Genomic DNA, 60,679 nt, shown 5'->3' on the forward strand with positions numbered 1-60,679 from the left:
GTTTAATGGCGTTGATTCATTCATTTATAATGCACCATTGTGAAAACAAAACCTAGTTTTAAATCTGGGATTACAAACTCACTTAAATTTTGGCAAGACCTGTTTGTCGCGCGCTTGATGCAGTAAAACAAGGCCGTACAAGGGGCGTAAGAATTAAACGGGCACGTGTGTGTTGTCTGTGTGTACGCCTTATTTGATTCCCCGGACGGGGGCAGGCACGACATCCAAACTTGGTTGCTACGTGACGTTGTCGTAGAGGGGTCTATGGTTTGACGACACAGTGTTTCTACTCCTGAAAAGAACGCCATGACCTGACACGCTGGCACTTGCAGGTGATTGGGTGGTAAGCATATTCGGCTGCACATTGCCCGTTGGACTCGGAGCCTGCTGGTTTGCTTGAATGTTACTTTGCCAAACATGGCCGAAGGACCGTAGGAAGAAATACATTTTGTAGAGAAGTTCTGGGTGAGTTATATAACATGTAATAGTTTTCAGAACTTTGATATGAACCATTTCCGGACTCCCTTTGTTGCCTTCGTGTGGGCATTTTGCTGTTTGGAAACCTCTAAATGTAAAAATGTGAAAAATACCACTCGCTTTATTTCGAGTGGTTCCTTAAATAGCTTAAATAGGTGGTGGTTACTTTACTCTTTTCGAGTGGTTTCCACCGTGGGCCATATTGAAATGACTCAAAAAGATTCATCCTTCACTCTGACAGAGCGGAAGAACTTAATTCTGAAAGAGTGGACGACAACTTGAAAAGAGAAATGTCCCTTATATGGCTATTTGAAAGAGTGGTTTTCCAACTCTTTAGATTAAGAGAAAACTCTTCCGGGAAACTAGCAAATAAAACGCAGAAGCCAAAAACCTTGTCGCCATACAGATGTCCAGTTTACATCATTCAGAAAAATCAGCGGGTTCGGGGATTTATATTTTTGTATTAAGTCCACCTCTGCACAATCGAAGAATTAAGGGGTCCAGAGTTTGATGAGGTCCAAAATCTCGAATAGGGCAAACGTAACACCAGTCAGCTTTTTTTCGTGTTTTACTACTTTAATGCACATGCCATACGGCCAGACTTGTGGACCCATGTGAGAGGTCCTCTGGATTGCAGCGGGAAGACTGCAGAAGAATTACTCGAGTATTCCAGTGCATTATCAATCCGCGTCAGTATATCGTAAGGATTTAATCTTTAATCAGCACCCAAATGCAAATGATGTTGGTGACTCTAGAGAATGTCATAGCAATGGATGATAAATGATGATGAAGTCTGATAATGATGATGATCATAATGATAATTTTATGTTAAAAAAGAAATCAGCTAACTGAACTAGATTAACCCCTAATAATGAGATCTACACTGTATAGGGCCTATACTACAAACAACATGATGCATGATTTCTTGCGAATCACATTTAAGCAAACCTCCAATTTCCACCAATCGGAGCCTTTCATTCGGTTTGTTGAATGTTCCATTTCTGTAAACGATAATTTCTCAATTTAGACATGAACGAATCTGGAAAATATAGCGGTCTCTGGATAAAGGAATCAAAACAGTTGTGACATTGGGCTTATCCTAAGGAACTAAAAATGGCGATTCCCAGCTGTCTCGCCTTGCTGTAGCTGACGTGGCGAAAGAATGAATGTCTTTCGGTGCATAATTATAAGTGCTAAAGGCACTGCACTGAAATTACATGCATCCAGCCTGAGTTTGAGTCCGTATGGGGCCATAAACCTTCGAAAGATTCCAAAATCATATAAACCACAACGGTATATTGGGTGTGTACCAGGGTAAACGCACATAATTTATACTTGTAGGTATAAATGGACTATTTGGGATAGAATTTCAAAACAAAATAAGCAATCTAACTTTGCATGCCAGTCCCGAGATGCGAAGTCATTCGACGTTGCTTGTATACTTGCGCATCCGTCACTGGGGCATGATCCCCCATTTGCCCTTGCCGGTTAGTTGTTAGGTACAACTATCGCATGCGCATTTTGTATTGAACGCTGTGAACACAGTCGTGCGTAGATGATATACATGTACATTTACACATGCAGTCCTGAAACCTGTCTCTGATAGGTTTTATCATCAATGCAGAGCACAATTCCAAAGTCCAATCTAAACAAGTGCGCGATGCTATTTTGGCATAGCAACCTCACGACTATCAATATATCAGAGTCACCCCCAACGCTCTCAGGTTAAAGGTAATTTGTGCGATGAAATACGTGCCCAAACCAACGACACCAGTGTTGTTATTCTCACAAGGATGAACGCCATCATGAACTGACTGGTGTTCTTGAGATTGGACAATTTTGTCGGACACGTAGTACTGGCATGCTTGAATTTCACCCTCTAAGTCACGAAGAGGAACTGCATTTTACGGAGGAATTTTGGGGTGAGTCATAATCATATTATTTTCCAAAGTTCCTGTTTTACTCTCGTTTAGGCATTAATAATATTCATGGAATTGTATGAGGAAACTAAAATACATGTATAACACCAACAAATGAAAGCTTTATCGCTGTACATAAATCACTTTTATTATTCAGTTTTACATCATTTAGACTGAGAAAAAAAATCAGCCGAGTGTGGAATTATATTATTGCGAATTTCATTTCTCCCAAAGACGTGCAGGGGAAGATTTCGATTTGTTATGACATCTGGGAGGAAACAAACCATGTTCTTACACAGTATCACACGACAGTTAGCGCTGTTTTTCTTGTTATAATTTAATAACAACATGCCGTACGAATTGACTTGTAATACAGTGCGAGTCGTAATCCTTGTGATCGGGTACTACGACACATTGGTGCAAGACATTGTTGCGACAATGCAACAGTTGAATGTGTTAGTAGTTCAACATACTGGGGTTACAAAAATAAAATCGGTTTTCCTTTTGCATGCAAGGGAAACGGCACTGCTAATTGGGTGCGAAATTTGTCTGAAATACATGATTTTAGAAAAAAATTAAGCTCCCAAAGGGTGAGAAAATTTATCCAGGCGGCAAATGAAAATCTGAAATTTTATTTTTTCTGGCCTCATCCGGTTTTTCCCGGAAATATATAAAGAGTGGCTTTGACGGCAATAATGTTGCATGACTTGCAATGTTATTATAGTGCAAGAGAAATGGGCAGTATTGTTACCAACTAGTTGATAGTGAACTAATTTAAATAATGCGAGAGGGCAATAGGCCTTAATATTCTGATGTTCAATGTACATGTACCAAAAAAATCTACATGTACTGTATGGGAATATATAGCTTCGCTGCTTTCTGCATTTGCACTGTTTTGGGAATCTAAAGAACCAGATCCTGGGGATTGTGAATTTAGGGACTCCGTTTCTATAACAGAGGGGAAATTTACCTTTTAACGTTTGGATTCCCCGAGGTAGCTGACGGTGACATCATGCTCCATAACTGTTACGTTGGGGTCAATGGTGTGAAAAGAAGGCACTGGGTTTTGAATTTTGAGCGAAATTTTTGGGGGAAACTGTGAGTGTTTCAACAATAAACATGGTGGAGTCAAATTTGCATGGCTGGTTTATCAGTAAGAAAGTCGCATTTTCTCACAATTTACAATTTGAAATTTCCACAAATAGGGTCAGTTCAAACAGCATTGTCTTTGTTTTTGGGGGGGGGCATGACCAACTTTGCACAGATTAAAATGACAAACACTTCCCCTCGATCCCTTTCTCATTGGATTCTGCACTTGTACAACCCCAAACACAACAATTAACTGGATACCAGTTCTTTCATTTTCGACTATGACCATATTTCATTTCCAATGGTGAGCTATATGCGTACATGTACAGTACATGTATACTATACTGAACACCAGTACGCTACGAGTTTACGAATACACAGGTTGGCTCCAAGAACACTAACGATGTAATATGCTGCTTATGATGGGAGGGGGCCATACTAAGAAGCGGCGATCTCGTGCCCACTGGAAAAATCACGATTATAAAGCCTTTTTACAGAGCACTAAAAATCCTGCTTAGATTAGAAACTAATAGCAAAAACGATTTAATGGGATTTTCTGAAGAAATAATTGAGCAAAGTCAGAAAACAATCTGATTATGTTTAGCAAGGAATGTATCACTGAAATTGATTTCAAATACTTTTATTTGTTTGGCAGGTAATTACCTGTCTTTATTCTGTCTTGGAAATGAAACAATGAGTTCTAAACATTAAAAATCGAATGCCAGACAAAATAGGGACGGGGAAAAATATTGGACCCCAAATTTATAGAATGACCCAAATAGAGGATTTGCATTCTCCCTTCGCGATATGCAGATCAAGACCGAAACCGTGTTGTTGTCATTTTCACATTTTGCTCCTCCGTTGAGCGTTGCAAACAGATCTATAAAAATAGATTTCATTCATTACCAACATTATTTACAGTTCCCAAAAGCATACACGACCAACTGACCCCTCCTGACCTCCAGTTTGCGGTCTACACGCTCGTGACAAAGTGGTCGATCTTTCTAAACAATACATCTCGCTCACTCTGCATCATTCCTTGTTGCCGTTGCCATGGGCACCGTTCACGGTTACCATGATGAGAGCCTCTTTACCAGATATCATCCTCTATGCAGCCGGCGTGTAACTCCATTACACCCGGCCTTGTCTTTATAGCTCTCTCATCTTTAACGCTTCAACGGACGAGAGAGTGGGCAACGGATCACGATGTAATGCACCCAGAAAGGACGGGCAGGCCAGTTTCTGCGATCACCGACTGAACCTGACGTATAACGGAACACGTTTTTGTTTGACCAGATCGAAAAGGTCACTCTTCAATGTTCGTGCCTACCTGCTCCCGGCGGAAAGCATAAAGGCCGGGCCTTTGAATATAAAGGGCAGAACAAAAGTTCAATATACACGAACGGTCTTTCCCAGCTATTAAAGGGATACCTTTTATTGTGCATAATAAACATTGCATCTGTGACTTGAAAAGGAACTCGACAGCAAAATACCCACCGCTCTCGTGTTGTCGTGCAACCGTTGGAGTAGTTCTTATCACCACAAACGTCGCGCAGGAAGGGCACACGCGCGAGGCAGCCCACCTCGGTTGTAGACCGACTTGTGCATGCCGACAAGATGGCGGTCAACAGGTTCAAACTGCCCCGGTCGGTGAAGGTGGTGTTGATGGTCGCCCTACTCTGTTACCTTTCCATCGTGCTGGTCGGCATGGCGGCGAGAATGCAGAAGCCTGCCTACCCCTGGACCGTCAACGACGGTTATTTCCCCGCTGCCCTCGTGGGTCTGAAACACACGGACAGCCGCTTGACGAGCTCGGGGAACCAGACAGCGGAGCAGAAGACGGCAAAGCCTAAAACAGCGGTAGGTTGAATTTTTCTTGTGAAAATTTTCATCCGACAGACATTTTGTAGAGATTACACTCCATTGGATAGAGGGACGGACCCAGGACCAAATTTTCGGGGGGGGGGGGCAAAATTTCATTTTGGTTTTTAACGCATTTCTCAGGGGAAGGAAAATGAATTAAACCAATAAACTCGCCTTTGTCATTTCCAATAAACGTTTCTTACTTTTCTTCTCGTTTTTGGAAGGGGACATAACCCCCGTTTGCCCCCTCCCCACCGAATTCACCGTTGTTTGGATGGTGATAATGCACTGGATTTGTACGTTACTCGAAAGTTATACCAAGATAGGCCTACTGCCCAAACGACCCATGCATGCCTTACTTATATCTGTGATGACTTCATGTTGTTAGTGACTTGCCGGGGCTCTGCAAAGGTACTTATCTACAAATACTGCATAAACTGTAGAAAAGGCATAGTCCGTTAACATGACAGGATTTAAATCTAAAAGCTGGCATTCTGTGGATGGGAATCAGGCAGCGTGGCTCTGTGATGATAAGCACCGACTGTGGAAACATTTCTGCGAACTGTTGACCGTCCCTTTCAGTACAATTCGACCAAAAAAGCCACAAAATATTTCCAGGAAATGTACTTGTTTCAAGGGGTCCACTCAATGTAAATTTTAACAATTTCAAATGCTCCTTTGTGTTGTATATAAATCAGATGTTATATTTTCGTTGTGCCTTTTGAGGCTAAAGGACAATTTTTGTTCCTTTTTATAAATACATCAATGCGAATTTGCGCATTTTTACATTATAACGATTATCAAAAGTGTGACGTCAACCAAGGCAGACAACTTACTGCTACAGCTATTTTTGCACAAAAAGTTTGCATTCATTTTGGAAAATTTACCGTCCTCAATTTTGTTAGGTGGGACTGATTTGTTGTTTCAATGCATTACATCAGGCCAGTAGGCAAGATTTTCTGACAAAATATCTTCCCTAAATACGTTTAAAGTTTACAAGATGAACAGAATCCCACGAACCGAACAGTGTCTTCCTGTCATAAAAATCACTGTCACAATAGCTCCCTCCATGGTCAAGAAAAGCTAAGAAAATGGTTTAAAAGGACGCACGTTGATGAGAGTAACGAAAACAGATGTCAGATAATTTTTTCCGAAGTTACTTGTAAGAGGAGTGGGAAACTGTACCAAACACGTTCCCCATCAAAACTTTACGCCACGGCCTCTTTCCCAGGGTCCCAATCCCCACAATCTTTCTTTGGATTACAGGCGCGTCTGGCCAAGTTTTGTGTGTCCATTGCAATATAAGAGATTGCAATATGTGACCCGCTCTGTGAAAATGAGTCACATGTCTTCAGAGCCACTTTGGAGTAAAAGGCCTTTGAAAGAATAAGGCACAGTGATTAAGCAATAGGAATCCTCAACATTTTAACATCTACGCAACATCCATTTTCGTTGTACAAAACTGAGTGACACATCAAAGAGCTTAAATTCGTCAATCCAATACAAAGTAAAATTCGAAAGTAGCTCTGGAAATTTGTGACCCTTCAAAGTTTTGCTGAGCAGGTCACACATATCATGACCAGGCTTAATGACAAAATCCAGCTCTGAAGACACTTTGTGACGTAATAGCCGAGTGGACAATACTGTTAAAGTGAAAGCAATTCAATACTTTTACCGTCTATTTTCAGCGTGCGCGTTTTCATGTATTTCAGGTTCTTATTCTGCCGTCCTGGTCGTGCAGGGATAATTGCCGCCCCGGTTTTGCTGTTGAAGGCGCACTGAGGTCTTGGGTCGGGAGCCAGGGCAACATGGAAATGTTCCTCAAAAATGACAGTCAAAATTGATTTCATTTGCTGAGAAATTACAACAAGAAACGCGTCTGGGAGATAACATTCTCCCCTTCTTCACCCACCCTTCTCTGACGGCATAAGTGGGGGGGGGGCTTGGGAGACCACGCCCCTCCCCTTTGTTTTTGTTTTTTGCAGTTAAGAAAACTCAGAGAAAATACTCTTTTGCCTTGAACTGGGAATACGATTTTCAGCGGGATTTTTGTAAATTGTTTCCTTGACTGCTCCTCTTTTTACGACTGGTGACCCTAACCCTCAAATGCCTCTAAACGTCTTATTGAGAGAAGGGGGGCCTCCTGTGGACATGGGTAAGTCCACAGAGAGGTCTTCCCTTCCTGCATTCTGTTCACACTAGGCATGTGAGGTCAGCGAACACTTGTTTGACTTGGGGACAATGGCCCCCATTTATGGCAGGTCTGATAATAGCTGATACATGACGATCTCACAAATGCCCCCCCCCCTGAAAATTGTTCCACCGCATTGTTGCAACCCACGGTAAAAGTAATTATGCCATCCATCTGAAATTCTCCAGTTCGTCACGTTCTGCCACGAGTCTGCCGATTCGTCAGGTCGGCGTAACAAAGAGACATTTTTATTTATTTCATTTTTTATTTATGTGGGGGCTAATTATGCAAGCGGCCACGAGGCTGAATGCCGACGGATGTAGCTGCAAAGCGATCGAGCCAAAGGCATGTGAAGGCGCCTTTAAACAGGCAGCCGCCAGACGACCGACTGTCTTCCACTGAGCGAATGATTAGAGATCACAATACATTTATATATAAATGTATTGTGGTCGAGTGGTTAAGACATCTGCACTAGTAAGCAGGAGGTCGTGGGTTTGAGTCCCACCCGAGTAAGCTTGTGAGGTTTTTTTCACGAGCTCTCGGCCAAGCACTGAGCATACGGTGCTTATTAATATACGTTGGGAAAGAGCAAAAACCTAAAATCTCCCCAACGCAAAATACATCTTGAAAAAAAGAAAAAAACAATACATTTATGTTGATAATATTAGCGTTTGGTTTGAAGTACATTAACTGTTCATTCATACATGCTCTTTTGTTTTTAGATTGACACAGTTTGAAGGAAAATGCCGTTCATTTTTGTGTTTTTTGTAACGGTAGGACCAAAAGGAGGAAGTATGGTTTATTATAGTAACTACAAATGATTACAATAGAAAAATAAGTTAAAATATCCACAAAGGTTGAACTGTATTTGTGAAGAAAAACAAAAGCTTTTGGTTGTTATCATAAGGGATAAAATTATCATAACTAAAAATTCTATCTCTTGAAATGAAGTGACGGAAATGGAAAGTTTTTTATTATTCCCATATTAAATATAATAATATTGATCTTACAAGGATAATTTCATGGAAAGAATTTTGGGTCACAATTTACACCATAAATGTGACGACAGGCAGAACTTCAAATTTGCAAATTTGGAAACTTGCTCTAAGTATAGACTTGATAAAAACAGTGGAGGTCAGACAGAATTGAAACAACGCATTCATACTAAAAAGCAGGCACTCTTTTTTTCATCTCTAATCGAGCCAGCCGTGTCCCAAGACGATAGCCTCCCTAACCAAATACTCCAAGTGGTTCCGAGAGAGGTACCAGCCCGGCATCAAGCTCTTCTTGGACAGGGACGACACCAAACACTACGACAACCTCTCGGCCAGCGGACCCCCCTTCGGCTTCAAAAGACAGAACCTGACAGGTGCATCATCCATAGGGTTGAAGGCCAGCAAATAGTTTCAAAATTGCCTGCGCGGACCAAATCATGATTTGCATGCTGTCAAATTCTCTGCTGTTAGAGCATTTCGTGGCACGTGGACGGGATGGTTTGTTTACAGAAGGATGAAAGCTACCAGCAACATTGCAAGCTTGCATTTCTGAAATATTAGACCAGACAGTTTCAAGTGTAAGCATCAGTTTTCAAACTGGCAGAGGGCTTCACGACCGCTTTTAGGGTTGAGCAGCTGTGACAAGAAAAATCGTCAAAAATTATCTGTTAGGGCACCAAAAGTTGAAAGGAATATGAAAGATGAGGACCTGAAGTCTGATTTGATGTGTGTCTTGAACACCTAAAAAAGCGGGATTTTTTTCGTTTTCTCTGTTGTTTTTGTGCTGTCACTTTTGCGTATGGCATCTTAGTTACTGGTCTTCAACCAAATTGGAAACACGCAGTCAGTTTATCCTGTGTGCGCTCTGCAGACATTACGGGTCTGAAATTAACACGAGTTAGATCCGTGTTGTCGAGTGGTTCGGGGATAATTATATTCAGCAGCGGAGACAGTTTCTCCAGTTACAACTCTTTTTCCGGTTTGTTTTCCTTTGTCTCGTTGGTTGTTCTTGTCTGGACTTTTGTTCATTATTCTCTTCATTTAAGCCATAAGATTAATTCAAGACCTTATAGCTTTGGAGTATCGTCGTTTGATATACAGTTAAGCTTATTGTCGGTTATGCTTATGAGAGAGTAATTTTTATGTCATGCGTCTATCGTAGTTAACATTTTGATGAAATTCTGTTTTCTCTCCCTTATTTCTCAATTTTAGTTATGAGCCAAATCTTGCAGCACAAAGACTTTGCCAATCCCCCGGTTCACGGACTGGCCGGTAGGCAGAGCTGCATTCGATGCGCTGTGGTGGGCTGTGGGGGCATCCTGAACGGCTCGGGGGCCGGCAAAGAAATTGACGGCCACGATTACGTCTTCAGGTACGGTACACCCATCCTGCTCTCTCAGGATTAGAGGTTTAATTAATCCCTTTACTCAGCGTGTCTCAAATTGTGAGCAGTACACATGGCGGAACTGGGGTGAAATGTCTGAAGGATCACCCTCGTGGCACAAACTTTCTTCCCAAGGTGGCACTGAAAACAAAGTAACTTCTACGCAGGCTATTTAGGGCGTACATTTAGACATTTCAAATGGACGAGGGGGCACACTATGGGTACAGCCCCCCCCCACACACACAGTTTCTTTTGAAAAAGGAGATTGCTTGGCCCCAGAAGTGGTTAGATTGTGTAACTATTTGCCAGGATCAACTCCCTGGCTCTTTGGACTTCCATCAGAGGGCAGGATAGATTTTTAAAGAATACAATTGAAATGATCCCAAGTGCCTGAGTAAGTGGAGGATGTCATTTGAAAAATGGCTGCACGCAGACTTCAGAACTACCAATATTCGGGGGTGATTTGGTTTTGTGTGAATAATCATAAATGCAGTTGGTTAACCCACGGAAAAATTGGAAAGAAATGGAAAGATTAAGGACAAAACAATAATTTTCGTTTGAGAACCCCCAGAGGTGTTAACCTCCGTGTTAGTGAACCCTGGGCCAGGTTGATTTTACGCAGTTTTCGATGGGGCTTGAATTAGTGGACTGCACCCGTGTGTTCTGAGCGCACGTGTGGGCACGAAAGCATTCATCCGCGTTCAACACTGTCCAATGAGTGCTTGAAGGAATTACGTCATCTTACAAAGAATGCTCTTCCCGGCGCAGTGTATCAGCGGATAGAAACAAGCCAATGTTATATTACTGACGATGTTGACGCGGGACGCCTCGTTTTCTTCCGTGCTTTTGCAGACTGAACAGGGCATTGTCATCAGGGCGGTTCGCAAACGACGTTGGAAAACGGACCACGTTCTACACGTTTTTCCCAGAGTCGCAGCACCTTAATGATGTGGAAGACGAGGTGAGGTGACATTAAGATTGGGGGCGGGGTAAGGGGTTGAGAAGAACGACTGGTAAAAGAGAAGATTTTTGTCCGATTCTGGATGATGGATGCTTCTTTAAAATTACGCTTTTAGGTTTGTTTGGCATGGTGGTGTTCACACTCTGAAAATTTCCCGGGACAGATTGACCTAGATCCGGGTCCCGTGGTGACTTACCCTTTTCCAGGTCAAAGAACTTGGACTCCTTCTCATGGGTCATCGACATTTTTGACCCGGAAAAAGGTCAGAATGACCCAGAAGCATGTCATTCTTTGGCCCAGACAAGGGCAATCCGGAGGGGACCCAGATCTGGGTTAATCAGCCTCGGGAGTTTGTAGGCCGACTTCTTGTAACTTTTCTAAAAGGAAACGGTCCATGCACTTTGGCGTCTGCCGAGGACGTTCGGTTCTCTGTCACGTGGTATCTTCTCTTGCTCTTACTCATTTTCCAAAATGAGAACAGCTTGACCACTGAGGATCCACTGTCGTCGAAGGTCACTCCTTTGCGGTGCACAGTTATCCTTTAATACGATAAGCACGCGCGTACCCATCCACTTGAGCACACATTGCATTACTAGAAAGGACATTCCTTTCAGAAAAAAAGAGGGAAAAAAGGGGGGAAAGAAAAAATCTCACTGAATATACACTTTTTTGGACTGTAAACACTATTTTAAGTTACACTTTTGTTAATAACTTCCTTGACCGTTCCCTGACTCTGTTTTGCTACAAACCCAACAATGTCTCAAAACTGCCTTCAGGAAGGGGTCATGATTCGCGATGCTTAAACATCTTGTGATGTCCACACTAGGAATAGCGTGCTTTTAAAACACATCCAAGTACTGTCCAATGTCCTCGTTTCTTCTGCTGTTGGCCCAATAACTTTTTGTCAACTTCTGTGGTGTGAATTATAAACAGTCTTCAACCGTGAACAGGTTGACAAACGAGGACTTAATGTCCTCAAGTGATTTGTTGAATGTGTCCTACGTGTGCTTAACACACACTTGCAAAATCAAGAGTATTTCCTACATGGAGTGTCTTTGCTCCTTTCACACAAACTTCAAACCAAGGAAGTTTTTTTCCCCATTCCATGCCTAATCCAGCCGTTAAATGAAATGACCCGGTAAATGTGAACAAGTTGTGTGTGTTTTTAGAGAAACTCACAAAAAATGAGGAAAGCTTAAAAATGGTTGAACTGTGATATGCAGTTTCTCGTCAGCTGGCTTTTTTGTTCGATCGTAAAAATAAACGACATCTGGATGAGGAAATTGGGGTTTTCTCCTTTTTTGAGCGTGAAATTACACATTTAACGAGTACAATATGTCCTACTTAATCCAAGTGTTAGCTATTGATTGACAGGATGCAGCTGCCGCGTCACATTTCATTTTTTTTTAATTTGCTGCGAATTTGAGGTCTGTTTATCGATTAACTGTGCATGCATTTGAGCCGTTGACTTTAGCGTTGCGAAGTGTTGCCGGACGGCTTTTTTGTATAAAATTGCCACTTTAATAGTGTTTCTCCGTGCATGTTACCTGACTTTGTGCCTGAAAGGGAAATGGTGTTACGCCAAATGGACAGGAGCAGTCAGGAGCCCAGTTCCCAGCCATGCGGAATTGGATTAATTGGCATTTTAGCAACAGCGTCTCGTCAATTCACTTTGTCACGCTACCAGTGGACTGGCGGACACAGTTCTGTTTGTTATTGTTGTCGTTTTCGTGGTCGTCGTGTGGTCGTCGCCCCCCCCCCATGATCGAAATTTGTACACTGGTGAATAAAACCTTATAAATAGCCTATATCCTCTCAAAATTGTATGGCCATGGTGCAGTGGACACATTGATTCCAATGGCCAGGGATATCAGTTTGGAAAAAGGCTAACGGGCAGTTTTTAATTTTTTTTGCCGAGAGTGAACGTGCATAATCATAGATGAAGCCTTGCTTAGCATGAAGGTAGATGCGGTTACAGTCTGTACATCTACCAAGCTTATTTATATCTGACAACCCATTATGGTCAGTTCACACTACCTAATACCTATCCCCCACGCAACCCTATTTCTTACGAGCAATCGGTGGAAAATATCCGTGATATTTTACAGGTACACGTAGCGCCATCGTACACTACATTATACATCTCTGTGTATATACCCCGCCTACACACTTGTGTCAAAAACTATGACATCCCCATGAGAATATACCCAGCAAGAAATGAGACCCAGGGGTACCCCCCCAACATGTCCAATCCCTATACACATTCCAGACTATTGTTACTTAACACATCCCCCAAGATGTCTGAAAGGAATTCCCCAGATTCCTGCAAGACAATGACCAACACAAAGCAGGGGGGTTCTCTCCGTCTCATACCTTGCTGCATATGCATGAGAACGTTTATGCTCTACCTATTTCATCGGGTGAAGAAAGCCACGGGTCTGTGTCCAATTCACATCTGTGTGCAAAAAAGACACCTTGGACACAGAACAACCCGGAAATCGTATAGCATTGCCTGGGTGAATGTTTGTACGCGTATGTATCACAAGGAGAGTCGTGAGTCGTAATTTGTTGTTCTTGGCCCAACTCCACATCCGTGAGGGAAGTTTTTTGCCTTGGTGAGAACAGAACTACGAATACCGTGTGGCATCTGCCTTGAGCCACATATAGAATTCAGTTAGGCCAACCACGTATTTTGATTTGTCATGTTGTTTAGAGCTTGTGGATATCCAAAGACTGAGGACAATATCTTGTCAAATATGACCACAAGGTTACAAGAAAAGTAAATTAAATAACTATTGTATTAATAAATAGATGACATTCTGTGAGGGTTATTATTTTTACTGTAACAATCTAATACATTTCTATGTGTCCACCTGTCTGTAACATTCGGACATTAAAAAAAAAATCTGAGGAGCCTGCCCCCCTCCCTGAAAAAGTCCTGGATCCGCCCCTGATACATGGACAGATACACTAGTTGCGTTATTTTTCTCTTCGCAGAATGTTCTTGTATTCTATGCGATTTTCAAAGCTTACGATGCCGACTACGCACTGAATATGATGAACGGGGAGAAACCGCCCAAGTACATAAGCAGAGGAAAGACATAGTGAGTATAAATGTATTGGCCCCGAGAGACACTTCAAAATGTAGCTTGGCTGGGGGGTGGGCCGCCGCTGGGGGCGTATTATTTATTACATAACTGTGTGGGGATACACACTGTACTTTCCTGTGGGAAAATGGTTCTATTGCCAGTGTCGAGGGGAGACTAGTCTTTCCGCTTCGTGGACGTTTGGTTCCAGAGCCGCGACGACAGACTTTCTTCAAGTCGTGTTTCCCCCCAGCGTGTTGTGTAAAAACAGTTTTACCTCTCGGGGCACGCCCCCACTCGCTCCCTGAGGCTTAGCCCCTTTGTCCTTCTGTACTTGAGTATATTTTTTACTGCATGGGAATTTTGTTGAGACGGATGTCAGTATTGACTATTAAGCAACATCAGAACTTGAATTGCTCCAGCAGAATGTATTGTAGGACTTCTTCCACCCGACCTTCACCCAATCAACCGCTGGATCTGTCCCATTTTTGTAACAGTGGCGTCAGGACACCTGTCGTGAGTCCCACCAGGGTGAAATTTGTTCACCCCAATTTCTTCACCTACGTCTTCAAGACTTTTTTGGACAGCAAAGCCTACAGACCGACCACAGGTACATTTCACATGAAGATTGCCCAGGTTAATTTGGACTCAAGAAGGGGTAAAAATTGCAGCTACCCTTGAGTTGGGTCCACCCACTTTCGGTGATTGAACATTAATTTCTGGTTTATTCTGATTTTAAAAAAATGGTTAATAATTACCCATTTTCGGGGGTGAAAAGTGAATCGGAAATTAATTATCCCCCTAACTGGGTTAGCACAACCAATTTTGAGTAGCTGAAATTTAAACTAGCCGTGCATCAATTGTGCATCATACAAATACATATGTACATATGTTGCCCTTTATACAGACAGTTCAGCTAAACTGTGCGGGCACAGGTTGATCATGACAAAGAGAGCCATAACAAATCTGACAACTTAACCTTCCTCATCCGATAGAAACAGCTGGTCTGTCGGTTGAGGGCGCCCTGTAGAACCATTCGCGGCCGGCTAAAGGAAGCCGTCGAGTCAGTTGTCCAGAGCTAGGGCTAGGTCTCCGCCAAGTATGCTGGCACTGCAGAAGCAGCCGTAGCCAAATACCACGGGAAACCAGTTCCTGGCACGCTAGTTTATTGGAGAGTTTTTCGTTCTCGAATTTGACAGGCGCGCTGGTGGTGTTCCTAGCTCTCCACATCTGCGACGAGGTCACCATCTACGGCTTCGGCTACGACCCTCGCTTCACCATGCACTACTACGACACCAAGTTCGTGGTGCACACACGGGCCTCAACGGGCACCCACGACGTAGACAACGAGCGAAAACTGTGGCACAAACTCCACGAGGAAGGTGCCATCAGGCTTTTCAAGAGAGACTTGTGACCCAGCATGTAGAGAAGGCGTGATACTAGACGGAAAGAGTCCTAGCCGACCTGGAACATCAGAATTCAATTTTGATGACTGTTTATATAAAAAAAATCTGAATGCTTGAAATGCTGAACCTGCAGACAATAATAACATAAAGCCAAAGATATTTATTCAGAAAACTTGTGCCTCGACATCGTTCGACTGTCGCACAGTGACTAATGCTATATATACGAATTTATGAAAACTGGAAAACCATGCAGGTACCGTGACTGAGTTTGGGGACTGACATGTTGTTCACAAATTTGCTGTTTCTCCATTAATTGGCTACAACATCGGCACGAGCACTTGGTTGTACAGCCGTGAAATTATAAATAGAAAACCGGTGGCTGCCAGTTTTTTAATTGAGAGATCAAGCCGGTAAACCACTTGTTCTCTGGTCCGTCTCTGGCTTCACCCGATACTTTAACCCCCTGACTCTGGCGTTGGTTGTGCGCTCCGTTTCAACCAATTAACGCCCGAACTAAGTCCCATCGTCGAGGCAAATCGTGAATTTTTCCTGTTTAATTTGAACAGTCTTGTTGGCCTAAAGGCCGGTATTGATATGTGAGACGGAGCCGAAGCCGGATATCGGAAAAAAAAAACACTTTCCCGAATCGTATCGCCTGTGGCCGGAATATAACATGTAAAATTTTTAAAAAATGAAAATGAACCAAAAAAACAAACGAGGGTACCATGCCCTTTCAAATAAAATACTACTGTGAATCTACAGTGTACCTATGAACACCAGTGAAGCTTATTGTAGAAATACATTGTTTTTTTCCCTTATGAATACAATGGGAACATATCTGAATGTTTGTTGGCAACAACTGCTGCAAATGAGGGATCTTTTCTGCAAACTCCGGCCGCCACGAGACGGTCATATAGTGTTTGTAAACAAAAGAAAGATCGCTAATGGTTCAGGGATATAACGAGGGCGGATCAAGAACCAAAGTTTCGGGGGAGGGGCAAAAAGTTTTTGTGTGGGGGACCAAACATTTTGGACATTTTGGTATGTAGCCTTCTCTGTCCTTTATTGGGTGGGGCAGCATTTTGTGACTTTTTAAACGCTTTGAAACAAAGAGAGATGAAATAGAGTAAAAACTGCCGTTCTATTTTTGACTCCATGGGGGGCGGCCCTTGTCCCCCCGCCCCCCCCCCCCAATCCTTCCTTTGGATAAAGAGGAAAGTGGAGCTCCAAGTAATGGGGAAGAGCAAGGGTTTATAATCCACGGAAATTAATCGGTGCACAGTTTGAAAACAAGGAAGAATACCGAGAAATATTTGAAATTAGAAAAAAAAAATTAAGCAAGGTCACACGGAACTGTGCACACCAAATGGCGTGTGCGGAATTCTTGTGGACTATTTGTAACTTATTGATGCAGATTGAAATTTTCTGCCGAACTCGAATACCATACGACAACCATTAAACAGACGTTTTCAGTGGCATTGGTGTCTTGTCCGCCTAATAGTTGGCACGCCCTCTGTATCGAAATGAATAGTCTCGACGTCAGAAAGTCAATAACCGAATGAGCATTGCACGGTAGGCTCGTGCCCAGGTTTATTATACCTACAAAGGCAGTACACACACCGTGGTTTTTTGTTGGTGGTATTGGGTTGTTTTTTTTTTACTGTGCCTGAAGACTTTTTTCCTGATTTCATTTAGCATTTATCAAATGTCCCAAGCCCTCAGCGACGCGTTCAAAGTCCGGGAAATTTATATATTCAAAAATCTCGTCGCACACGGGGACAGAGCGCGCATGACCAAACATCTGTATGCAAATTAACTGCACTGAGCAAACTAACTCTCGGATAGAGGTGACCTTTGTCGTTCGACAGTCAAAGTCTCTGCGCGTGGCAGATCGAAGGGGTCAAACTTCTGTTCAACTGTGGAACACTGAGGAAAGTTGCACTGCTAGACTCGCCGAGTGACATGGCAACCCGGCATGGAGTTTACAGCCCAGAGAAGATGGGCCTAGCCTGCGTGTTATGTTTCTAGTCTGTTCCCGGATTGGATGTTTGTTCTTGCACATTCCGAGCTTCATTGACTATCCACTGCGGAGATTCTTTGACCGTCTTCTGGCAAAAGGTAGAGGGAGAATTCACGTAGTTTTTTTTGGGGGGGGAACATTCACATTTGAACACCGTGGCTTGTGACCATGGGAAGGGAGGTGAAAAACGCCCAGCGGTAGCCTGTCCCTCGCCCCCCCTTCCCCCTCCATTTGAAATGCTTGAGTGTACAAGAACTACGGTCTGGAGTTTGTCTTGTCCCGCCCACAAATTTCACCCCTTACGCCACATTAACTTTATTAGTTTCACTTGTATAGGCTGCAAAAACCTCTCCTCGGCAAAATAAACAGTTTCTCTTCACGCTTCATCGCCATCAGTTTAAACTTATTTAAATGCTTCAACCTGCCTAAGGAATGGTGATGGACAATGTTTAGCCAAAGCCACTCTTGAGGCCGAGGAAGTTCAACGCGCTGTCTCTTGAGATGAATTTAGGATGATTTGAAGCATTACATGTATGATACACAATCAACTTTATTGCAGGCCATTAGCTTTTGCACAAAGTCAGTGAGACAGACATGTACACAATTCAGAAGAACTACCAGATCGTAACCGTAATGAAGTTTGTGATTTTTTTTAATTTTTCATCTTTACCGACGTGTGACATCACTGTGAACCAGAAGGTGCAGTGCAAAAGAATGGAGTACGGGCGCGCGTGAACCAACACGCGCGCGTATTCCATTCGTTTGCACTGCACTTTCTGGTTCACAGTGACGTCACACTTCGGTACTATATACGCCCGTCGTGAATCAAAATACCTCGTGACTAATACCTTTATGCATGTTATATTACACGCAACAACTTTTACGTAACGGTGTGGCAAAACGTCCGTGGTCGACGTAAATTTTGGGCACTTATCGTGCACTTCTTATAAATATGGTATATTGATTTATACTAAGTTACATTTAAATGTCAGTTCAAAGTTACAGAATAGTTCCACATTTAATTTTTGCGATGAATAATGTGTACCCTCTCCCCGAAATCTATGAACCCTCGGGTATAGATCTACCTTATTTTTTTGGCAGAATACTAAAAAAGTTTGAAAAAATTAATTCAGTTCCTTTGAATTGGCGACTTGCAGCAGCCCATTTCTGTTTGCTCATTCTCGTACACGAAGAACTCACCAAAAAACAATTTGGTACTCATACAACAGTCTTTGTATTATTGTGCGACTTATTTGTTAGAATCAAAAGGTCTCAAGTGTACACTTTGTGCAGTGTGCCGGATTTAAAGTTATAGGTTCAAAGTCTAACCTTATGTTAGATTTATTGCCTGCATTCGTCTGATTGCTTCACTGCCTTCTATCTAGCAAACCGAAGAGGCAACTTACCTGCTGCCGTGCTAGCTCTCCTTGCCCACGTGGGACACAAAAACTTGTCTCTGGCAGAATCTGAAAGTTGACCTCTACTGGCGCGCGTCCAGAACCCTCGGATGGGAATAAATAGCGTGCACAAACGTTGGAACTGGCAATTACTTGTCGTCCATTTGCTTCTGAAAATAAAATCCGTTACAAGAAGGCCCTCGTAAAGTTTTTCATGGCATATTTGATTTTTGGAAAGAGCTATATCGTACCAAAAGGTAATCTCCCACTTCCAAAAAATCGGAAATATGTAATGACTCGTGTAATTCGGTGTACTCATACGCATTTGAACTTTGCTAAGTTATTTTGAACTGATCTTTGGGTAAACTCAAATAGAGGAGACCAAGATATGTAATTGTGTGGTTTAGAGGCTTATGGTTTATATTTCACTGTTCAATTTTAGTGGGGATTTTTGTGTTTATTTGGTTATGTTTTGTTTTGTCTATGTTAAGCAGCGTGAGCAAGGCTTGGATTATCGTCCGTTTATCCAGGAGAGAAATAGAGGAAAGCCGATGGAGAGTGACGCTTTCGGACCGTTTGAGATGAAAGCCTTCTCAGCCAGCAAAAAACCTGTTCATGAAGTTGCCGGACGTAACTTTGTTTTTGGTCCTTGGTCAAACGTGTTCGACTCCGCGCGTTTCCAGTGATTTAGAAGATAGTGCCCAAAAACTAACGCTCGTATCAGCTTCATAACAAGGTTTGAACCGTTTGATGCTTCCACTGTGCTGTCAAATCTGCGCTTCAACCACATCCAGCTTCGCCAGCCATGATCTGGCATGTCCTCGGGAAAGTGAGGCGTTTGTCAGGGCGGAAAGCCCGCCTGCAGTCGTTCCTGACCAACGCGCTGTACTGCTACGCGGCGTTCGTGCTGGCCGGCACGATCGCACTGATCCATTTGCAGCCCCAGATCTCCAGCAAACAGGTGATCTTGGCCTACCAGGAGGGTGGCCCGGAGTCGGTTGTCGTCCAGCCACCGGATTCCAAAGTTGAGACTGATCCTCTGGAGGGAGGGATAGGCCTGGAGAACCCGCTTGGTCAGGCTGGCTACAGGACGAATGGCCAGTCGAACGATTTGAATCGCGACAATCAACAAGAGAAGAGAGAGGATCACCAATCTCATCCGGAGCAGCCAAAAGTAAGTGCAAAATGATCTTCATATTTATTGTTGGCCTCGCAGAAAAAAATTGTCCCGAGCTAACAGTAACGTCTTGCGATCATTGACAAAAGTATTTTGTGAAAATTGGAACTTCTGAGACAGGTCAGTTAAGAGTATCAACGTTTCCCATCGACGCGCTTAATGTACGAGGGCCGACGAGCGTGTGGCCCAAAACTACAGGCGACCCATAACCACAAAGCTCTACAGGGTATCTTATTGATTGTTTTACCTGAAATTAAAGTGTTTTGCATAACGTCACATTTCAAAAAGATTGGGCATCGGAAAGCTGAGTTCTAGGGGGCGCCCTCGGCTGTGAGATGATCCGAAAAACGGGACTCTGTCAAGGGGCAAGTTCGATGAAGGACCATAGTTAACCATAGTTCGACTACTATCTCTGATCGAACGCACTTTAGTCGACAATGGTTGGACCAGTCTATAGTCAACTATTCGCGACCAGCCTATACCGAGGTTGGTTGCGTCGTTGGTTGCCATGGACCAATTTTAATAGCAGAGTACATAGAGGACCAGTTATAAGAAAAATGCCGGGAAAAAAACAGTGTGTCACTAGCAAATGACCATTTTCACTGCAATTTTTGCTACTAAGACCTTCCTGCGACCCTCTTTTCTCCCCCTCGGCCTAACGACCTGACAACGGTTGACTAGGGTCGTTCGCACTTCAACTTCACTGCACAAGCGCAAGGTACATCACGAAGCAACCACTAATTAGTTAACTAGTGGTCCTTGATCGAACTTCCCCAGGGTATGAACTCTGACCCCTGTTCACTAAACCCTCACTAAACACATGCATGTGAAAGTATTAACGTCATTGATCATTACCAGAGTCCGCAAAGTGATGGTATAGTCTTGATTATTCTACTACATGCACACAATTTAATCAGTCTCAATGTCCTACTTCAGAAATGCACAAGAACGATAGCGTCCCTGACCAAGTACTCCAAGTGGTTCCATGACAGGTTCAAGCCCAACGCCAAAATATTCCTGGACGTGGAGGACCTCAAAAACCTCCGGAGAATCTCCCTCCGCAACCCACCGTATGGATACAAAGGCATAAAACGAAAAGGTGGGGGCAAATGTTGATTGCGATATCGTCATGCGTGGCTCTGAAAGTTTAATGCCCTGATACCTGTTATCACTTTGCTCAGCCAACCGTCGCTGCGTTTCATTCTCTAAGTCTGGGAATCAATATCTTCAGTCCCTGTACGATTTTTTTTCATGTTTAGAACGCATTCCTTCAGTTTCAGGAATGAATACTACAAATCACCTGCCAAACAAACCAAAATGCCCGACACTTGAGTACTGTTTGTAAATTTGTTGGTAGTTTGACATTTGCCACAACAAAAAAAAGAAAGAAAACGGGGAAAAGATGTGATATTACTTGGGATATTTTGTTGAGTTAAGTCAACCAGCTCTACAATCTGAATCTAGCCTAACAGTGATTGGACGCAATCACGGTCGTCTTTCAACTGTACCCATTTTTATGTATTGCTCTATAGGCTGAAATTGTCTCTGAACCTTTCCGGTTTCATTTCCTGCACCTGTAAACCTGTGATCATACTTTGGGGTTTACTTTGTTATCTCAGCGATCCTCTTTTTTTTTTTAAATATCTCATCATACGTTCTGGTCCAAGACGTCAGTGATATTTTGCTGCATGAAAACTTCACGAACCCCTCGGTTCACGTCCGAGACGAGAGACAAGGCTGCATCAGCTGTGCCGTGGTGGGCGCCGGGGGCATCTTGAACGGTTCCGGGGCCGGCCTCGAAATCGACAGCCACGACTACGTTTTCAGGTGACAACAGACACACAAAAATCAACCCTCCCGTGGTGATGAGGTTTTACAGCTGTCTAAAAATGACAACTTTTCATGTGCATAATCCTTTTCACTCTGTCTTGCTTTACTTTGTCAAGATATGACGGTGTAAATACTGCCATTTTTGGCACCGAGTAAGTCTTGTCGGCACGGAAAAAAGTTTACACCGACAGGTGTTTTTCTGCATGCAGTGTTGGATTTTGGTCCACAGCAACATTGAATCCCCTCGACTAATTATTACGACTTGAAACTGGATTTTAATACTCTCTATCTAATTGCCTTAAAATAATTGTTCAATATAATTTTTTGCAGAATGAATCAAGTCGATTTATCTGAGAGATTTGTCGAAGATGTCGGCAAAAGGACCTCCTTCTACACTTTTTACCCGAAGTCGCAAAACTTCAGCACACGTGAAAAGGTAAACACTCCGTTCACCAACAGATCCGGTCGTTCTAACTCTTTATTCATTAGTTTGGAGTGTGGTGATATACAAGACTAAAATGTGCATGAACCGCCCAAGTATTTTTTTTGGCAGAGTTTCGAACTAATGCAGCGATCACAATTATCATTGAAAGTCACCTTAGTTGCCAGAGACGAAGTACATCAGGCTTGGAACATATTACTACGAAGGCCTGGAATGTCCAAAACTTTAGGTTGTGTTTGTTTTAAAGGCCTGATATTACTTCTCTGTTATTTTACAACCTTATAAATCTTGTTTGGCTCATCGCAAAAGTGATATATTTTCTCCATCTCCTTATTGTCATTGGTGTATTTTTCCTCACCAGGCGGTGCTCGCTTTTTACGCCGTGTTCAAGCCTTTCGATGTGAACTATGCTTTGCAAATATTAAATCAGACAGACGACACAAATCATGTGACTAACAAGTAAGTAATACGCGACATGACTGTATGTTGATTTCGAAATTTCGATAATGGATCTTTTATTTTTTGCCAAAATGAGAAGGACTCAGCCTTTTTTCAGAGGCGCTCTCAAGGATTATTGTCCGATTGGTGGGTCACCGTTAATCTAGCCTTTGTTGTTAGGGTGTGACGTGGTCAAGGATATGGTTTGTCTAGGAACGGACCCATTCAGTTGCCAACAGTACTAAAAAGGTCTGTGGTCAGAACCCGCGGGCAAACAAGAGACTTTGTGCCAAAGCAAGCCTGGGTCAGATCGAGGAAAATCATGCGTGACGCAGACAAAATCTAATGGGCGCTGTCGCGGAAAATGCATTATTAGTGGTGTTGTTATTCTGTTTCTTCCTTTGAGAAAGATTCTGTTCGGTTAAAAACGTCAGGTCCCTGAACATTCTCGATTTGTATTTAGGGTCACCGTATATAGGCGGCAAGCATTTGACAGCTGTTTTGTATTTTACAGTTTCTGGTAGTTTTGCTAAAATGAGCAGGGGACAATGGACCTTGGTCATTTTTGGAAACTAAGAGGCATCTGTGAAAGACTAAAATGAAAATTCCTGCCAAATTAGTACCGGCCTTCTCTGATGAAAACTTTGTTTCCGGACAAATATCCACAATGTATGTAGTACTAAAAACGTCTTGATCAACAGCAGCGCAATCTTACAGGACGATGACCTTGTTCTGCAGGTCTTGCAAGTCGAATACAAGTCAAAGGGAATCGATACTCGGTTACCAATATCTCCAAACCGAACACACCGTGAAATTGATAATAATGAACTTTTGCAGAGACGTTGGCCAAAATAAAATTTCCGAGTTGCGACGAAGAACAGGCTCGGGAAAAAAACAAGAGGGTTTAGTTGGAACCAAGAATGCCAACGTTATAGATCGAGGGCGTCGATAATGGTCGGATGCAGTCAGGGCCCCAGACCGCTGACCCCTGAAACCATCAAATATCAGCAGTGTCCATGAGGCATTGTTGGGCCAGCTCTCTGAATACCGAAGGATGAAAGTATGGGTGTAAATTCACGATTTAGACGAGGAACTCGGACAAGACAAGTTCGAGGGAAATTTTGCTCGGGCAACTAGGCAGAGATTTCACCCGAGTTCCTATTGGACGCGGCTCTTTTCCTCTTTCCGATCTGAATTTTTGGAGCGATTGTTTTGAGCACAGGACAGCCCTGGGACAGTAGAAAAAGTTGTGCCTATGCCGACGGCAAATTTGCGCGTATACTTTACGTGCTGGCGCCACTCTCTGGGCGATTTCCATCATTTTGTCGCCAACTACTGTTTTCCGCCTTTCTTTGGGCTGTTTTGTACGCTCACGGTGAAATCTATTTTCAGAGTGCCGCCAGTGTTTGTAAGCAGCGTAAACTTAACTGTTTGATCAGAAAACAACAGCAGAGGGAAAAGAAAGGAGCATTGCACCTCCCACTTGAACCTGAAGGCCATTCCGCATTCCGTGCCACTGTTCTCATGTCACTCTTGAGCTCTTTAGAAGATCAGTTAAGTTGCTTAGATTTGGAGTTTCTTCCAGCCGCCCCTCTGGAAGGTTTAAGCACAGGAAAAATGAATGCGTTGGTCAGGTGACAGGAGGTTCATCAGGAAAAGTAAAGCCTTCCTCTATACATTGACTTGAACTTGGGACAATGTTGTTACTAAAGAAAAAATATTGACAGTAAACTGTAAAATGTAAGTTACACCAGAAAAAAAAAGATTGGGCGCCGTCTGGTTTGCTTGTTAGTAAGGAGGGGCATGACGTCAACACTTTTCCCATGAGATCGGTTGCCTTGCTGTAGGCAAGCGCTCAGTGTAGCAAAATGAACCGTTCGTCGGACCCTAACGGAAGGGAACACGCTGTAACCAACACAACGAGGTGTATATTCACGTAAAATTACCGCCATTTCTTTCTTCTTGTTTGGGGGCTGCCACTTTCCATGCACAGTTGTCGTTATACCGATTCCAGCGCTGGCTTTTTTTTTAATCAAAGTTTGACGACTTCCTATACCTATTACCCATTGTACCAGGCGTCGTGGTCTTTTGTAATGTAGGCCCCTAAAGGATCACGTTTGTGGGTGATTAGCAGATGCAGTGGCTTTCAGTCGTGCTCAGCTGGTCCCAAAATTCAATCAATCAAACATCGTTTCTTTACAGTGGAACAAAGCCCTCCGATATCGATCCTAGCAGGCTGAAGCTGATTCATCCGGAGTTTTTCCTGTACGTCACCAAAAGTTTTTTTGTCAAGAAATTCAGACCGACGACAGGTACGTCTATAGTTTTCCCTTTCTCGTGTCCTCAGGTGTATAGTATTGCCACTCGAACAAAATAATTGATATACCGTAAAGTCCAGTGTCATGTCGAAGACATTAATATTGATTGATGACAGCCAACTGAACTTATTTGCCTGATCAACTTTCATTTCAAAACCTTGGAAGCCTCACCAACCTCACAAATAAGTCTCAACAGATGCTTCAATATTCATCTCCGATCCTGGTCTTTCCTGACACAGTGCTAGTCTCGTCGGCCTGAAAAGGCTCGATTACCGTCGACAAGTTAAGCGCCCTCAATAATTCCTGTAATTTCTCCATTACTAAGGCCTCCAACCTACCATTTCACTCGACATCTTTTTTAACCCTAACACTCCTCAGTCCTCCAACAGGTGAAGGATTGAGGAGGGTTAGGGTTAATCTTACAGTCCTTGTCGTTAGTTTTTCTTAATACTTCACTTTAACCTCGTCATCTTCAATTGCCCAATCATCGTCATTTAGTGGCCCAAAAATCGACTGGTAGTCATGATAAGGGCGCACTAGTGTTATATTTACATATTCTTTGGTGTATGTTTTAAGGAAATAAAATTCTCTCCTTGGTCTTGTTCCCTGACAGGAGCCATTACAGTATTCATTGCTCTGCATATCTGTGACGAGGTCGCAGTCTACGGTTTTGGGTACAGTCCGGAGTTCACGTTGCACTATTATGACAGGGTGTTCATTAAGCACCATCGGAACTTGACCATAATGCACAGCGTGAACACAGAGCGAGAGCTGTGGCTGAAACTGCACGATGAGGGCGCCATCCGATTATTCAAAAGGGACCTATCATGATTGGGCTCTTGTAGTTGGCCCGATGAGCCCCAAAATATCAAATTAGCCTTTTGTTTTTGCGATCGTGCACTTTAGGAAATGACAAGGGGGAGCATGCAGTGATTTTGCTTTGCTCTGGGTGTGCACAGACAAAAAAACGATGCCAAACTTTAAGACAGATGTTGCGCAAGCCTCCAAGTGCCATATGTATCCACTGCTGTTTTGTACACTTTAATCTGGCCACTTTTAGTCGTTTCCGTGAATGCACCACGCTCTCGCTCGGAGGGTGCAGGGGGGTTGCGCGCCTCTTGGTTTGCCGGCGCCCCCGGAGTAATGGTGTCTCCTCACTTATGGAGCAGCCATCTTGCTTTCCTACCATTGAATCTAATGTAACCAAACTGATGGCTGGAAGGGAAAATAGTTTGTTCCATTTTATCAATACATGTATGTGAAAGTGTGTCACTATTGCCAATGGGTCTACAGGGAACAAGACAAACATGGCAGTATCATGATAGAGTTCTACAGTGTAATTCGACAACCAAAATTAGAAGCCATTACTGCGGTGGCACAACGCTCGTGGACAGGTGGTACGCGCGTGTTACATGCCTCTTCGACCACTAGGGTGTCGTGATTTGCCAAATGCACGCGCGCGTCAAGCTGATGAATGTGCGTGTGAGTGCGGTGCCACCGCAGTTATGGCGTCTAATCAGATTAGTAAGATACCTTTCTTTATTGTCCAAACCTTTAAGCCTGACGGCGAGTGTTATAGGCCAACAATTTCATCCTGTGGTTGACAAGGTGTTCTATCCAAAATGGTATATTTGGGGGCCCCCTTGTGTTTAGATGCCATTTAGTTAGCACCTGTTTCTTAGTAAATTGTATTCTCAATTTTACACCAACAGTATATTTAAACTTCTTTGAATTATTTTACTTTGCGACCGCCCATAGTTTGCCAGAGCTCCAAAGATTTGACCAAATGTATACTTTTGAAACCAAATACATGTATACTTTTTGTGTGCTCGTAAAATTTTTGTTTTTCTATATACTCGGGACTATTGCCAAGGTATGTTTTTAATTAAAATATCCGCCGCACTGAGGCAGTGGTAACGGACTGTTGAAACCCACTGGTTTGGAAAAAATGCCACTGTGAAGTAACGAAAGGAAGCTGCGAAAATTCTTTCTGGTTCTCAGCCAACGTGGTTTCCTGTGCACTATCAAGCACAGCGCACACCTGCTGAGTTTGGAGTTCACGGTTTTAGCTGGTTCCCGGCGGTGGGGTTGTCACCAATTAAAACTGTTGAGCGATTTCCTTTATGATAGCCTCAATATGGGGCCTACAATCGAACTATACGAATCACCTTGTTGTTACAAGCACCTTATATGATCAGTATTGGAGAACAAGGAGTAAAAAGAGTTGGGAGATAAATTTTCTTTGTTATAAGATGGACGATCTTTTAACTGTGCTTTTATTACCGATGTTCAACTATAAGTAATTACTGAGTTTATTTTTCAAAAAGATATTGTATTGCATTTTTGCATATTCTTAATTGAGAGACTTGTGCTCAAGCCCCGAGTAGTTATTTATTTAAAGATAGTGTACAAATAACCATCTAGCGATGCAACTGTTTGTGTGAGTGAGGAAATGCATGTACATTGTGTAATTTGGTTGCAATTTCAATTTTTACCTTGACGTCTCGTAATTCCTCTTGAAGTGTCTTTTCAAAATGACCGTATCAGGATATTGCAGTGATTCACTTTTCATGTATCTGCATCTCATCCATCCCTTCTTGTAATTCGGTCCTGGCCTTTGGAGGAAGTGAGCTCTATATACACAAGGGCGGATCCAGCACCAGATAGGGGAGGGGGGTGTTTAAAATGTTTTGGGGACAGAATTTCTTCGTGGCCTCTCTGAGGGGTGAGGCTATTATTAATTTGGGGTGCTTTTTAAGACACTTTTGGAAGGTAGGGAAATGAAATGTTCCCCAATCATCTTTCTGTACACGTTATATTTCAGAAATACAAATTTTCCTCGTCACGGTTTTGCCCCCTCCCCATCCAGTGATAATTAGAACATGGTTCTGCTACCAAACAAGAGACGTGCTTGCGTTTCAGATGATTATTAAGTGCTATCTTCATAGTGAAGTCACATTTTCCTTGCTTGTCTTAAGAACACACTCCTGTCTGTGGTTCAGTTGACGTATCCCCCGCCCAATTCATCACAATCTAGCGAAGTGCAGACCTTGCAGTGCATTGTGGGTAGCTAAGGCCGTAATAGACAGTGCCGACCTCAGCTCATCGGGAAAGCATGTTCTGTTCCACGAGGAGGGAGGGGTACGCGACAAGGTATACGGGTGGGGAATTTTTTGAAGAACCTGGGGAAATTCGACATGAGTAAAGGCTATTATCATGGCTCTGGAGGAATTGTTTCCAAAGGGAAGCCTGACATTTCAACAGGGAAGATTCTGCAAGGCGTGAAGACTAGTCTCCTCTCAAGACTGGCATTAAAACCGTCTTCCCATAGGAAAGTACATGGTCCATATATCCCCAGACACTAGTGTGCTCTACGGGTCTCTCTTGAACATCCGGATGACGCCCTCGTCATGTAGTTTCTGCCACAGGTGGCGCTCGTTGTCGACGTCGTGGGAGCCAGTCGAGCTGTCGGTGTGTTTGACGAAGGTGGTGTCGTAGTAGTGCATCGTGAAGCGAGGGTCGTAGCCGAAGCCGTAGATAGTGACCTCGTCGCAGATGTGCAGGGCCAAAAACACCACCATTGCTCCTGCCGAAGTTGCCAGCAAATCATTAAGCACATCTCGGAGGTAATATGCTCAGTAAATCGTATTTTTGTTTGGACAGTGGCGCACACGGGGGGGGGGCTCAGGGAGCTGGAGCACCCTTAACGTGGGATCTGTACTGAATGGGGGCGCTGTGATAACAACTTCAGGTAAGGTATTTATCAGTACATGTAATAATTTATTTTTTTTACCTGTGGTTGGTCTGTAGGCGACTGCGTCCAGATATTCAGCAAAGACATAGCGGAAGAAATCGGGATGGACGATTTTAAGTTTCGCAGGGTCCACGTTGGGCGTTTGGAGAGTCCTGTTTCGTGGGGGGAAAAGCGGGAAAAGACCTGAAGGCACTGATTGAATTTAGGTGTCAGTTTTCTCGACATGACTGCAATTATGTCGAGAGGTGGGAGTTACCATGTGTTGCCCTACAAAGGACAGGAGGCATCGGGTAGCCATAGGTGAAAGCTGTCTGCTGATTGGTTTAATAAGCCCTTTGCGAGATAAATTTGAATAAAATCTCGCACACTGAGTTAAATCTTTAAATTCACATGAATTTGAATTCTCCATTTTAAAGACGCTGTTGCGTCGTGATTCGGGGCAAGCTTTTGCTTAGTTACATAAGAGACGCCTTGCAACAATTACACTATTCCCAATGGATAAGAATGGCACAAAGGAACCAGTCCATTCCAGAGATGGTGGTCGCTATGCACGAAGCTTGCCCCGAATCACGAGGTATAGCAACAGTGTCTTTAGTCTGTGGAATTTAAACTGTTACATTTATGTGCAATTAGACAACTCAGTGTGCCAGATTTTATGCAAGTTTAATTCGCAAAAGGCTCATTTATGCTGGATTGACTATCTCGGTGATGAGACTTTCGTGTAAGGCTAGTACATAATCTACAGGGGACTTTGATGTTCAAAACTATAATGCTACAGTTGCCCCTTGCCAATATACTCACATTCTCTGACCGCTGCCATAAATGTAGTCTGGTGGTTTTTCTCTATTTAGCATATTAACCGCGTAGTTCATGTCATACTTTTTGAACATTGTGTAGATGAATGTTACATTCTGGAAAAAAAAGTGGAAGAAAACACCGTATTATGGGGAGGCATGTGGCCTAGTGGTTAAGGTTTGTAGCTTCTGATCATAGGGTCAGGGGTTAGAATCCAGCTGGTAGCAGAATGTTGTGGTCCTGCAATATGGGCAAATCACTTTACCCCTGTGTGCCCTCTCTCCACCCAGGAGTAAATGGGTACCTGTGAGGGCAGGCACGGTTATTTGGCCGTTTGCGCCGAAAGGGCAGCACCGGGCTAGTATACTCCCCAGGGAGCTGAGATGGTTTCAGGAATGTTCTGATGATATGTGAGCCCAATGTGCAGGGATAATGATAAAACAGCGCCTTGGAATAGTTTGCTAGATAGATGGCGCTTTACAAGTGCTTGTTATTATCATTACTACCGTTTGGAAAGTAATTTGTACTAAAGAGGAACGCACAAGTTTTAAAATACAGCGCATGCGCAGGGTGGATATTTTTTGTTTTTGTTTTGCTTTTTTGGCGCAACCCCCGAGAAACCCACCTTGTCTAAAAGGCTTCTGATGCTCATAGATTCTGGAAAGAATATGTAAAAGCTGGTTTTTTTACCAACATCCCTCTCGAACCTGCCAGCCGACACCGCGTGGTTTAATCTGAAACAGAGTATTCAATTAAGATGAACCGTTATAGGCAAATCCTTATGGGAGGAGAAAAGCGTACATGATTTGGCACCCTAGTATGGTTAACATTCGTCTGGTTTTGTCTGCTTTCCACGCATGTGCAGAACCAGCCTGCTATCTGGTCTTTGTTGTCAAGTAACAGGCTCTTATAAAAAGTTTATATGGTATTAAAAACACTTTCTTCACAATGCAAGTATTTCTTCTGTAAAACAGCATTTCAAGTCATAATTCCTGGTTTTTACAACCTCAGCAGCGCAGATTGCGCACAGAAGCATACGAAAATTAGTAATCAAATTTCAGATTGAAACAGCTCGCTATAACTTTTTTTCTTATTCCTTGTCGATCATTATCGTGTATGTGTACAACCCCACCGGCCTTACCTCGACAGATTGTATTTGACATGTGAAATTTAACCGGACTTCAGTTCACGCAAATGCTGAGTGTAATCGTGCAGAAATGTGTTTTAAGCCGGTTTGTGTTTCTCCCGCGACGAGCCTTCATGAGTCTGTTTTTGTCAAGAAGGCGTGGCAATCATCGCACACCAAGTTTGTGAAAATCAGACACGCCGTTCTCGCAAAATGCCGATTTTTCCGAGACAAGTCAGCCCAAAGCTGTTGTCAACTTTGCCCATCGACATGCCCAATGCACACGAGCTAACACGCGTGGGGCCGTGATTAAGCTATGGCTTCCCGGGTTGTGTGTCTCGCGCTGACATAATTGTTTGGTCTCTGAGCTTATACTTGTCATTGACTAGTACGTGAGTTTCCAAAAGGGGAATCGGTTTCACTTGACCACGACATGGGATCCTAACCGTTACATGCAGCGCAATGTTTTTCCCACGCCAACAAAGAGTGGTTCCGTAAGACTGCACCCGGACAAGTAATATGGATTTTTTTATGTATGCTTAGTGCCCACGCATTTTATTCCATACAGTTAATGTTCCCTCTGAGAATGGTTGGAAACCTGTTCAGCAAAGAAGCAAAGAATTTGCGCAGGTCCCATTTTTTGGCAGGGGTGAGCAAAGTTGAGTCAGTTTGGGGGGACAACTGTCGAAGAAAGTTGTTACCGCACCTGAACACGTGGTCGTGGCTGTCGATCTCCTGTCCGGCCCCAGAATCTTTGAGAATCCCACCGCAGCCGACCACGGCACACCGGAGGCATTGCTTCCGCGTGCTGGCTGGGAAGAGCGGTGCGTTCGTGAAGCTGGGATGGGTCAGGATCTTCTCGAGGACTGCGTGCGTCCAAAAAGAACAGACATGAGACCGAACCCGACAAAGAGAGTGGCAAGTCGCCAGAACCGCTCTAAAGTCACAGGCCTTTGAATGAATCATGCACCATGTAAATCAACGGGACCGTCGACATTTTTCACCCACTTTTCACCAGGACGCAAAATTGAGCTGTTCGAAACAAGGAGTTTATTCGACTCGATCTAATGCAAAATAGAACAAAAACTAGTGCGATTGCTTTTAACTTCATTTTGTGGGATCATACAATGAAAGAATTTGTTGCTTTCAGCAATGCACTTGGAGACAATAATTGTACAAGCCAAACTAGTCACAGCCAAATGACACAGAGCTGCAACGAGTAACATTGAGATGCAGTGCATCCCTCTTACGGCAAATTTCTGCTGTTGCTTGAAAGATTTTCCAACGTGACACAAATTCATCTGGTAATCGTAAGCGTATTGCCCCCCAAGACCCGCGGTGCATCTCAACTTCTATTCTGTCACTAAGGCCGCGTCCGAAACGGGCTTCCTGAGCTACGGCTAGGTCTATCGTCTTCGCGTCTCCACGTATTCCAGTGGAGTGAATTCCTAGACTTAATTCTAAACAACAGATTCGGGTGCATGCTAATCTGAAAATTGAATCGTACCTCTGAAAATGAGGGTGTTGTTTGCTTTGATCATTAAAGCTTTCAGTTCCGATACATGGGCAAAAGGTTAATGACAGGAAATTTCTACGTTTGAACGGGCCCATGCGATTGGGCCCTGTACCGTGATTTTGAATTGTCAAGGGGTATAGCTTTCTGCAAAGTTCCCGACCTCAACCTCTCTCGCTCGCAACCATCGCAGGGTGTTGGGACAGGTTCATTTCCTCCACAAAAGTGTGTAAAGGAAATACAGACGTATTACAAAGCTTTGAAGATTTCTCACTCTCCTAACCTATGCATTATACGCTTGGTGCGCACGTTTCACGCAAAAACAGAAAGCTTGAAATGCGTCCATACGACCATCCAATTAGAGCTAAGGGGAATATTGCGTCATGTTTCCTTAACAAATTAGCCCATCCTATCGGTGGGAACGAGCGAAACACCGATGAGGGTAGTTCAACAAGGATTGTCGATTTGCTTTGATCTGTCGTGTGGTACGCTTACGGTCTTTGCTCTGTCGCCGATATCCAAACGGTAGGTCGTGCCTGGAGATGTCGGTGAAATGGGCGATGTCGTCTTCATCCAGAAACGTCTTGATCTTGGGTGTGTAGCGATCCTTGAACCATTTCGAGTATTGTGCTATGGAGGAGACCGTCTTTGGACAAGTCTGGGGCAGATTGAGGACCAAAAAATTAACATGAAAGCTAAATCCGGGTCACTCTCTGGGTATAAACCTAATAGACCTTGGGCAAAATATCATACAGCACAGAACCAGGCTATTCCGATAGGGCTTAATAAAACTGAATATATCCAGATCATGTGGCAATTTCATTTTTTGAAGTAAGTTTTGGTCACGTGAAGGCAACTTTCGAAGGGGTTTTAGCGAGCACATTTTAAAACGCAGCCTTAAAATACACGCATCCGTGGCGTGTATACGCCACGGATGTTACAGGTCACTTTGTGTCGGGTATGTTGTCGGGAAAATCTATTTCTTGTGAAAAGGCAGTTCATTTCTGAATATTTTAGGTGGCCTATGACATGCTCACTTTATCGTTGTTGGTGGTGAAGCGATACCCCGATATGCTGTTGGTTTAGGAATGTGTCATTGCTCGGAAAGCCTTTTCCTCCTTCACGTGAGACTTACCGATTCTTTGTAACGTGGATCCTCCTTGAATGGATAGGTTTTCAGGTCATTGTAAAAAACCCGACGATTACTGTGGTTCAGCTGCCGGCCGTGGACGGTCTGGTCACTGGTCGTCTGCCTCCTCGCTTTGGCCTCCAGTCGCGCCTCCAGGGTCCGGATCCTTTCCAGCAAGTGCTCTACGTGCACGCCAGAGACGTTGCCCGGCCGGCTGACGCCTCCCGTCGGGTGAACGAGGGAGAGACGGTGAAGGGACGGTACGTCGTTTTGCTGGAGCCCGAGGCCCACCTTCGCCACCCGGGTCCAGGCGAGAAACGCGTAGACGACCGAAGAAATAAGAAGACCACAGAATAGAAGTTTGCCCCATAGAGATCCCACCAGGCGCAACGCGGCCGCCATGATTTACCTGGTACAAACTCGGCAAAGTTAAAAAAATCTCCAAATTTCTCAGCTGCAGCGTTCGTTGCGTTTTTTCAGTCTTTCCATGATCGTGTCGTTGTTTTCGTTTGGAAAAGGCTCTGCCACGTCAACTCGTACGTGTTTCCTATTCCATCGATGAGAGGGCGTTGATACGCCATAAATATAGCTCGCTGGTTGGACTTTGATATTGCTCGTCATCAGCAAAGCCAACAAAATCCATTATGACAACCTCTGTCTTATTGTCTGTGGACCGTGGAAGCGCGCTTATACAGCTTATCGCGATAACCGCTATAGCGGGGATCGATTTGTCGGTGAGTGTTCACCGTTAAGCGGTTACACAGGAAAGATTCTCTGTTTATCAATATTATCTCTTTCTGGCACAATTTTCCACCCCAGTAAATACTGTGGAGTGATACGCAAGTGCGTTCTGTTGTGTATTCATGTCATTTTGTTTTTGAACTTCAACCAGATGGTATTTTAAAATTCTAAAAATGTTTACTTTTTTGTGACAGCGATTTGAGTCATTTCATTTTAAAAGCTTGTTAGTTACGGTTAAATCCTTCTAAATGCCATAAAATGAGAATAGGATTTGATTAAAATATGTTGAAACCACTCCCTCGTTTCTTGCTGCCTCTTTTTCACGTGTGTTTTGGAGTCGTTTGTTTGTTGTTTGTTTCGTGTAGTTGTTTTTTGGTTAGGTCTGTTTGTTGGTTGGTTTTCGCTTTTATGCTTTTGTTTATCTGTTGCTTTTGTTTGCAACGCGTTGGCCAATCACAACGCGCGAAATTTGTCGACCCTTTCCAAACGCGCATTGGGTCAAGTTTGAAGTTCTTCGAGTTTCTAAAACTTGTTTTACAAATAGACCCTTCGTGTTCACACCTTTAAAAACCTTTTGAAAGCAAATTCATTATGAATGCACCGTAGTACTCAGGCTCTGTGCATAGCTGTGTACATTTAAAAATTTCATTTCATGTATAGCAGCTGTTATTTAACTGAAACGTGTTCCCAGAAAAACCTTTTCTCGACGAGAAAAGTTATTGTCCTCGTGGCCAGCACCGTCGCATCGAGTGTTTCCTTGGCAGAACTCACGTAATTTCTAGACCTGACGATTTCAAGCTGAGGAATTATGTGCGAACACATTGGAAATTATATCATTTCCTTTGAGAAGCAGTCCGCGACGTCGGTATGCAAATCTTTACAGAAAGTGAGCACGTGCCCCTTTCCTTGCAACTGCAGTAACGACGATTTCCACGAAAAAAGTGAAAGCTCACTCAAAATATAGCCGCTAATTTGTTCCTTCCTCGTGGTCCGTGAAATAAGATCCGTTAGGGTGGGACTGATGTCCCAGAAGCAGCGGTCACTGATGAGAAATAATTTCTCTTCCGAGGCAAACTATTGTTCGTCGCGTGGGAGCGGTAGCTATTTACCCGACGCGCTGTCAACGGAAATTACACCCAAATGTATCCTGCATCCTTTAACTGTTGACAATGAACTGCTTCACCATGGGAACGGGGTCTGGGCAGTTGGCAGCCAACGGCAGACCGATGTTTATCAATGCTAATCTGTTGGGGCAATTTTTCCACAGTTGGGGGGGTGTCTTTGTTCGGCAACTAACGGACTGTCATCCACACCCACAAAGGGAAACAAAAATAACATATAATTTTTTTTCTCAAAAATGTAGTGCCACTTGGTGCATATATTTTCTTCAAAAGATAGCACAATACGCAGATCATATAGGCCTATAAGACTTTAAAAAGTTTTCCTTTTACAACAAAGAGGCAGGAACTCCTAGGCCTACCCGCGGCTTGCCAAAAAAACGCGATATACAAGTCACAATACAGCGAAAGTACACAGCCATTTCTGTACAAAGTTAACCTTGACACGGCGGTGTTTTTATATACGAGTGTGGAACCAAACCAATAACCAGACAGCACTAGGCAGCCACGACATCTACGTCATCAACTCCAAAACGGCGACGCAGGTGAGTGCAAAATTTAACATCATGTTCATTAATGAGTCGACGGCGTACCGTACCTTGAAGGTTACAGTTGTTCTGAAGCGGGAACGTACAGCACTTGAGACTGAATGACCCGCCTTATTTGATTCGACTTCCCACACCGTGGAAAAAAAAAACAAAACAAAATGGATAAAAAATGCTGTGTGTAACTGCGCGCAGTTCGGAGTGTGTCATGACATGCAGCACAGTTGATTTAAGTCCGGGGGCAAGTTCAGCTGATAAGGTTCTTGTTTCACATCCCAGCATTCTTTGTTGATTATGCATCAAAATATTCGTTATATTTAACGTTGGTTAAAGTGCTCGATTATTTACAGCCTTATACATATATGTATGCATGTATGTATATACAATGAAACATTGCAGTTCGAACGGCGAGTGTGAATCGAGTGCTTACATGGGCCAGCAAACTATACCGCTTGACCCAGGCGATCGTCATGCGGAAAATTCGTGCTTCACTAGAGTCGACCGCTCTAAAATACCAGCACTGAGACATCGAAATAAAGACATCAAAGCCGCAAATGCATGCGCGCAAATGGCAGTCTGGTTCTGTGAAGTAACCCTCAGAGATATGTCCACCATTTCGGATCGTTTCATGATTCTCGAGTTGTCGAAGTTCGGCAGACATGTACTTCATATCGTCAAGGGGGTCACTGCGTGGTCCCCCGGCTCTCCCATACACGTCGAGTGTGCCTCCCATATTAAGATGACTTTTTTATTTGAGTACCATTAGTTCTTGTCAGAACCCCATGTGCTAAAAACAAAAGAGATATATCTACCGCAAACCTATTTAGTTTAACTGCTACCTACAACATGAAAAGCTTCTAATCTCATCTGTTTTATGTGACTGCACCACACCACACCCTCATACACCCAGATTTTTTTTTTTGTACAAATGTGTTTAGTTTTAGAAGACATACATGTATGTGTGTATTAATCTGTAACTGGCTTGGTGTGCTAAAACCTCTGGGTTTATTAGGGGTCCAGTTTTTTTCGTGTACCTGTCAGATCTGACGTATAATTTTGTAAGTTAAAAGCACGTTCTCTGATTTATGCAAATTACCTGCCAGAAACAGTTTGAAATCAATTTCAGTGGTAGCTATTTCCATGTCTAATTACGCAGGTCAGGTGTAACAGGCCGGGACACAAAAATGTCACACTTTTGGACCCTGGATTTATAGAACGATCCCTCTGCTTATGTTGTTGCATTCTGCCGCACCAAAGTGTGCATAACGGAGTTGCACTGATTTTAGCGCTGTGCGAATATAACGTTCCTGGCTTGAAGCCCGAACAGGTAGGCCTTCGCTGTATAATGTACATACCGGGGTTTGTCATGCACGGGCAATTGTGCAATCGGGTCGGTGATGAAACCCAGTGCCTTGCGCCACTGCGCGGCCACCTGCGCATGCATCACTGAGTCGACATAATGTGAGAGAGTCTTTATATCGTGAACCAGCAAGTGCGTGTTTTGTCGACCACTTTCAAAATTTCGTTGAGCCACCGTGCTTCATCATTTGCTGACAACTCCTTTTTGACGAAATTTATGAACGTCGAAGAGTTACTTCCAACACCATTTACCATTTAAGCGGTGTGGCGTTCAGGGGAATAAACGACTCGTTGATCAGTGCAAGCCTTGTCCGTTTTGCACTTTTCATGCAAAATATAATGCACGTCCAAAATTGCACGTGCAAAAGAGATACAGGTTCACACATGAACACATGATACACCTCTTGGGAATCGTGACTGGGGCAACGAAGAAGGGATTACCCAAATTGTTTGGTTCCCAAGAAAATGTCTCCCTCAAAAAAAAATAGGTTCAGGATCCACCGTTGTGTAGGTGTATATATGCTGTGGGTAAGTGAGTGTGACATGCATCGATCTGTATGGTCAATATCGACCCTGAGGAGTCAAAAAATAAAAAAATCCAACATCTGTTCGGCTACAATCCTCATGATAGGCCTGGGAACAAAGTCAGCTGTGGTCGAGTATGTGGATCGCATGCGCGCTTGCAAAAACACGGCCGCCACGTTGACAGAATTCTGCGCTGATTTAGGCCTGATTTCCAATCGGTTTTTAAATCAAAAAATAACTTGGGAGCACGTGACACACTAGACGCAAGGCTCGGCGTTCAACTTGGTGCTCTCTCAAGCAAGGTTGAATTTATTCCTAAAGAGTACATTGTGTCTTGAAAATGGCTCGTTGCTCAAAAGTTTTCTTGTCATTTGACGCTAGAAATAAATCCATCATCAACCAAGGGAAGGAGTATATCTGAGCTGTTGTTCTATTGGACAATTTGATCGTATTAAGCCACACGTGTGCAGCAAGCCCACATTTAAGATTTGAAGCTTCCAATCTCTGATGGCGACACAAGGCGAAGGCAATCTTTGAAGTTCCCTTCCATGCAAACGGCATTCGGCAGAGGCTGACTGGTCAACCAATGATCTTCAAAAGTAACTGATATTTTTGAGCTGCACCCCACTTGGACGAATGCTGAGATGTCATCCACAAGACATCCGGCACTCAGCCAATCGCCGTTCCGGATTGATGTCAGACGCCCGCCAAAGATGACCACGCTGCGATATTTGAACCGCGCTTTCTTGGCCACAATAATCCTGTACGGCTTGCTTGCGGTGGTTGTGATCGTGGTCCACAACAGAGCACAACTGAACCACGCCATCACCGATGTGGAACGCAGGGAGGAGATCCAACTCGGTTCAATCTCGGAAAAGAAAGGACCGCTCCAAACCCCTCCAGTCCGGGAGAACAAGGACGTCGAGATGAAGGAAGAGAGGATTAAAGATGTCGAGATGGAGGTAGAGAAGAAGAAAAAGAAGGAGCAGCAGGAGAAGTCCAAGAGAAATCTTGGCAAGCTGCCCTTCACCAAAGATCGTTTTTACAAGCCATCGGTAAGAAGTCTTTTTTTGTTGTTTTTAGTTTTTTTAGGTTTTTTTTCCATTGATATAAAACATCGTGTCAACCTTTTGTGAGATCAACTGTTTTGACTTTCAGTAATCCTGAACATCAAGTGTGTTCAGAAAACCCCTATTTAGGTCTTGTGTCCGGGGAAAGTTTTATCGCGGCGGGACTCGGAACTGGGAACATCATCACGTCCCTTTTCGTTCTCATTTTCTCCGTCAAACTCCCTATCAGAATGGGCGGAGTGTTCATTTACCACAAATCTTGAAGAAGCTACTCTGTTTTAAGGATTTCATTTTGGCAAACAACCCCAGTGCTTAAAGGTTTGAATATTTCGATTCAACGGCATTGAGGCCTCCATGGGTGTGTTTACCCGTACTGTCTGATCGTGGCAGTGTGTTCGATACAGCGACGGATGATTTATTCTTTGGCCCACACCCGAATATCACGGAGCACACGACGGTGTGTGTGTACATGGTGCCTTGTCTGAGGTGCCCGAACAATGGAAGGTACCCCCACAAGGCCAATTTTGATCCTTGTTGGGCACTAAAGTGGTGCCCCACAAGAATTTCACGAAATAGATATTTCAAATTTACTCAACAAGGAGGAATTTTCAAGTGCAATTCATCCGTCGCCCATTGAAATGTTTTATATAAGGGGCGTACGGTCGAGATTTCAACCCAGGAAACTGAATTTGGTTGAAATGGCAGTGATTTGAAATTTTGTCCGTGTTGTGTGGGAGTTTTTAGAACAAGGAAATACCCCACAAGTATACACATGTAAGGCTGTGTGCGTTAAATAAACATGAAAAACAGACGTGAAAAGATTTGGCCTTTCGTGTCTGCTTTCACGTTCCCAGTGCTGGCATTGTGAAAGCCATCTGAGCCAATTATTTTGTCTTTTGTCAGCATATGCTCAGTTGGGATTCTTATGGGTTTTTTTTTCCTGTGGTGTCATATTGCTTTACGCACCAGTGGAAATACTTGGCTATATATGGAAGGGTTTTCCTAATTCTAGGAAGTGCGCTCTTTGTATTCTTGGCCTTTGACAACGTAAGCGGACATGAAAGATTATTATGGGAGTGGGAGTGCAAGGAATGTAGGCGTAATGTCAACGATCTCAGCAGCTCAGTAAAATGCGCTGAAAAATTAGAATAACAAAAGAGGAACACTATCTAAGGAGTCAACGAGCCTCGAATATGTCCCCGGTAATGCCTTTCCGCGTGTATTAAACCCCCCTTTTACTATCAGGGGTGTCCGAAAACCCTGTCCTCCGTGAGCAAGTATTCCAAGTGGTTTCGGGATCGATTCAGACCGGGCGTTAAGGTGTTTCTGGACAAGGAGGACTTGCGCAACTACGATGCCCTCAAACAGTACGTGCTTCCCTTTGGGGTCCGAGGAATGAACAATTCACGTAAGTTGACTGCTGAGTTTAATGCTGTAAGTTGCTGAGAAGGGCGGACCCACGACACAGTATTTAAGGGGTGTTAAAATTTTTCTACGGGGCCCAAAATTTAACTTTTTTTAATGTCACCTTTTTAATGGTCAGGTTTGGGGTTTTTTATACAAATTCAAAACACTGTAATGTTAAAAACAATACTTCAAGGTGTTATCAGATATGACCACACCAACAGAATCTTTAACTATCCTCTGAAAGCTAAATTCTACTGTGGTGGTGAAATCCAGTGAATGGGAAAAATGATTTTAAAAAATCAGCCAAAGTTAAAAAGATGCGCTTTATGTTGTTCGTAAAGCCTGGGTGGACATAGCCTTCTGCTCGCCTGAAGCTTTTTTGTCTAGAAAAAGTATTCAAAGGGCAATTAAACACGAGCCTATTAAGAGCAAAATACAACAGCTGAGATGTATGCTTTTTCATGTATTACATTAATTGAAGCATGTCGGAGTGGTTCCGAACAATATCTTGAAGGAAATGCCGAAAATAGACTCGACATTTAAGAGGTAATTTTCGACAGGCTCATCATTTGTATAATTATGAAAGCGCTGAAGACTTTTCGGGCTCTTGAGACATCCCTGCATCTGTGTGTGTCTTTTTTTGTTTGTTTTTTGTTTGTTGGGTTGTTTGTTTGTTTGTTTATTATTTTTTTTTTGCTAAAACAGAAAAGATTTATGCAAGTACAACAATGAAATTGACAGTGTTTTATTACCCTTATTTGCAGTTTTCAACGACATCATCGGCCATCCGAACTTCGCCAACCCTGACCTACCCCTGCAGCGATCGAGTCAGGCTTGCATCAGGTGTGCGGTGGTAGGCTGCGGGGGCATCCTGAACGGGTCTGGTGCCGGGAAAGAAATCGACAGCCACGACTACGTGTTTCGGTGCGTTATGTTCCCGCCTTTTTAAGCAGGGGTTGTGCATGGCAGCCATCTCTCAGAAAACTGTTTTCATTACGAAAGGTCTGCTCTGTATTTCTGTGGGACAAAAGCTTTGCACAGTGTCTCTTCAGATTGTTGCATTATGAATTCTGTTTTGTCGAATCCCAGATGAATATAATTAACAACCTGTTTTATACCTCGATGCTTTTATTAACCAGGCCTGCAAACAAATGAAGTCAGGACATTGGAGGAGAAGGGCCTTGAAAATACCAAATTTTGTTTTCATTTTAGCAGCTCAAATGTTGACAATAAAAACGAGGATGCAACTTTCTGCAAGTTTTTAAAGACAAAATGTGCCTTAGATTTCCACTCATATGCAGAAAATCACAGAAATGAAAGATTTTTAGGGGATTTTGCATTATTATGGTTCCATTGGCTCAAAGTCAAATTTTCCATGAAATGCAGCCCCGTGTTTATGATACCTTGTGTGTTCCTTAACTTTCGTTGGGGTGGTTACTGCAGGTTGAACCGAGCCATTTCGAAGGGATCGCACGCCCAAAACGTGGGAACGAAAACCACCTTCTACACCTTCTTCCCCGAGTCTGAGCACGTACCTGATGTTGTGGACAAGGTACGTTGATAGATGTTGTTTTAAAGGCGCTTTCAGCAACTCAGGCTATTTGCACCAATAACTGTACGTTTATTCATACACTTTATTAATCAGCATCACATTACGGAGTTAGGAAGAAGGTCAAATTTTAGAGGCAGGAGGAAACCAGAGTACTCGGAGAAAAACCTGCGAGAGCGAGTATGGACTGGAAACCAAATGCACTTAAAGCTTGGGCCAAGCCGCGACTCGAACTCGGGCCTCACTGGTGCAAAGCGAAAAAGGCTTTGGTGCAAAACAACAACAACAACAACAACAACGTGATAGACGCTTTTGTAAATTCTTTGTATGCTTGACAATTTATTAGCTATAATGTTACCTACATTTTGTTTGCATCTGCAGGACGTTTTATTCTTTTACACCATGTTCAAAACTTACGACACCCTCTACGCCCTCAACATGATCCGGGATATGAAGCCACCACCAGCGCATGGAGTCAATGGGCTCAGGTGAGTTTAAAAACAATCAACCAACCTTCCACTTCTTCAAGATATCTCTAATCATTTCAAGATATCTCCGATTATCATACAAGATACCTTTTAAAACATGCCTAACCGTTTGAAGGCATTAATTGATTATTTGGAGGTATCTTGAAATGGATCTCTCTATGTTATGGATATAAAACAAAATATGTATAACGTCACCATCGTTCATGTGAAGAAATTTCACTTATGTCCTTTGTATGGTTTAACATTTTACTAATGATTTACACCATGGACTTACTACCGTCTCTCCTGATACGGAATATTATCATCAGGCAAACTTGAATTCTCAATTCTGATTAGTCGATCCATGGCAACAAGCAGTGTAACTTAACAACCGTATTGCACTGTTCGTATTAAACCCTTCGTAATGCGCTTTTCTAACTCAACACATTACGCTATTTTGTACGCTAAAAGCAAACGCACATTTGCATGACTGTAAATTCAAAGTTGGCGTGTTTGCCCATGCTGATCGTCACGTGTTTAAATGCAAGTGCGATTTTAACAATTTCCTTTCTTAGTATAAGCCCTGTTGTTATTGTTGTTATTGAAATAAGTCTTTTGGGGTTTTTTTTAATGTAGAGCGCGCATAGGCCCCTCTACTTTCTTTACTGTGCGTCAAGTTTCCTTGAAGATAAATTCGTTATCACGCTCGCGCTCATGGAACGAGGAATGAAGTAGTGCGTCAGTGTCCCGGAGCGGAACAAAAGAGGGCGTGTTTTGGTTTTTTATTATTATTATTCACCGCGCAGGCACGCGTTTATGGTGGAGATCAATGGCGTGTTGACGCGGAGGACGCTGGGTACGCGTAACGAATTTATTCCTTATTAATCAATGAATGGTCTCTGCGTACACGCACAACGCGTGCAAGAACCCGCTTAGAAAACTTACTGTCATTTGTCTTTCTTTTGCCGCTTGGGGGTGCACTTCAACTCGGCCCTCGACCTCGTGGCATACGGGGACACAGACGCACTACATTCCGTGTTCCACTCGAGCTGATCAAAACTGTAAATAAAAACAAAACAATATTGTATGACGTGTTGATAAAATGAGGCTCTGAATAACGATACATAACAAAGTAAAACACTGAAAAGAAAACCAACAACGACCAGCCCACTACTGATCTACAAAAACAAGGGAGAGACGATTAAACAAGTCACATACTAACCTGAAAGCGTCACAATGAGATATATTACAAACAATAAAATTGCACAAGTGAAATTCCCACTTCAAAACCAGCTGAAAAATCGCCCTTTTAGGTTTAAATATCATTGGGTGTGATCGAATGTGAAATAGAGGACCAAGACCAATGTACAAATCTTATGCTGGATTTAAAAAAAAAAGTTACACCTGTTTCAGGCAGGTGTTTTATCTAGGGGTCGCGCCGAATCAAATAGAATTGAGCCTCTCGGGTCGACCAACTAAAATTTGGTTTCAGACAGACGAATGAACTCACTTGCATTGGGTTCGGCGACGTTTGAAACCAAGTTGGTCTGGTGTAGTCACGAGTGCCTTGAAGTGTCAATCTCTTTTTTGCCTGCAAGCACGCAGGCGTCGCGCTCTTGCCGTACTTAATGCAAACTTTGCTTTTAATTTGGTTCGACTTTGGAACGCGTGTCTGAAACGGGTGTTACGCCTTCCCCTCTAGAAACGCCTGAATGCCAACTGTCTCCATTTTGACATTGAGACTTCGTGTTTTCTGGCCATAGTTTGGCAACATTTCGATTTTGATGTTGGTAATTTTGCGATTAACATGTCGGTGATTTTGGTGTGATTTTTCTATATCCGTTAGAAAGAACTTTATCATGGTCAGTTTGGTCTTTCATTTCTTATTTAATGAAGAATTTTACGATTTGGGTCTTCTTGTGTGGGTTGTCCCTTGCTATATGCAAGCACTTCCTCTCTATAGGGGGGCAATTGTGAAGTCTCAAAGTAATCAATCACACACACTTTATTTATCCCGAGTTACAAAGCACACAGAGTTATGGAGGAGAGAACGTACCCGCTATATTAATTAATACTAAAGCGTCCATAATCTGTGATGCTGCTTGCGACTGGGGCTTGTGTAAAAAGAAGCCTATTTTGGAGGTCCACCGTCACTTTGCCTAGCTACTGCAACTGTGTTCACTCAATTGTAAAAGTAACGTTACGAACGTGGGGTAAGTGGTCCAGAGCACGAGGTAACGCTCGATTTGTCATGCGCCCATTTACGTGTGTGGCAATGAGTTCTTTGGAAGCACAGACTGCCGTGAATTAGCGTTTTCTAGCGGTGGAACATTAAGTGACGGATGTTACACGTTTCGCGTTGACAATGCATTACATTGCCGGCGGTTGGCCACAGATTTTTCGAGGAATGGGGATCCCCTAAAATGGGGGTGCTTATAAGCCACTTTCTGCTGTTTGTGCTTATTACAAGCGGTTTCCACCCGCACAGCCGATTGTAGGCCGTCTCTATGGGCCGCAGTAAGAATTGGGTAGCTCGTTGGACTGTGTGCCCACGTATTAAGCCCTTTTTTGCGTGGACGTCCACTATGCAAACACGTTAAACCGGATGAACAGAACACACCGTCAAACACGCATTCGCTGGAGGCGGGCCACTTCCGTGAACTGTCGCCGAGATCCGCGATGGGCGTGCCACAAATCCCATACGAACATACACAAAAATCGAGGTGCGTTGGGACTTTTGCACCGCGCTGCTCCTGGTGCATGATACCACCAAAATGAAGCCTTTTCTATCCGCGTTGGGCACGGTTGACGGTGGGACTTGGCGCTCGGTCCACACGCAGGACGAATTGGCAACAACGGACTCAAAATCCTTTCACATGCTGAATTTTCTGTGTACGACTACGTACGCCACACGTACTGCGCCAAGCGAGTACAAAGATAGCCAAAAGCAAGGTTCAAGGGGACTTCTAACGTCTCCCGAATATGCATTGCGACGACGCGCTTTGACCTGGCTGTGGTTTTCGTCCACGGTACCACGAAAATGGGCAGTTTTCTCCGTGAGTGTACAGATTCAATACACATAACAGGACGAATTTGGCCTCGGCTTCTTTGTGAGTGGTTTTAAAATCCCAACTAATGGAAATTTCCCATTTTGTACCTTGAAAGTCTGACATAAAAACAACGCATTTTCAGTGCTAGTGTGCAAACAAAAAAAACCCCAGAGCAACACAAGAAACCCTGCCGGAGGAAATGCAATTTTGTTTATTTTGAAACTTCCTTGTCAGCTCGCTCATGATTTTATGGATGACCGGCCCTTTTACACGAAATAATTCGCAGACTTTTTCATTCATACACCAGGCGAAGAAAAATTAAATGTCAGTACTCGATCTCTTCCTTTCTTTCACCGTGGAGGAGACTGCAAGAAAGAAAAGCGGGGACTGTTTTTTTATTCGGGGGGGAGGGGATGTTGCTTCCTCGAAGAATTGACTTCCCTCTCCCCTCCCTCTGGCTAGCTTCTTACAAAGGGAACAAAAACATTCATTCTTTACCTGACCTTGGTAGTCAAGCCTTTTTTGTTCAGCCCTGTCCAGTGTTGTAAAGTGCCTGTGTGCATGGGAGGGTGTTTACATCCCTTGTCCTCGGTCAGTCTTTTGTCCTCGGCGGTGAGTGCTTCGTGGGCGGGGGAGGTTAAGTACCAGACATGACATCAAGTCTTTTTATTTTTTGCAAGTCCACGTTAATTATTAAGTCAGAAGTTGCAAAAAGCGACTTGAGTCCGGCTTGGTCACGTCTGTGTAGCATGACTTGTTAATTAATTACAAGCACAAAAATGAACATGTACGTATTATCCACATTCAAGTTGGAAAAATATAAAAGTTGGAGATTAAGACGATGACGTCACGTCAATGATTTACCAGGATTTCGATGTTTGACCTTTAAAAAAAGATTTTCAAAAGTCAATCAGATTTTTTGTCTAAAACACTATGAAAAAAAGAGTAACGATGAAGGTTGTACAATCACAGAATTTTATAAAAGATGCGTATGTAATGGCTATCTAAATGAAATATATTTCTAAATGGTTCTGCCCTGTACTAACTAGTATTGTAAGATTTTTATGAGCACTATATTATGTAAATTCTTTGCGCACAGGTCGATAAGAGAAATCTTGGAATCCTTCACATCACCACTCTCACATGAGAATCAGGAAAACAATCATCCCCATTAAGTCAACCCCAGCAGCTTCGATGACATGTCGTTATAGAGAGTTGTGTTTTGTCCGTGAATTAGTTCAGTCCAAATTCATCCGCGCTGCTCCAGGCTAATAAGAAAACATTAATTACCCGAGTTTCGACTTATTGGATGATCGGTCAACCACAAATTGGGAACGAGGTAGCTCAGGCAACCAACGTCCCTGCTCGCGCTAAGGTACAAAATACGAAAGTGTATTCTGGTTGGATGGTAGTCTGGATATCAGAACCGATGATTCTGACTACCCGACGAATCAAGGGTCCGGTATTACCCAATGTCACGTGACCAGGACTGGAGGAATTCCTCCAGTTTTCCAGAAATTGCCGAAATATTCCGAAGTCGTCCCTTCTACATTCTGCATGTTCGGATGGTTCCGTTGATGTTCGGTTATTCCCGATCGGGTAGGTGGGCTTGTTGAACGTAAACCGTCAACAGTCATGCGTTGGCATATAACAACAGAGTTACAAACAACTTATTTGTTGATGGGTGTGTGCGCAGAAGGAAAGTTGCTGTACAAGAATTGATAAACTAAAAGAATTTCAAAATGCTAACGTATCATTTTGAATTTTCTGAGATTTTTTCAAGTGCGCCTCATTACTATAGGGAACACACTCAGCTGAATGGGAACCCACCACGTTAGGGAAATGAAATCAAAACATCCGGGCTTTCAACTTGTGACCTCTGACCCTTGCGTCATATCGATTTATATCCATGGGTGATGCCTGACCTAAGGGTCCAGTCCACTAATTCAAGCCCCATTGAAAACAGTGTAAAATCAGCACCGTTCAGGGCCCAATAGCATGCACGCCAACATCCCTGAGATTTCTGAAACACAAATGAAATTCTTGTCTGGTCACTTATCTTTCAATTTCTTTTCAATTTTTTGTGGGTTAACCAATTACATTTTTAATTATTCCCACAAAACAAAATCACCCCCCAAAAAATGATTTTTCCGAAGTCTGATTGCAGCCATTTTTCAAGTGGCAACCCTCAACTTTCTCGGGCACTTAGGACCATTTTTCAACCGTAGTTTTCAGCCCTTCTGCCCTCATATGAAAGCTCAAAGACCCAGGGAGTTGATCCTGGCGACGATTTACACAATCTCACCATTTTGGGGGCCAAACAATCTCTTTTTTCAAAAGATACTGTGAAAGGGGGCACTTTTAATGCTAATGAGCTGGTCAGAAATTCTCACTTGAATTAGTGGTCTGCACCCCTAAGATTCCTTATCAAGGGTCGTCAGGGAATCTTTGGGCAGGGCACCAGACTAGTTGTATCGTAGCGATGGTACATGGTGTGCGTACACAGCAAATTCAAAATCAGTTACCGACTTGGAGCCAAGTCTTTCAAGCCAGTTGACTAATGTGTTTCTTTCTGTAAATTTGTTGTCACCGCTGTCAGGTTCCCGCGGAAACCACAAGTCAAACCATCGAAATTGAAGCTGGTCCACCCAAGTTTCATCCGTTACATTTTTGCTAACTATCTCGACGGTGTCGCCTACAGGCCCACCACAGGTGAGAATAAGCCAGTTCGGTGTTTCAAAAGAGCAGGGTCATCCGAGAAAAAGCCCCCCCCCAACCGGCGTATAGGGGCATATATCTTAATATTTATGCCAATTTTATTCGGGGCAACTGTACTGTAAACGAGGCTGTTGGGGACTCGGTGTCACGATGGCTATAAACAGAAGGGATATTTCAGGGGTTCCCGAGATAACCTGGTTTGTGAAGGATTACGGCGAAAAGGGCTCCAAAAGCAGTGGAGAGAAACAGCTTGAAAAAGGCGTCAATTATTTTTCAGAAGCCTAATTCATAATCTGAAGGTAAGCAGTTTATTAACAGGATTTTATCTAGGACTTTTTGTTGACATTGCATGCACCGTTTATGTCTAGGTCTATAAACGGCCGCAGCCGTTTATAGACCTAGACATAAACGGTGTCAACCGGCCGGCCGGTTGTCGCCACGATTGAGCAGTTGGAAGACTTCTTTGTCATTCAGGGGGTTGCCTTTAATAACTGATTTCCTTTTGAAGTTCAGAATTTCTGTAGATGCTCAGTCAAAGATTACCGACGTTATTTCATTACGCCGGCTTGGCGCGATCAATCATGGAGGAAGAAAAATACTGGATCAATTGAACTCCACCAAAGTGCAATATCGTGTACAGTGTAGGGCCAGTGATTATGATTTTATACGAAAAAAAATCTTAATCTGATCATTTTGACGAGCTAGGGTGTCAGAATGGAATCTGAAATCACACCATGCTATTTTGACAAGCATGGGTTATAAGCATGACAACTTCCATTGTTTTGCTTTGATTCTTTTTGTTCGGCGTGTTCGGCCAATGTTCTGAGACGAAACAAGGTGTATTTTTAAACGGGAAGCTTCGAAGAGAATGTGCATACAGATCTTAATTACCGAAGATATTTCCCGAGATTAGAGGCCATAGGGAAAATTTGAGGATGACATTTTAAAGGTCTTTTGTTGTCGTTGTCCTAGGTGCCATCGTCGTCCTCATGTCCATACACTTGTGCGACGAGGTGACGATATACGGGTTCGGGTACGACCACCGGTTCACATTGCACTACTACGACACCAAGTTTGTGAGGCACACCGACAAGGCGACGGCACTTCATGACGTTGACAACGAGCGCAAACTGTGGCAAAAACTGCACGACGAGGGAATCATTAGACTATTCAAAAGGGACCTATGAAAATCGAAGACTTGTGCGTGTGTGCTTACTATGCTTCGGGACTGAGGACTCGCGACAGTGAGGTGTATCCGATAGCAATGACTCCGAGGACTTGGGGGGTTCTGTGTACAAATCTTAAATGGGGCATATTACTAAGGGGCGAAACTGTTGGGACAAAAGAAAGGGAACAGCGTGTCTTCCGCGTTTTATAGCAAAACGCGACTTCCTGCATGTGCGTGTCTCCTGAAAACCCTCCAGACTTCAAAGGCACTGAACAAAATAATTAGGAATTTATATTTGATTTTTATGTATTTTCCCTTGGCAAAGTTTTTATTAAAAACACAAGGCCTATACTTTTATGGAGTTTAGTTTCTTTTATATGAAGATACAAAGGCATGTCCGGGTTTTGTAAAAGAAGGATGTCTCCTTAAATGAATTTCCAATCTTTCTTCATCCGTAAAAGAAACCCCTCCATTTCCACAGGTAGGGCAATCACAGTTCTTTAAAAAGTGATGGTGCTTTCAATTCTTAAAAAGCGACTCTCCCAAGGGGGTAACTTACCACCACCACCCCCCCCCCCCGCTGGACACGCCACTGACATTATACGGTGCCTCGGTGTATAGCTGTTTATACAGAAAGTGGTGTCAAGTTCAGACTTTGGAACCAAAATGGCTGTTCGATATGTGTGCCCTGACGCATAGTCCACCATTTCGGTTCCAATAATTGAGACGCCCATGTCGTATTAAACTCTTTCAATAAAGAGCTCCATCTCGATGTATGAGAACATAGTTTTGATGGCCTAGATAGTAGATAAGCTATATGAAGTGTTTGAAGGTCGTAGGTCACAGGGTCGCTAACCGTGGTGGCAAATTCCACACTTTTGTGCAAGGATTTGTTCTCAGTCAGTATAATTATTTTGAAAGCATGAACTGGAATCCATTGCATGACAAATGCATGTCTCATTTCAGAGCGCTTGAGTTTTTGATGGACTACGCGAGAGAATGGAGTGCCTGCTTATTGAAATCAAACCTCCACCAAATGTGTACCTTCGGCCCAAGCGAACCTGCAGATAGACACTTGTGCGTACAACCCATGCTTTCAGTCACAGACTAATGACCAACGGTCTGACGGGGTGGATTCACGGTATTGAAAGGCGAGGGGAGGACAGTCCATATCGACGGCTGGTGAAAGTAAATTTTATATGTTCAGTTTTGTACCTGCGTTTTATGGCATGTCTTAACACTTTCAACACTTAGCAGTTTCAACTAATATGGAATATTCGAAGAGCAAAAAAGGTCCAGTTGCTGTGTTTGCGTTTGGTTGACAGATTATCCTTGAGCGGCGGAAGTATTTACACCAAATTTACTTAGATTTCAGTCAGAAACTGATACTAAAGAATTGCTCTTGTAGATTAGTGGAAGTATGACATGTGCCTCTCCTACAAAGTTTTGGTTGGTCGTGGTAAGAAAATATAGCCTTTTCAGATTTTCCTTTGTGCAAATTCAGGTTGTAAAAATTAATCTGTAATCAGGAAAATAAAACAGAATCACGTGAAATGGATCCTGAGTCTAATAAAAAATGCGATGCAAACAAGTCTGTCGTTGAAGGTCTTTTTGCCTGACATAGAAACTTTAAAAATTCTAAACTGTAAAATATTTGGGCAAAGCTAATCCAAAATGTTGGTCACTTTTACTATGTTGGCCATTTTTCCAAAAGATTTACCGAACAGTTGGACACTTTGTAACCAGAAGTTAGGAAGTTGATATTTGCACCAGAAAATTTAGATCAAAAGTTAGTAAAAATATGTCGAACCCTTTTTACAGAGTAAAACAATAGCAATGTTTTGTTTTATATCACGGCCGTTCCACCCACATAGCGCGAGCGTAAAAAAAGTACCGATATGCGTTTGTTCCTTGTTTTCTAACTCCACTCATGCGTGTGACGTCACACAAGATGGCGTTCCCCATGCACGGAAAAAGACGTGATTCTGTGCAGAAATAATTCTCGATAAAAAACAGATTAGCTCAAAGAATCCTATGTCTTATTGATGCAGGACTGTAAAACTAATTTTTCCACTCAGAAATCAGCATTAAATAGATCGCCGGTTTCAATGTCCTTTGCTTGCAGAGAATGATGAATGTTCTTGGGTTTTTTTCAAGTCTGTGATGCGAAATGTTGCCAGTCAATAAATAACACCTGCCGTCTCTCAGCTGACTAATTCCCGAGTCCGAGGAAAACATTGTCGCATGCCATGTCACATCCAGACACGACTTCTAACGCGGAAAGTCCATTTCCACAGTTCAATTTTTCGATTTGCTGTGCTTATATTTTCTGTTTCATGTTTGATGGCGATTGCAGGTTCCATTTAAAGAACTAAAGCAATGACAATTCATGTATGACTTTGGCAGCACAGATCAATCGCTCAGAAACTTTCCTATCAATATTTTCCAGATGATACTCCAGTGCGTGATTTTCTGATCGATGGGGATTTCCGATCGATGAACAGATTGTAAATTTGGTCTTCATCTCAGCTCCGTCATTCCTATCCTTCTGTAAAGACCAAATGCTTCTCAAAGCAGATTCACAGTGTTTTATGCAAATAAGCTTCTGGTCTACCTGAAGTCATGTAAATTTTCATGCCTGAGTGACTGGCCGGATTCCCCTGTAGTGCTGTTGTTTGGTTAAGGCTCACTGGCCTTGTAGAGTTCATGCAGTGAACAAATGTGTATGTAAGCAGCCAACGGGATAAGTGCTGTCACCTTTGGTGAGTTTAATATATATTTCATTTAGATAATTTGATGACTTGATCCTTGTGTATGACACAGTCATTCATTAGGAAAGCATTTCGGCAATAATAATGCCAGTTAAAAATTTGTAATGATCTTAAGAATTCATGCTGTTTGTGTAATCATGGCACATTAATCGAAATGCTCATTTGCCGTCACGGTATTGCATTTTCAATTAGCCTCAAATTAACTTGATAAAAGGGAGCACTCTATTTTAACAATTTATTTACCAATCGTGTGTGCCTGTATAACATAGACTAAAGCAATAGTAAGTTTATTTCATCATTTCTTGCAGCTAAATGTTTGTCGGTTTGATGTTTGAAGTAATTAAACCGCATTAGCAAAAGCAGAAGTTTGGTCTTTTGGCTAGTCACTATACCCTCCTTGGTCATATCGGAAGCATTTGATAACTTGGACCTGGCATATTTCCACAGTTAACTTATACGTTATAAACCCATTTGGACTTGTAAAGTAACGAAGACAGTGTGTGCCCTACGATACCCTGGTGGCGCCGACTGCATGTCTCAGTATGACTTGGTATACACGCACCGAGCGTGATAATGAAAAAAGAAGTATACTTGAGCACGTAGCCGATGAGTTGCGCAATCCGTTAATCCATTAGCTTGGACCAGGAAGAAAGCTTTTATGCTCATGCAGATGTAGATAGCTAGCCACCGCTAGACAATGGATTGAATTCTCCTCGTGGCTCAACGCATTAGTAAAACCTTCTGTTTTGTTTTGGTGCATAATGAAGCAGCAGTGGGAGGAAGGACAAAAAGGGGCGAGAACGCGAACGCTCCTCCTCAAACTGAGCGCATTCCTGTTCCTGAAATTTAAACTGTGATTAAAAAAATTCTCTGAGCTTAATAAAGAAGTTTCACGAACAAATTTATTGCAAAAGTTGAACGGGTTGTTTCTGTATTTTCTTCACAAAATGCCCATTCGTCAGTTTTTATCTCCATTTTCAGCTCCTTGCGGATTGGCTAAAACGGGTCATGTGGACGAATGCACTGGGTGGAGAAAACAAATCGCAACCCAACAACTTATGAATAATACAAAATTGCGCTCTCACTGTGCGCATAAAATTAGTACAATCGATTTGCCTAACAACAGCCGCATCAACTCACAAATGTGGGTGCACTACCCACCCCAATAATTCCTTGACATTGCGAATTAAGGAAATGGGACATCATTATATAGGTAAATCTTTTACATTCGATAAAGTTGCAGTAAGTGTAGTAGGCCTACTTAAAATAATTCCAGAAATTCGTTCCGAGAATAAAAAGGTGTCCTGTAGAAGTAACATCCTATACACATTGAAAACGTGTCACACAGTGGTGTAACTACGGAAAGGGGCTTGCAGGGCAGAGCTTTTTTACAGAGAGTTGCGACATGAGTGTCACAATGGTTGGAACCAATATGGTGGATTATGCGTCAGTGCACATGGACAGTTGGGACACAATACACTCATGCTGTACTGTAATAATGAACACCATTTTGGTTCCAAAGTCTGAAGTTGGTGCTTTTCTCTTTAGCAGCTCGGCTATGGCCCTGGGGAATATTCCTCCTCAAGACATATTCAATGTGCTTTCAGTGTCTCCTTCAAAAAAGGGGGCACTTCCGTGTTCCCCCAATAAATTTTACAATAGTTAGGCCACCTAATCTTCGACAACTACATGGACCCTTTTTACGCTCCAAATGACACAATTCAAAGTCATTTTGCTGTCGAAACGATCAGTAGACCGCTCTCTTATTTCTAACTACATTGTATTGAGACTAAGGATTTGATGACTTGGAGTAAAAACCACTCCTAAGTTAGACTGAAGTAGCTTGAAAAAGAACCACTTCCTTTGAGAACTTGGTGTGAAATGTCGAAATATTGGAATGTGGGAATTTCACTCGAATTTCGTCTTGTCACAAGATTCACTTGGAGGTGGTGAGTTTTGTGACATTTCCTCTAGAAGGAAGTGAGTTTTCACTCTTTGGAATTTGGAGATTTGTGCTGGTCGCTAAAAGCCTACATGTATATACACATCGCAAGGGACTCGCGCCAGCACGGCTAGGCCGAAGCTGGCCGTATGGAGGGAGAAGACCGCCCTCGCGCGTCTTTATTTACACGGGCAGAGGCCGGGGGACTTGCGGCCAAGGTTCCATGTCGATGGGCTCGATCTCCGACGGGTAACACATGCTGCTGGGCTCTGCCTCGGCACCCTCCTGCCAGTCGGGGCAAATGGGTCTCGATTTGTCGTCTTTACTTGTCGACACGCCACGTCGTATTCTCTGAGAAATTTCAGAAGAAGAACCATCAGTCTACCCATACCTCGGCAACCCCTCCGCCCCTCAAACTTCCTGCACCCCTCCCCCGAAAGACACGATTTTTTTTCAATACGATGGCTTTTAAAAAATATGAAAAACAAAAGAAAGCCACACCCACAGCTGATGCTTCATAAAGCTAATCCTTCTGCCAAAATCCACTCCAATCCAATCTACTTTTGTCATACCGGTACTATTGACAGCCCCACTATTTATTAATAGACCGATTGCGCCCGCTGTGTCACGTGACCTATAGGGGGTAAATAAATATCGACAAACACGGCGTCCACCAAAAGCAACGTGTTTCATAAGTATCATTTTTCAAAAATAAAGCCGACGGTAGGTACCGTACCCAGACTCTTAATGTGCTGGGTACTATACTGTAACTTGTACTGGTATTGCTTGTCAACGACACTCAAAACACACTTTTGCCATGGGGTTGATACCTACTATCTCCGTTGGTAACCAACTCCGTTGGTAATTTTGCCCACAGAAAATAACGTAATCCAGAGAGTGGATCGGATTGTTCCACTTGTTTCAAAGGGGTGGTCCTCTCACCTTAGAGGGGCTCATTATCTTCTCCAGAAGTTTTCCCACAGTGATCTTTTTTCGAGACTCTTTGGAATTCTGTCAAACAAACGGTTCAAAACACTCTTTATCTTTAGGAGAAATCTGATGAATTTTCCAGTGGCACTCCACCAAAGCACCTCCCGGCAACTCTTTGCAATAGCCTCGAAATGGAAGGAAGCAATACACACAGTGACCTATAACTGCAGCGTGATCAAGTCTGCAGAGCCATTTTTCTGCCAGTTTGTTGCATAAAGTATGTAATAATTCTTCATCATTTTCAGTCATTCATTTAACTTTCATTTATTTCAGGGCACTCCGTTAGAAATCAACTCCAATGTGCCTACGGTGAAGTTTTACCATGCTAATTGATTTTATAAGTTCATTTTCGGTTTCCAACTAACACGACAGTTGGGTTCTTTTTTTGGGGGGGCGTCACCAGATGAGCAAAGCCAGTTGATACCTGAGGTGTGTGGAGTCAGTTTGCTACAAAAATCCAACCTGCGATGACCACACATGCACTACAAAAAAGTGGTGTCAATTTGACACTACATTGGTCTGGTGTTGACCTATGTAACCTACAGGTATCAATTTAACACCATTTTTGCAGGGTACTTGACTTACCCTTAGGTTTTCGCCTCCATTTGCTTCGCTTTCAGCAAGGGCAGCTGTGGGGGTGAAAAACTATCTGTCATTTGTGTGCAAGTTTATATGCGACCGCAAAAGTGCCAAACCATGTAACTATTAAAATCGGTCAGATTTTAACCCAAACCTCAGTAACGAGCTCTATGGTTACTGCGATTCGCGTAATTCTGCCTCAATACAAAGGCGGCAGAGGCATAGTGATGGCTTCCCTAAATTCACACTGTCCCAGCGTACAAGCATTATTTTCAATCACACGGCAAAGACCCATTTCTTAACCCCCTCGGTAGAGAGGGCGGCCTCTTTTGGCGAGTCCATTGGAGCTAATTGACATTTAATTTTTTTTAAGTCCAAATTCCACGACTACTTATCATATCCTACCCCTGAACATGCTGAAAACCCTGGTTTAGTCATTTTACAGCCAGGGCCTCTCCTAGCCAGAAAAAAAAATGAAAAACAAAAAAAAACAAAACGGCCTTGAGCCAGCTTCCAGGCAATTCCCATAGGACTGTGTGTTCAGTGGTCCCTTGTGCACAGTCTAATGGGTTGTTTACAAAACGGTGGCTGGGGCAGGCAGTGGAATGTTCTTTATCAGTGACAGCTGTCTGGAACTTGTCAGGGGCCTCTTTCGGCTGCCTTTGAAGTGTTATTTTTGTTGGGGGGGTGTTGTGGTGGTGGTATGGCTTAGCTGGCGCGCGGCGAGCCCCCCCCCCCCTTCAAATCCGGATAGCCCGGGAAAACGGCCCCCACAGTACTGTGATGTACTTTTGGTGGGTTTTAGTGGTTTTTAAGATCTGTTGAGGCCAGGGGACAACCACTGAAGCATTAATATACCTTTAAGACGGACTCAGGGCTCTGTAAACCTGAAAAATGAAACGGACCCAACGGAATAGTCCGCCCCAGCCACCGTGTGAGTTTAAATTGGGAACGCGTCCCAGGGGATTACTGCCATTCGCCTAATTCTGCCTCAATACAAAGGCGGCAGAGGCATAGTGATGGCTTCCCTAAATTCACACTGTCCCAGCGTACAAGCATTATTTTCAATCACACGGCAAAGACCCATTTCTTAACCCCCTCGGTAGAGAGGGCGGCCTCTTTTGGCGAGTCCATTGGAGCTAATTAACATTTAATTTTTTTTTAAGTCCAAATTCCACGACCACTTATCATATCCTACCCCTGAACATGCTGAAAACCCTGGTTTAGTCATTTTACAGCCAGGGCCTCTCCTAGCCAGAAAAAAATGAAAAAAAAAAAAAAAACCAGACGGCCTTGAGCCAGCCTCCAGGCAATTCCCATAGGACTGTGTGCTCAGTGGTCCCTTGTGCACAGTCTAATGGGTTGTTTACAAAACGGTGGCTGGGGCAGGCAGTGGAATGTTCTTTATCAGTGACAGCTGTCTGGAACTTGTCAGGGGCCTCTTTCGGCTGCCTTTGAAGTGTTATTTTTGTTGGGGGGGTATTGTGGTGGTGGTATGGCTTGGCTCGTGCGTGGCGAGCCCCCCCTTCAAATCCAGATAACCTGGGAAAACGGCCCCCACAGTACTGTGATGTACTTTTGGTGGGTTTTAGTGGTTTTTAAGATCTGTTGAGGCCAGAGGACAACCACTGAAACATTAATATACCTTTAGGACGGACTCAGGGCTCTGTAAACCTGAAAAATGAAACGAACCCAACGGAATAGTCCGCTCCAGCCACCGTGTGAGTTTAAATTGGGAACGCGTCCCAGGGGATTGCTGCGATTCGCCTAATTCTGCCTCAATACAAAGGTGGCAGAGGCATAGTGATGGCTTCCCTAAATTCACACTGTCCCAGCGTACAAGCATTATTTTCAATCACAAGGCTGAAAGACCCATTTCTTAATCGTCACGTTTAAAAGTTCTTACAATAATACAAGAATCACAGTTTTCGATTCCAAAAACGGAAGCGGAAGAGTGCGAATCGCGTGCAGTTTTCCATAGCAGGTGTGGCTGTAGTGAAAGCGAAACACATAAGGGACACCAAGTGGTCTATGTGATTAAACACACAGGCCAATTCATGTCACTTCCTATATTGAGCGAATTTACCTTGATTTCCAGATATGAGAATGACGGCACAGCCGAAAAGAACGATCGAAACAATACTGCCCTTCATCGTGACTTCAGGCACAGTCTGTTTTGTCTTCGTGCAGAAAACGTAAACGGCTGTAGTCTTCGCGAGATCGAAATTTAATATATTCTGCCTGTTAAGTTCGGCAGCCGGATTCTATCTGCTAATAGTGATTCATTCCAGTCTTTGCATACGAGTTACCAGTGTGGAACGAACCTGTTTGTCTACCAAACAGTCGTGCTGAAGAATAAACTTACAGCACGTTCCGGGTTCACTGAGTGTGAAGTTCCGTGAAAGTGCACGCAATATTATGCTACGGCAGTTACGGTCAAGGTGAACCTAAACAGTCAGCCTCGCTTTCAAGTTCAACATTGCAGTGTGGTTAGTCAGTTCGTTTTGTCCACCTTCGTCCTGTGGTTAATCCTCATTATTATTTTGATTTTCAGAGAATTGCTTCCGAAAGGTAATGTGGACAAAAAAGTTGACGTCAAACTGTGCTTTTACGGGCGATTTCTATACCGTCTTGAAATCTGTGAATGCTAAAAGAGGGAACTACATGTTCATCCGGGTCACAAACGTCCCAACCGGATGCTTCAGGGGTACTAGTCCACTAATTCAAGCCCCATTGAAAACAGTGTAAAATCAGCACTGTTCAGGGACCAATAACATGCACGCCAACATCCCTGAGATTTCTGAAACACAAATGAAATTCTTGTCCGGTCACTAATCTTTCAATTTCTTTTCAATTTTTTGTGGGTTAACGAATTACATTTTTAATTATTCCCACAAAACAAAATTACCCCCCAAAGAGATTTTTCCGAAGTCTGATTGCAGCAATTTTTCAAGTGGCAACCCTCAACTTTCTCGGGCATTTAGGACCATTTTTCAACCGTAGTTTTTAGCCATTCTGCTCTCATATGAAAGCTTAAAGACCCAGGGAGTTGATCCTGGCAAGGATTTACAAAATCTCACCATTTTGGGGGCCAAACAATCTCCTTGTTCAAAAGATACTGTGTGGGCACTTTTAATGCTAATGAGCTGGCCAGAAATTCTCACTTGAATTAGTGGTCTGCACCCATAGACCTTTATCATGGGACAGCCACCTTGCTTTTCTACTATTCAAAGTAATGTAACCAAACTGGGGCTGGAAGGAGTAACAGTCTGTTCCCTTTTATCAATATAAGAAGTTGTATTACTATTACCGGGATCAGGTCAACTCGGACCCAAACCAACTCGGACCCATTCCAACTCGGACCCATGCCAACTCGGACCCAGGACCAACTCGGACCCACGCCAACTCGGACCCAATACTAACTCGGACCCACCACCATCTCGGACCCACAACCAACTCGGACCCACGCCAACTCGGACCCACGCCGTTTCGGACCCACCTCGAGTCAACTCGGACCCACTGAGTCTTATGGTTGCATTACACCAATACGCGCCCGTAGACCGAAATAGCGCTGACTCTTGAACCTCGCGAAGAGGTTGGCCTTCATTTTTTCGTTGGAAATTCAAGATTATGGACAGATCGATCACTTTTCGTTTCAATTTTATGAATTTTTCATTCGCCTTTCCCCCGAAGATACCCCCCTAATAGTAGTAAAACTATGCGCTCATATGAATGTAGCCGCCTCAGTGCCTCTATCCAAAATAGGCCCGCATTGTGGGGCTTTTTGTGAAAGAAATACTCTGAACCGGAAACTATCAATCCCAAATTCGGGATTTATATAAATAATTCTATGATCCCTCGTGATTATGGCACGTCTTATTGTAGAAAATAAGAAACCGTGGGATCACGAAATATTAATAATGAGCTCGCGAGCAGACATACGACGCTTCAAAACCGTCTCCAAGTTTAAGCCAATAGGAAATATTCCACATTTTTATTTTAAAATGATTTGATTTTTGTTGTTCGAAATTACCAACCTATTTGCGTTATTTGGACAGTCAGTTAAGGCCTGTATGGATGAATTCCTCCATCTTGCCGGTATTGGGGGTGGGGAGGTAATGGGGCAAGGTGGAGGTTTAAGACTTGCCAGGCCAAAAAAATTGAAAAGTGAGGTGGGGGATAACACCATGAGACACTATAAAAGGTCAATGTTCGTGACATTGATGTATATCTGCAGTATCTGTTGTACGTATGCAGCATCTCCTATGTACATCAGAAGGGCCTATCTGTGGCTTTTTATTGCAACAAAAACTTTGGGGGCTGTTTGGTGAAAGCTCATTCGATTTCTGCTAGTGATCTGGATCTGGAAAACGGAGAGATTCTGGGAAGCCTGTGCCACTGTCTCCCTGCATAACGTGTAGAGAGGACGTTACAGCTTGGCAGCATGCAGTGCAAAAGTGTCATTTACCAAATGCTAAAATGTAAAAGTGGACAAAATAAAAATTTTCAACAAGTTAATCACGCTCCTGGGGTTGGGTCCGAGTTGACTCAGGGTGGGTCCGAGTTGGTCGTGGGTCCGAGTTAGTATTGGGTCCGAGTTGGTTGTGGGTCCGAGTTGGTCGTGGGTCCGGGTTAGTATTGGGGCCGACTTGACATGGGTCCGAATTGGTCGTGGGGCCGAGTTGGCATGGGTCCGAGTTGGTTTGGGTCCGAGTTGACTCGAAACCCTATTACCAATGGTCTACAGGGGGACAAGACAAACATGGAAGTATCATGATAAAGGTCAATACACCCCGAGCTGAAGTGCACCCCCAATCGGCGAAAAGAAAGACAGGTGGTTACAAGCGGATCTTGCACGCGTTCTGCGTGTACGCAAAGACAATACATGCCGGAGTAAATTAGTTACGTACTCAGCGTGCTCCACGTCAAACGCACATAATACTTGAATGTGCGCCTTGTGGGCGCCTATCTGGTGAGTACAAAAAACACGCCCTCTTTTGTTCCCGCTCGGAGCGGTATTTCTCGTAAATTACATTACGAGAAATAGCAAGGGGTTCACAAATGTGTTTTTAACTTCGTATTCAATGACCTGATGACGTCCTACCTCGATCTCCCTCCAGGTAGATGACGTATGTTTTGACATGCCCAGTCTGGGAAAGATCGTCGCAAGCGAAGAAAATTGACCCTGCATTCAACAATTGCTGCAGAGCTGATGCTAGGCCTGAAGCCAGCAAAATGTTGACAGCCTTTACGTTCTGGCTGGTATAGAGGAATCCCAATAGGACGAGGCTGTAAGCGTCAGCTTAACTTCTTAATACGATCAGACTATTGAAAGTAAGGAGTCAAGACACAAAATACATGAAGGTATGT

At 43.3% G+C, this 60,679-nt stretch overlaps 5 protein-coding genes across 13 annotated transcripts; 3 read left to right on the top strand and 2 right to left on the bottom strand.

The window, feature by feature from the left end:
* The first annotated feature begins 314 nt into the window (after positions 1 to 314).
* On the top strand, positions 315 to 15,989 carry LOC110973340 (alpha-N-acetylgalactosaminide alpha-2,6-sialyltransferase 1-like). Of its 5 annotated transcripts, none has more exons than XM_022224066.2 (9): positions 316 to 465; positions 2,270 to 2,399; positions 4,601 to 5,345; positions 8,746 to 8,908; positions 9,747 to 9,906; positions 10,771 to 10,879; positions 13,877 to 13,983; positions 14,463 to 14,575; positions 15,165 to 15,989. In XM_022224066.2, the coding sequence occupies exons 3-9, from the start codon at positions 5,103 to 5,105 to the stop codon at positions 15,377 to 15,379; spliced, it is 1,110 nt and encodes a 369-aa protein (XP_022079758.2). In that variant the 5' UTR covers positions 316 to 465; positions 2,270 to 2,399; positions 4,601 to 5,102; the 3' UTR covers positions 15,380 to 15,989. The 5 variants fall into 5 exon arrangements, with proteins under 5 accessions (XP_022079761.2, XP_022079758.2, XP_022079757.2 ...); XM_022224065.2 differs by having other exon boundaries at positions 4,641 to 5,345; XM_022224069.2 differs by lacking the exon at positions 2,270 to 2,399 and having other exon boundaries at positions 315 to 465; positions 4,641 to 5,345.
* Positions 15,990 to 16,283: 294 nt separating this feature from the next.
* LOC110973338 (alpha-N-acetylgalactosaminide alpha-2,6-sialyltransferase 2-like) lies at positions 16,284 to 27,493 on the top strand. Of its 3 annotated transcripts, none has more exons than XM_022224059.2 (8): positions 16,284 to 17,489; positions 19,280 to 19,962; positions 20,902 to 21,064; positions 21,633 to 21,792; positions 22,126 to 22,231; positions 22,599 to 22,696; positions 24,878 to 24,987; positions 25,607 to 27,493. In XM_022224059.2, the coding sequence occupies exons 2-8, from the start codon at positions 19,594 to 19,596 to the stop codon at positions 25,822 to 25,824; spliced, it is 1,224 nt and encodes a 407-aa protein (XP_022079751.2). In that variant the 5' UTR covers positions 16,284 to 17,489; positions 19,280 to 19,593; the 3' UTR covers positions 25,825 to 27,493. The 3 variants fall into 3 exon arrangements, with proteins under 3 accessions (XP_022079751.2, XP_022079752.2, XP_087003915.1); XM_022224060.2 differs by having other exon boundaries at positions 19,283 to 19,962; XM_087147789.1 differs by having other exon boundaries at positions 19,319 to 19,962.
* Positions 27,230 to 33,876, bottom strand: LOC110973337 (CMP-N-acetylneuraminate-beta-galactosamide-alpha-2,3-sialyltransferase 2-like). The gene is made up of 7 exons (XM_022224058.2): positions 33,317 to 33,876; positions 32,677 to 32,839; positions 31,375 to 31,534; positions 30,168 to 30,276; positions 29,549 to 29,658; positions 28,787 to 28,899; positions 27,230 to 28,579 (listed from the first exon to the last, which is right to left on the bottom strand). Exons 1-7 carry the CDS (start codon positions 33,710 to 33,712, stop codon positions 28,365 to 28,367), a joined length of 1,266 nt encoding a protein of 421 aa, XP_022079750.2. The 5' UTR covers positions 33,713 to 33,876; the 3' UTR covers positions 27,230 to 28,364.
* LOC110973336 (CMP-N-acetylneuraminate-beta-galactosamide-alpha-2,3-sialyltransferase 1-like) lies at positions 28,532 to 50,585 on the top strand. Of its 3 annotated transcripts, none has more exons than XM_022224057.2 (8): positions 28,532 to 28,619; positions 37,980 to 38,653; positions 39,914 to 40,076; positions 40,840 to 40,999; positions 41,519 to 41,627; positions 42,006 to 42,112; positions 47,741 to 47,853; positions 48,832 to 50,585. In XM_022224057.2, exons 2-8 carry the CDS (start codon positions 38,243 to 38,245, stop codon positions 49,044 to 49,046), a joined length of 1,278 nt encoding a protein of 425 aa, XP_022079749.2. In that variant the 5' UTR covers positions 28,532 to 28,619; positions 37,980 to 38,242; the 3' UTR covers positions 49,047 to 50,585. The 3 variants fall into 3 exon arrangements, with proteins under 3 accessions (XP_022079749.2, XP_022079748.2, XP_087003914.1); XM_022224056.2 differs by lacking the exon at positions 28,532 to 28,619 and adding an exon at positions 35,583 to 35,714; XM_087147788.1 differs by lacking the exon at positions 28,532 to 28,619 and adding an exon at positions 37,024 to 37,041.
* A 1,434-nt stretch (positions 50,586 to 52,019) lies between these two features.
* LOC147796357 (uncharacterized) lies at positions 52,020 to 57,666 on the bottom strand. The gene is made up of 4 exons (XM_087147792.1): positions 57,396 to 57,666; positions 55,316 to 55,359; positions 54,683 to 54,751; positions 52,020 to 54,091 (listed from the first exon to the last, which is right to left on the bottom strand). The coding sequence occupies exons 1-4, from the start codon at positions 57,460 to 57,462 to the stop codon at positions 53,924 to 53,926; spliced, it is 348 nt and encodes a 115-aa protein (XP_087003918.1). The 5' UTR covers positions 57,463 to 57,666; the 3' UTR covers positions 52,020 to 53,923.
* Between the last annotated feature and the right edge of the window lie 3,013 nt (positions 57,667 to 60,679).

The sequence above is a fragment of the Acanthaster planci genome, linkage group LG17 (assembly GCF_054643075.1).
Source record: "Acanthaster planci isolate LZ-2023a linkage group LG17, COTS_SCS, whole genome shotgun sequence".
Lineage (NCBI taxonomy): Eukaryota > Metazoa > Echinodermata > Asteroidea > Valvatida > Acanthasteridae > Acanthaster > Acanthaster planci.

Bases quoted from the DNA above. Each gene is read 5' to 3' on its own strand.
- LOC110973340 (XM_022224069.2), top strand. From the start codon at position 5,103: ATGGCGGTCAACAGGTTCAAACTGCCCCGGTCGGTGAAGGTGGTGTTG. The intron at 10,880-13,876 runs GTGAGGTGACAT...TTCTCTTCGCAG, and splicing joins TTAATGATGTGGAAGACGAG to AATGTTCTTGTATTCTATGC. The intron at 14,576-15,164 runs GTACATTTCACA...CGAATTTGACAG, and splicing joins AGCCTACAGACCGACCACAG to GCGCGCTGGTGGTGTTCCTA.
- LOC110973338 (XM_022224059.2), top strand. From the start codon at position 19,594: ATGATCTGGCATGTCCTCGGGAAAGTGAGGCGTTTGTCAGGGCGGAAA. The intron at 19,963-20,901 runs GTAAGTGCAAAA...GTCCTACTTCAG, and splicing joins CTCATCCGGAGCAGCCAAAA to AAATGCACAAGAACGATAGC. The intron at 22,697-24,877 runs GTAAGTAATACG...GTTTCTTTACAG, and splicing joins ACAAATCATGTGACTAACAA to TGGAACAAAGCCCTCCGATA.
- LOC110973337 (XM_022224058.2), bottom strand. From the start codon at position 33,712: ATGGCGGCCGCGTTGCGCCTGGTGGGATCTCTATGGGGCAAACTTCTA. The intron at 30,277-31,374 runs GTGCGGTAACAA...ACTCTGTTTCAG, and splicing joins AGCCACGACCACGTGTTCAG to ATTAAACCACGCGGTGTCGG. The intron at 28,900-29,548 runs GTGAGTATATTG...CCCACGAAACAG, and splicing joins TATGGCAGCGGTCAGAGAAT to GACTCTCCAAACGCCCAACG.
- LOC110973336 (XM_022224057.2), top strand. From the start codon at position 38,243: ATGTCATCCACAAGACATCCGGCACTCAGCCAATCGCCGTTCCGGATT. The intron at 41,000-41,518 runs GTGCGTTATGTT...TGGTTACTGCAG, and splicing joins AGCCACGACTACGTGTTTCG to GTTGAACCGAGCCATTTCGA. The intron at 42,113-47,740 runs GTGAGTTTAAAA...CACCGCTGTCAG, and splicing joins CATGGAGTCAATGGGCTCAG to GTTCCCGCGGAAACCACAAG.
- LOC147796357 (XM_087147792.1), bottom strand. From the start codon at position 57,462: ATGAAGGGCAGTATTGTTTCGATCGTTCTTTTCGGCTGTGCCGTCATT. The intron at 54,752-55,315 runs GTAAGTCAAGTA...TTTGTTTGACAG, and splicing joins ATGGAGGCGAAAACCTAAGG to AATTCCAAAGAGTCTCGAAA. The intron at 54,092-54,682 runs GTGAGAGGACCA...GAAATTTCTCAG, and splicing joins AGATAATGAGCCCCTCTAAG to AGAATACGACGTGGCGTGTC.